A 51,683-nucleotide genomic window follows, 5' to 3' on the forward strand; every position below is an offset into this window, starting at 1 on the left:
TCCCAAGTCCTTCCTTAAGCTCCTTCCTGGCTACCCTGTATTTCTCATGAGACCCTCCTGCTTCCTTTTGATGAGTTGCCTCATGTGTTTCGTCAGCCATGATTCCCTTTTCCTACCATTTTCTTCTTGTCTCGGTGGGACATACCCATCCTGAACCCAGCACAAGTGGTCCCTAAACTTCCTCCACATTACTTCTGTGCTTTCACCCTTGGAACGTGTTTCCAATTTACTCTCGTTAGTTCCTGCCTCATCCCTTCATAGCTAGCCCTTTCCCAGTTAAGCACTTTCCCATTTTGTCTGTGTTTATTCTTTTCCATAGCTATGCTGAACCTAAGGGAGTTGTGGTCATTCTCACCAAAATGCTCCCCACCAAGAGATCTGTCACCTGACCAGGTTCATTACCCAGAACTAGATCCAGTATGGCCTCTTCTCTCATTGGCCGGTCCACATACTGTGTCAGGAATCATTCTTGAACACACCTGACAAATTCAGCCCCATCTATCCCCCTTCCAGTCAGGAGGTTCCAGTCAATACCAGGGAAGTTGAAATCACCCATAACCACAACCCTGTATTTCCTGCATTATTCTAAAATCTGCCTGCTTATCTGCTCCTCGGTGTCCCGAGGGCTATTTTGGGGGCCTATAGACTACACCCAGCACAGTGATTGATCCTTTCCTATTTCTGACCCACCCACACCGACTCAGTGGACACTCCCTCTGCAGCATCCTCCCTTTCTATAGCCGTGATACTATCCCTGACCAGTAATGCTACTTCCACCACCCCCCCCCCCCCCCAACTTATCTACCTCCCATCCTATTCCTTTTAAAACACCTAAACCCTGGTACCTGCATCAGCCAATCCTGCCCGTCCTTCAGCCAAGTTTCAGTAACGGCCACAACATCATAATGGTTGAATGCTAATATTGCATTTGCCTTTCTTACCCCCAACTCAACCTGCATGTTAACCTTTAGGGAATCCAGCACAAGGATTCCCTTTGCATCTTTGATTTCTGAATTTGATTCCTGTTTAGAAAGCAGTCTATGTCTTTATTCCTTCTACCAAAGTGACATCCATACATTCCAGACTCTGTGTTGCATCTGCCATTTCTTTGCCCATTCACCTAATCCAAGTCCTTCTGCAAACTCCCTGCTTCCTCAACACTACCTGCCCCTTCACCCATTTCCCCTCAACTATGCTATACCCTCTGGTATCTGGTATTTCCACCTTAGAAAAAGACTATCTGCTCCTCAGGCAGTGATGCTCCAGAGCAAACAATCCATCTTGATGAAATGCTGTAGCCAGAATTTCCACTTCAAGTCTGTCATTTAACCATACATGAAAAAGGTGAAACAAAAGAGCTTTCCTCCAGGTCAAGGTGTAAAACACAGAACCAACAGCACACAGCACATATAGTTATGATCATCTGAATCAATTATCACTGGATTAATATCTCATCCAAAGCAGTCCTTCAGTAATCTTTTAGGATTGATGAAAGATCTCAGCCTGAAACCACGACTCTTTGTTCCTCTCTGTAGAGCCGAGTTCCTCCAGCATTTTGTGTTGGTACCATTGAAACTGAACACAGGTATGTTTTGAATATGCTGCCAAACTTACTTATGCATTCTTAATGTTATGTACACTGTAAAGCTCTTCATATTTCTAGTGATTATGTGTAACCTCTCAGCTTCTCCTTTACATTTTTGTCTTCACCTCATTGACGAAAGAAACAATGCAGGTCTCTTTGAAGAGTTTTATTAACATTTTCCAGTCCGTGGCATCACCTTGGCAGCACAGTTTGCAATACTTCTGCATGGTAAAACATTGGATGATAATATAGTAAAAGCTAGTTGGAATGGACCGATTAAAACTGTTTACCATCATACAGGGACCTAGATCTACAGCAGTCATGACAAACTAATGCCAGTGGTCTTCAGTCAAATTTGGTCACTTGCCAAGACATATGTGCTTAGGTCAAAAAAAATCTAAACATTTATTACCATTCCATCGAACGCTATAGAATTAAGTTTGACTATATTTACTCTGAGCAGAACCTGTCAGTAGCATTCAGCAGTTCCCTTCTTTGCAGTCAACTTTAACAACTGCACATCTAAACAAAAAAAAAAGCTGGCACTTATAACGTCATGGATTACTACTCCTGTGGATTCGAGTGGCACAGCAGTTTACAAGGCTTTTCTTCTCAGTCTAAAATTAAACACTATTTTGTTCTTATCATGCTAAACATTATGAGTGTTTTCAACAGGAAGGTGCTCTGGCCTAGGTTTGAGTTTAGTTCCTGTTTCTGGAAAAAGTAAATTGCAATGTCCCATTCATCGCTGTACTCTGACCTTCCCATCTGCCACCTGCAGTGACCATGGTGGTAAATAAATACTCCAATTCAGACAGAACCACCGTTTGTGTTCCTTTCCTTATACCGTTAGTTTCCAAACAAGAGTGATGTAGAAAGTAAGTGTGGTGGCAATCTGCACAACATTTAATCAGTGATCAGCCTCAAGACCCATTGCATCTACTCTCGCCTGTTACGGACAACAATGCTTGCATGTGGCAACTTGTGTTGGCTTATCTTAAGACATTTACAGAAGAACAAATAACTTAAATTATATTACATGCCACTTAAACGCGTGGGTTTTTTTCCCTCTCCCAATGGAATTTTCCTGCTGGGCCATGAACACTTGGTTAAATAGCACAATATGCTTGTATCCAGCAGGTGTAGATACCTCATCTAGTGGGCACACAAGCAGTATATGTTAGTGTTCTGGGAGACAAAGAGAAAGCGCTGGGATATATATACACTTTTCATACAGAGCTATGCTGATATATTTTTTTAAAAAATTCAGGGACATCAGGGCGTGCAGTTTGTCTACGCACAATAGGTTATAAATCCTTTACCAGTCTCAAAAGCAATAGAAACAAGGCCTGTTAAAAATTTCCATTCATACCACATTTCAACAGTCACACATCAAACTCTGGAGCCCTCATCTCTTCCATCATTTGCTCGATTCTCTTATCAAAGCTTCCAATGAAATTAAGACAGTGGATGTGTCCAAATACGCTAGGCACATTCTTGTGTAAAAGGCTGGACAATGTATTAATGTATTAGCTGTGAATGACAATGCAAACGGAGAAGGTAGTGGAAGGGGGAAATAGAAAATAGCTAAAATGGATAAAACTCTCATACTTTGATCGTATACATTCCAAAACCCAGTCCTTTTATCTCATCTAATCTCATGTACACACATTCTCCATCTCACAGGCATACACCATACCCAGACAAGAACGGTTACATCATAGTGAGTTTGTCTGGACAGATTCTGCCAAGTACTTTAGAATGTCTTCCTGTGGATCGCTCTGGCCCCATCTTCCTCGTACTCCTTTTTCGACACCCACATTTTCTTAAATGTATCAAGTGATGCCAGAATAGAACCACTGAAAACAATCAAAACATTGAATGAACACAAACATATTCTTGACTGTACATTAATCACTCATATCATTGTATTAGTTTTGAAACTTTATTTTTAGTTGCTAATTATAAGACCATCAGATATAGGAGCAGAATTAGGCCATCTAGCCCATCGAATCTCCTGTCATTTCATCACAGCTGATCCATTTCCCTCTCAGCCCCAATCTCCTGCTTTCTCCTGACCAATCAAGAATCTATCAATCTCTGCCTTAAATATACCCAATGACTTGGCCTACACAGCTGCCTGTGGCAACAGATTCCAGCTTCACCACTTGCTGATTAAAGAAATTCCTCAACTCCGTTCTAAATGGATGTCCCTCTATTCCAAAGCTGTATCCTCTGGTCTTAGACTCCACCACCATAGGAAACATCCTCTCCACATCCACTTCATCGAGGCCTTTCAACATACGATGGGTTGCAATGAGATCTAACACCTCAACATTTTTCTGTAGTTAAAAGCATTCATTTGAGTCTCTACCACCATCATCACATGCTCCTCATAGTCCCTCCTTCCTTAACGTAGGCATAAAGAATTCAAACAGGGTCCCGGATTCACCTTCAGAACAAGGGAGTCACTCGTCCTAGAACGGCTGCTCCCAAGTCCGAAGTTTTCATTATTCTTATACTATTTCTTATCTACTCTCCCCCACTATTTCTACCCTGCACGCTCTATGTATACATAGAAGGAGGTAATGCCCTTGCAGATTCAAGCTTCAGCACCTAAGCCCTATGTGAGCTGTGCACAGTTCTGCTTTTACCACAATGTACAATGGCAACCTTCCTGGAGTTTTATGAAGACACTGCTTGGCTAGTTTTAGCTTGGGCCAGTTGAGTCTGTTTTAGTGCCTGGTAGAAACCCTTCATATCTCTGCTACAAGCTCAGCCCCACACTGTGCTACAGAGCACAGAATTCAGTAAACCCTACAAGTTTACTATCCCCTACTGCACTGTAAATCATCACTCTGCCTTTTCCTTTCCAGATATACAATGCTGCCCAAATGACTGCCTACCTTTCCTCCAATGAACTGAACCCCACTTGTCAGATTACCACCCTGCACAGCAATAAAGCAGCCCTCACCAAAGTCATGAATGACATCCTGTGATAGTAGTGCATTATCTCCTCACTATTTTTGATCCACCTACAATCCCGGACACTGCTGACAAGATCTGGTCAGAGATGGTGGGACTGCAATCTTCCAACTCCATTCCTATCAATACGCGCACACACACACACTCCTCCACCGTCCTGAGGTCAGTTCTACTCAGAATCAGATTTATTATCACTGACCTAAATGATGTGAAATCTGTAGCAGTACATTGCAAATAAATAAATTACAAAAATATCAGCAAGTAATCTCTGCTTGATGGAAAAAGTGAACAGAAATCGAGTCAGGGGCCATGCAAGTAGGCCCTTCACCCAACTGGTCCATGCTGACCAAGGCGCTCCATCCAAGCTAGCCACAGTTGCCAGTGTTTGGCCCAGAAACTTTATACCTTCCAAATCCATGTTCCTGTTCAAATGTCTTTTAAAAGTTGTTACTGTACCGTTCTCAACCACCTCCTCTGGCAGCAGCTGATTCCACAGAGAAAGTTGTCGTATGCAAACTATACAGTTTACACACAAGTGTGTAAAAGAAATTTATCTCTCAAGTTCCTATTAAATCTTTCCCTTTAAACTCACCTTAAACCCATGCACTCTAATTCTTGATTCCCAAACTCTAAAAAAGACTAAGTGAATTCACTCTATGTCTCTCATGATTTTATACACCTCTGTAAGATCACAACTCAGTCTCCTACACTCTTAAGGAATAAAATTCTACCCTAAACACCAGAAAGTCCACAAATGCTGGAAATCCAAAGCAACACACAGAAAATGCTGGAGGAACTCAACAGGTCAGGAAGCATCTATGGAAATGAGTAAACAGTCAACGTTTCAGACTGAGACCCTTCTTCAGGACTGGAAAGGAAAAGGGAAAACTCTGGGGGGGGGGGTTGGAGAATTGCTAGAAGATGATAGGTGGTCAGGTCGGTGGGACAGGTACAGGGCTGGAGAGGAAGGAATCTGATAGGAGAGGAGATTGGACCATGTGCAAAAGGGAAGGGGGGCACCAGAAGAGGTGATAGACAGATGAGAAGAGTTAAGAGGATGGAATGGGGAATAGAAGAGGGAAGGGGAAGGGAAAGAAAATACCAGAAGGCGAAATCAATGTTGTGTTTGGTGGTAGGATCCCTTTTGGAGATGGTGGAAGTTACGGAGAACGAATTGTTGGAGTGGTAGGATAGTGAAAGTGTTGAGGCAGCAGGAAGATGGGGTGAGCATGGATGTCGAGGAAACAGAGGAGATGCAGATGAGTGCAGCATCAACAATGGGGGAAGGGAGATCCCGTTCTTTGAAGAAGACCTCTCTGATATCCTGGAAACAGATACAGGGGAGATAAAAGGAACTGAGAAACGGGAATAGCATTTTTATAGGAGACAGGGTGGGAATTGGTATAGCCATTTTAACCTCAGGAATGGGCAAGTTCTTTTGTTGAGAAAGAAGCAGAGAGCTCGAGGGCCTTCTTGGATAGAAATGTATAGGGAGTAGACATACATGGAGAAAATAAGGCAATCAGGGCTGGGGAATTGAGATCTTGACCTTGTCCAACCCTGTCCCTTGAGTCTTGGTAGCATCCTTGTAAATTTTTTCTGCACTCTTCCCAGTCCAAGTACATAACCATACACACCTTAAGTTTTCTTGTACTGAAACGTATTCAATAGGCTCTCTCGCTCTTGGCCATTCCCCTGCCTATCAGGCTTATTCAACCTGCTGTCACTGACTTGTGCTTCACTTTGCAGCCTTTCATTTTCCTCACTGATGCTTGGGATCCCAGATCGTAACAATCTGGTTTAAATCCTGCCTGCCAGGACACTGTGCACCCCCTGCCTCCAGTTCAGATGTAACTGTCCCTCTTGTACATGCCACCTCTGCCCTGGAACTGAGCCCAATGGTTCATATATCTAAATCCCTGCCCTCTACACTGATTTTTCGGCCACACCTTCATTTGCCATATCATCCTCTTACCCTTATCCATAGCACCACGTGGCATGGGAAGTAATCCAGAGATTACTTCCCAAGCTCTCAATATTCAGTCCATAGGACCTCACCCCTTTCTCTACCGGCATCATTTGTACCAATGTGCACAAAGACTTCTGGCTGCTTAGCTTCCCCCTGACCACCTGGACCTGGACCAGGGAGGCAACTCATCACTCCGGAGTCCCTTTTGTGACCACAGAATCTCCTGTCTCTAACCCCCCACCACCACCAACACTAGCTATTGAGTGCCCCTTACAGAAAATACATTAGCTCCAGCAGAAAGTATCATGACATTTAAGGCTTTTACCTAATATTTACAGTTCCTCTTTTGTTTAAAGTTGAAATTTAAACCGAGACTAAACCAGAGGCACGTAGCAAATGACTGGGACTTCCTACAGTGAGTAAGTGGCCACACAGCCCATTGTTCTGTCTCCATTAAAACCAGAGACTTTTGTCCCAGGGTAGAAATGGCTAATACAAGGGGGCATAATTTTAATCTGAATGGAAGAAAGTATGGGGGAGAATGTCAGAGGTAAGTTAGTTCATTTTTTAATACAGTGGATGACAGGTACATAGAATGCACTGCCAAAGGTGGTGGTAGAGGCATTAGGAACATTTAAGAGGTAGTTAGATAGGCAAGTACATGTTAGAAAAATGGAAGACTAGGTGATAGAAAAGAGTTACATTGATCGTACAGTAACTTAAACAGTCAGCACAACAAGAGTGGCACAATAGCGCAGTGGTTAGCACAACATTTTGCAGTACCAGCAATCCTTGTTAAATTCCCACGGCTGTCTGTAAGGAGGTTGTACATTCTCCCTGTGACTGCATGGGGTTCCTCCCAAATTCCAAAGATATACTGGTTAGTAGGTTAATTTTTCATTGTAACTGTTCCATGATTAGGCTAGGCTTGAATCGGGAGTTGCTGGCTGGGTAGTGCGGCTCAAAGGGCTGGAAGGGTCTATTCCATGCTGTATCTCAATGAATAAATTGTGGTCCGAAATGCCTGTATTGTACTTTAATATTCTATGGAATTCGTTGCCACATGCAACTGTGGAGGCCAAGTCATTAGGTATTTTTAAGGCAGAGGTTGATAGATTCTTGTTTAGTCAAGAATTGAATGAATACGAAGAAAAGTCAGGGCTTGAAGGAATATGAAGAAAGGTTGGGGCTGAGAGGGAAAATGGATCAGCCATGATGAAATGGTGGAGGAGACACAATGGGCCAAATGGTCTAATTCTGCTCCTGTGTCTTATGGGAAAACCAGGTGGACAGGATGGGGAGAAGGAGGACTACACTTAAGGACTTTTCTTGAAAACCAATGTAAAAATCTCCCAATCCAATGTATATTTGGGATTCAAAACAACACGTCAACTCTCATTAACTTAGAAAGGTGACCATTCCTTTTATAACATATAAATTTATATACTTTGATAATAAATGTACTTTGAACTTTGATAGCTGTTTATATAATATCTAATGAAAAGCTAAAATATATTTTGCCATTACTTGTGATGACAAAAGGTAGCAGTCTGAAAACTGGTGATAGCAGTGAAGGAAATTATAATTGAAGGTGTTTGAGAATCCACACGATATTCTCCCACAAATGGTCCTGTTGCGCTGATACTATGAAACGATGGCTAACAGCCTTTACTGTTCACAAGGCAGCACAGTGAGCAATGCCTTTGTACCAGGAAGATTACCAAGCTGCACTTTGCTCACTTTAAGCAGAGACAGTGGATGTCATGATCTACCAATGGGTACCTACCCTATCCATGTTGAGTATAGTCTCTCCTGAGGAGCAGAAATCTATAAAACACAAAGAGTAAACCATTTCATTGTACTTCAAGATCTCATTCTGCAACATTTTCTGTGCTGAAGGGACTATGCCAGAAAAATTTAGCAATGACCTACTTATAGCTCTCCAAAACGTATTTGCAATAATATGCAGTAAACTATTCTATCAGTCTTTAATACAGTATCAGGAAAGCTTACTGCCACTTACGCTTCTGTAAAGCTGTATCTATTGGATGTTTTAACACTCTGGAAGTAAACTGCTTAAAAAACTTTATTTCTAATGTTATTATGGCAAAGAAAGGTCATTTCTACTTATTAATGTAAAGGGAAAATATTTGGTTTTGTTGCCTCCTCACCCCAACTCAAGTCCATAAATGGGCAGGTGGTGAGTCAGCTGTGTAATATTCATGTTCAGCCTCAGTGTAGTGCCACCACAGGCAATGTGAATTCAAGTGAAACAACACTCTGCCCTTCAGCCGGTTCTCGTGTTCAGGCAAATGGGGAGAAAACAGGCACATGCATGCACATGGTCATGGGGGAGCAAGACAAACAGCATATGGGCATTGTGTGTTGAGCTTCGTTAACTGACAATTAAATCATAAAACGTCTTTAAACTTTATACCAAAATAAAGAAGAGAACTTTGTGTTGGCATGAGGCAACATCTGATCTGTCCTCTACTTTCAGTCTGAGTTTAACGCCTAGGAAACACTCTTGGATGGAAGTACAGATAATTATGATAATAGATGTAGGTAATGTAAATTAAGGGAATAACCAAACTGGAAGAGATCATGAACTATTGTACAAAGAGAGAATTAAGCCTAATCTTCAAAAGGTTAGCTTAGACAGTCACATTTGAAACAGATAAAATCGACAATAATTGTTTATTAAACAAAACTATAAAGTGATTGAAGAAAGGATGTTATAGTTCATAGCTGTGATGTGTATGATTGATGTGTAGGCAGTATATGATTGAGCAGCATGGATTTTAACAGGACATTGAAAGAGGAACCAAGACTGAATCTATGTGAAGTTGGGCTGTTCATTTACAGCATGGATAAATAAAAGCTCAGCCATGCACTCCACGTACCAGTTTCTTGAGCTTACCCAAGACTGAGTCAAGTAACTGTACCTTTATTTTTATATCTTTTGGTGCCAATTTCTTTACTTCACTCAACAGTCTATCCCCAAAACCTGCAATTTAATAGAGAATTTAAAATGTTAATTAGTTTTCAGGAAAGTTCAAATGAGGCACCAAGCCTCACAAGTGAAAGATCAGTAAATTTTTCAAACACCTGGTGTCCAGAGACTGATAAATCCAAGATCTATGTTGAAAATTTAAGGTAGCAAACTATAGACACAAATATCAGTAATTCAGAACAGCTGAATACATCCTAATTTCTAAAAGAAGCAGAGTCTTACATTCATAAATTGATTAAGTTACGTATTGTCACTCAAATGAAACCTGTTTTTGTTTTAATTGTGTGATCAACTCCGAACTTTCTCATAAAATGGGTTGAAGTGTTTTGTTTGTACTGCTACACATTTGACTTTAGTACACAGGACATAATGAACAAATGAATTTATTACTATAGGAAGCAAAAAAGCCACTGCCCAGTGCTATACTACTAGATTCACAAATCTCTCTTTGGCTGTCCCTCGATCTTCGATGATGACTGAGGCCTGGGCAAGGTTGTATGGAAGACCTGCAGTTGCACATGCTGCAAGTCTCCCCTCTCCACATCACCGATGTTGTCCAAGGGAAGGGCACTAGGACCCATACAGCTCGGCACCGGTGTCGTCGCAGAGCAATGTGTGGTTCAGTGCCTTGCTCAAGGACATAACACGCTACCTCAGTTAAGGCTCGAACTAGCGACCTTCAGTTCACTAGACTGATGCCTTATGCACTTGGCCACACTCCACACAGATTCACAAATATTACCAATCAGTTTGATCAAGTCCAACTCCTGAAGATCAAAAGAAAGATTTACTAATATACTTGTAACCAATTTATAGAAAGCACTGTATTGATAGAATGTGGTTTAATACCTCAAAACATCCCAAAGTGGTTTAAATTTGGCTACTACTTCAGTACAGGAAATGCAGCAACGAATATGCATATAGCATGGTGACTCTCTGTCACTCTGTCCCAGTGATGTCGGTCCTGGAATATGTACTAGCCAAGACACTGGGAAAGTTTTCTTGTTTACCTATTTGCAAACTGTACTTTTGGATCTTTCATTATTGGACACAGCTTACAATGGTTCTTCCAGAAGAGGATTCCTTCAATGTGAAAGGCCAGAGTCTGAAGTCTAGAAGGTTAATATAACTGAAAACAGAAATGGGGAACTAGGAGGGGGGGAACAGCCTGCAGTGTCCCAAAGCATACACAGACAAGGGAATTATACAGTTTCTAATACCTCACTGCAACCAGAAATAGCAAACATTTTCAAAGATAAAAGCAGAGCCAAGTAGGAGCCTTCAAAAGATGTTCTGAATTAATTTTACTGATGTAAACTAAAAGTCCAAATGCTGGATATCTGGCATGGCTTCAGACTTAAATGTTCATTGTTTCTTTCCATAGATGCTACCTGACCTATTGGATGTTACCAGCATTTTGTTTATTTTGTTTACTTTATTTCTTTTCATATTTCTCAAAAAGACACCCTCCAGAAAAGTCAAATCTTTCATTTTTTTGGAGGCTGCTCAGTTCCACAATATCCCAATTCTACGGCTAGTAAGGTAACTAGTCCTGCATTCCATTATTGTATTACCCTGTATCACCTCAATGTACTGTGTAGTGATTTGATCTGTAGGAACAGTATGCAAGACAAGCTTTTCACTGTATTTCAGTACATGTAACAATGATAAACCAGTGCTGATTTGCACATTGCATCAACGTGCTAGCAACACAGTGGAAAGAATGAGATAATAGCAGATTAATGCACAAGTGCTACCTTTGTCTTACTTAGGTAACAATGCCTAATTTTTGCATCATTAACCTGTATTAGCTACTTTGGTGAATATGTCAAAATTAGGTCTATTATAGTAGAAAAATCTGAATCATACTTAAGGTAATAAATCTCATTAAGACATTCTCCATGTAAATCTGTTCATGTTTATGTTTGTGCTGGAATAGTTACAATTTAATTATATTTCCTCTCATTGTACCCTACATCTGTGCCTTTCGCTATTGGAAATAAAACAATCTCAGTAGCATTAGCAGGATTTTCTGTTCACTAATTTTACTGAAACAACTGATAACTGATATTTATAAAAGTGTACTCTTTCTGACTATTCAAGACAAAATGGGAGATTTTCGTCTCAAGAAAACACTAGTCCCTTCAGCAAGACCTATGCGAATTACAAAATATTTTTACATTTTGCTCAGATTGATATATTTTATGAGGTTTCAGTTAATACATACAAGGCAAATTCATTCCCTGTAACAACTGTCAATGATGATAATTACTATTAGCCTGTTCCTTAAAGCTTTTAGCTATAATTGTGCTTAAATTTTACAAGAAGTGGTTGTGATTAATGAGACAAGCCATGTGGCAGCTCAACTTTATAATCCGGAAAAATTAAAAAAAAAACCTCACTGAGATACAAGAAAATTTAAACTGCATCAAAAATAAAGCACAAAGAAACAAAGACATAACAACCAGGACTTAAAAGGAATGATTGGAAGCAACCAAAGACAGGTTTAAAGAGGTATGTACACTTAATGCAATGAGCAACATTTTAAACTTGACATCAAAAAGCAAGCCACATTAACCGTAAAAATACTTGGAACAATCAGCTACACAAGACGGTAGAACCAAAAAATATTCACCAGGCCCCTGTACATATAATGGGGACCCGCGTCCATAGCCAGCCACATTTCAGTAATTCAGGTGCTCATCCAGATGCTTCTTACCGCCTCCATCCTCCAGATGACAACCTGTTTTCAGGTCAGATCCCATTTGCTATGGCCTCCCATTCTAGACAGCTCTGCCATGGGATAACATTTCCTGTCACCTATCTCCTTTCTAAGCCTCACCGTTCACTTGCTCAAATATTATACTCGGCGCAATGAAATCTGAAGCACACTTTATTCTGCACTGTTATTGTTTTAAAATCTGCACTACCTCAGTCACGGTTAATCTGTATGAATGGTTTGCAAGACAAGCTTTTCCATTGCACTCAGTACACGCTACACTAATACACCAATTTATCAACAGGGTTGTGAATATTGAAGCATGAATAATGGCACAAATACAATAAATGACCTAAATACCCCTATCTTAAAAAAAACTTGTAAATTTTCTGGTTGGGTCAAAAGACAGAAGTGTAAAGAAAAGGCATCGTGTTGGCAAAATCAAGCGCCTTTATTTCTTCATCCTTTCCCTAAACAAATGCTTTGAGGATTTAATTTGCAGTTCAAGTGATAACAAGCTGAGGAGTTGATCTGTTATTAGTTCTTACTAATATTAAAATCCTCATTGTCTGCTGATATTGAACAGCACTTTCATAGTTTCCTCTTTCATCTGCACAACTTGGCTTCCTCCCAGACAAGAAAGAAATTACAGCTTGAACTAACATTTTTTTTCACTATGCTGTCACCTGAGGCAGACTAACTGAGACAAAAGAAAATCTAAATGAACCAAAGAAAACCAGATGTAGAGAGCGTTTTATATAACGATCACACCTGACTTTTTATTCAACATTGCTCTGGTTGCAATACCAGGCATTAAAGTGCAATGTGCAGTTCTCTGGGTGTGGTTTGTCACATGATGAGTCCCTGATTTATAAATGCTTTGTGAGAATTTTCCTTCACCATGACTGCTAGGATGGCTTGTCAGCTAACAGACTGTTCTGAACGCAAAAGCAGCAATAAATCCCTACCAAAAATTAGCAAGATCACAAACGGAGCCTCAGGCACAAATCAGTACGCCTTCTAGGTGCCATAAGCAAAACCTCGCCTTCTGTGTTATAAAATATTGCTTATTTGCTTGCACTTTGACTACAATCATCAGCACTGCGCGATTTTTAATTTTCCGCTCAAAGCTTGTACAGAATTTTCATTTCCACTGTTTAAACGTAGCATTCCAGGGAAGAAGAGGTTGTCCTTTCCCAGAGAACATTTAAGCAACAGTTTACCATTCAATAGTGACTAGGACAGGGAATTGCACCCCCCCCCCCCCACCTTCTCCTTTACTATTCTCCATTCCTGTTTCCCTCTCTCACCTTATCTCCTTACCTACACATCACCTCCCTCTGGTGCTCCTCTTCCTTCCCTTTCTTCCATTGTCTTTTGTCCTCTCTGATCAGATTCCCCCTCCTCCAGCCCTTTATCCCTATCACCAATCAACTTCCCAGCTCTTTACTTCACTTCCTTCCCCCTCCCAATTTCACCTACTTCTTCCTCCTCTCCCCCCACCTTCTTACTCTGACTTCACCCCTTCCTATCCAGGACAATGACCCTAAATGGCCAAGGTCATAAAGAACTATCTTCAGAGAAAAGATGAACAAAGAGTTCAGCAACAATGGTATGAACTCAATATCATTGAGGCTGTCTGGGATTACCTGGAGAGACAGAAACAAGTGAGACAACCAAAGTTTACAGAAGAACTGTGGCATTCTCCAAGATGCTTGGAACAACCTACCAAAACAATTTTCTTATAAAACTGCATGCAAGTGTACCTAGGAGAATTGATGCAGTTTTAAAGGCAAAGGGTGGTCACACTGAATATTGATTTGTGCTTTTCACTGTCTGCTGTTCTTTATAGTGATGTTTTGACATTTGGAAACTTTTCATTTAATTTTTTTTTACATATGCCTAAGACTTCTGTACTGTATTTGTGTAACTTAAAGCCCCCTGCAGATAACAATGAGACCATACAGCATTTTAATTTGCAAGGGGGCGGGGGTCAAGAATGGTTGTGATATCAGTATAGATTAATTTTGCTAACAGGCATGTTTAACACAGTTAATATAGAGACCACTCAGATCTACCACATACCTTTGAACAAAGTCGATCCTCCTGACAAAACTATGTTAGAGAAAAGTGTTCGCCTTAAGTCCATGTCAGACTTCTGGATTGCAAATACCAAAACTTCATGGATTCCTTCACATTCTTCGCCAATCAGGTCGGGCCGAAAGAGAAGCTCTGGAGCCCGGAAGCGCGCAGGTCCTATCTGCAAAGAAATACTTGCTAACATTTTTGGCATACACAGGTCACGGCAAGAATAAAGATGAAGTATTTCTCTAGACATTAACTCTGGTCAGAATGAAGTTAGCTATGTCTCTTTACTTGAGACGTAAATGTTTCCAGAAACTGATTATATTGGAAGAAATGCATTCATCAATTTACATCTGGAAAAATTTATGACAAAATATTTCTGGCAAGATCCAATAATCTAGTTAGAAAGACAACATGGATGTTAACTTCATATTTGTACTGTAAGCGCTCCGTGGAACTTAATTACATGAGTAATGTATATAATAATCCCTGGGCTCTACGATAAATACATGCAAACCTGAAAAAGCAATGTCTGATGTGACAATGGTCATGTACTAAAACCAAATAATTAGTTTGGTGATGGGGAAGGTAAAAATACCCAATTATGCTGAGAATTGAAGATAAACTGGAAGAGGAATCAGGTCACTTGGTAGTTAAATATGATACCACGATTCCAATCATATAGTCACAATCCTTCCATATCAAACGGTAAAAAGGAGAGCCGATTAAGAATGCAAGGTAGTCGCAGAAAGCACGCAAAAGGCCCGTGTCTCATCCATGCAAAATAAAATACAACCTTTACTGCAATATCCTACTGCTTTAGTTTAAATTATTCCCAGTTATCTGCCTCAGAAATCAGTCGTAGAAACCATGTCACTTGTTCTGCTCTGATTTAACTTCAGCAAACAAAACCAGCAATCACTTCTGAAAATGGTGCCTTACTTCAATTGTGCTTCCATCAGGCAGAATGTATTGGGCTTTCTCTGTCTCTAGAGTCTCATCTTTTTGTGGATTTATTGACAGATAACAGGCACGCTGTGATTCAGAAAAGAGAAATTTGCCACAGTCATTTCCCCTAGTACTCAAGTGCACGTTCAAAATTAAGGCAACAGTTTTAAACATTGGTTCTCAGTGAAAGAACAACAACATGATGAGATATTCTTTAACATATTAAGTTAGGTTTTGCAATAAGAAAATTAACTGGTTTCTTTTTCTGAAATAACATTTTGACACTTAGCCAAGCATTTGCAAACTGGAGGCTAAGTTCACTATTATTTGTTTATGCTATGTTAAAAGATCCATTACAATTTTTTAAAAAGTGAAACCATGCACAATTGGGTCACACAGTAGCTTAACAGCTACTGCAATGCTATAATAGCACTAATGATTGGAGTTCAATTCCTGCCACTGTCTGTAAGGAGTTACACATTCTCCCTGTGACCACGTGTGTTTCCTCTGGGTGCTCTGGTTTCCTCCCACATTTCAAAGATATATGGGTTAGTAGGTTAATTAGTCACCTGGGTATCATGGACTTGTTGGGCCGGAAGGACCTATTACTGTGCTGTATCTCTAAATAAATTATTTCTTAAATTATGAAAATGTATTTCCAACATTTCATTCAAATTAACGTTAACTATAGTAGTTATCTTGGCAATAAAACTAAGGAGCTAAAGATGGTGCCAGAGGTTATTGCAGACCTGTGCAGGTTTGAGTTTAAATATTCTCTGTTCTCATGTATTTTTTTCTTTTCAAGATGGCTGGGTCATGATCTACAGCTGTGCTCAAACTGTGCTCCTGATGGACGGTGAGTTCTTGCTCTTCGGAACTCACCGAGTGGCTTGTGTTTCAGTATCTCCAAGAGCGGCACGGAAGATGTCCACCCTCAGGGTGCAGCCTCGTGCAGCCCTGCAGACGACACAATTCCTCACCGATGTGTCAACTGAAGCACTTCAGGAGATCGAAACATTGAGACAATGGGTGCGACCGTCAGTAACCTCTACACTCAAGAGGATGTCCCTCTCTCTCTTCCACGATGGCAAGTCTGCTGATTCTCGAGTCCGAGGATCTCGAAATAAGCAACACTGCAGCGTGTAACATCGGAATAGCGAGCTGTTGGATTCTCCTCTCGCTGTGGCAAGAGCAATCTCTCGCTCTCTCTCTCTCTCTCCCTGCTTAGTGAGAGAGAGGGCTTGTTGAGATGGATGTGGTTTTTGATGGTCTACAGATCATGGTCTCTGGGGGCTTGCTATTGCTTGGTAGGTGGTTGGGAGTGAATGCTCTTTGCTGGAACAAGTGGGGTGAGGGGAAGGGTTGATTTTTGCTGCTGCTTGTGTGTGGGATTGGAGAGGGGGCTATGGGGTTCAAACGTTTTTCTGTCATTCATTCTTTGGGTTTTTTTCCCTTCTCTCTTTCATGGATGTCTGCGAAGAGTAAGGATTTCAGGTTGCATAAAGTATACATTCTCTGACATTAAATTAAACCATTGAACTAAACAGATTTATGTATATAATGAAAATGCAAGTTTTACCTCTTTGATTGTTTTCACAATCTCAAACTCTGAAGATGTGTGAAAATCATATCCTTCCTTTCGAAGGAAGAGGCGCAAATAGCGAGACACATCGCGTCCAGCAATGTCAATCCTCATGATGGAATGTGGCATTGCAAATCCTTCATAGATAGGAACTGCGTGTGTGACTCCATCACCTGAATCTAACACCACACCTGTAGTCCTACCTGTGGCATACCTTCAGAAAAGTAAAGAAAAACACATTGGCAAGAAAGGTAGAGAAGCAGGAAGTGTTTTTTTTCCTCTCTTTTTTGGGGCCCTTCGATAATCACAATTTGAAACAGTAAAATCACGTAAAACAGTTCAGCATTGTACAGTACAGTTGTATGCAGAACTACAAAAAACCTACTCTTCAATCAATCTATACATCCCCTCCTACACAGCCCATAACACTCCTTTTTGTTTCATCCATGCGCCTGGCTAAGAGTCTCTTATACGTCCCTAATGTATCAGTCGCTACCACCACCTCTGTCAGTGCAGTCCAGGAACTTACCCCTCTGTGTAAAAAAACCTCTGACATCTCCCCTATACTTTCCTCCACTCGGCCTAAATGGACATCCTCTGTTATTAGCCAATGCCACTCTGGGAAAAGGGTGCTGGCTGTCCACTCTAACTATGGCTCTCATAAACTTAAACTTCTCAATCAACTCACTGCTCATCCTCCTTCGCTCTAATGAGAGAACTCCTAACTTGTTCAACCTCTCCTTGTAAGATACTGTCTGCCCTTCCCCTGTCAGGATTAGATCCTTGAGAAGATTCAGATAAAACCTGATTAACTCTTGCCAGTTCATTTTTTCCCTTTGACTGCATATTTCTACCTAGGAGCCCTAAAAATTTCTAAACAGGGAAGCCTTCCACTTTCTTGCTAGAACTATCAAATGAAGAATGAAAAGATTCTGTGCTGTTGAATGCCAACTTGATTCATCTGGAAACTACTCTTTTCAGGGCAAGAAATTTGGAGCTTCAAATTCCATTAGGTATTGAGCATTTAATACAGGTTAATGATAGAGTGATATGGTGACAGTATACCGTCCTTTGGGATCCTAAACCCCAAATGAATTTGGAATTAATGGTGAATATCTATGTTATTACAGGATGTGGAGCAATCACAGAACACATTACAACTCACTAATCAAGTTTGAGAAGTCAAATGGCTTAGTTCCTTAAAGATCAGATTGGGCTGACAATTTGAGGACAGGATCAAGTCAGGCAGAGTTTATTTACTAGTCTCACTGCATGAGTCACTGAGACTGACTGTCAGCTTTACTTACTGCATCTGCTTGCTCTCCTACCACAGGTATTTCTGTTCATTTCCAACTTATAGCCCGGGTTATGAACAGTTCTCAGGAAGGGAACCTAAGAACTGCCTAAATCTCATCTTAATTTTTTTAGTTCACTAAATCATACATGCTTAACGACAAGTTTTGGCATTAAGTGCATGATAAGTGAATGTTTGAACATTATTTTACTCTTTAATTCATTTGACAATCTGTAATTGACCTATTGTAAAGCCAAGCAAATTAAAAACAAAAAATCATGCACAGATTCTACAAAAAAACTCAACTTTTTACAACTGGTAGATGGTGAGATTGTTTCTCCCAAGGTGGGCATGTCAGACTTAAGAAAGTAATAAAAGCAAATATGATAAAAATGTTCAAGCTGCATCTAGACAGACATTGAAACAGGCAGGGAATGGAAGCATTCAGAGCTTTTGAAGGAAGATGAGTTTAGTTTAGGTCAGCTTGTGGGCTGAAGGGCATCTTTCAATGAAATATTGGTCTATGTTCTAGTCTGTAATGGAGTTTAATTAAAAGAACTTATGTACAAGATATCAAAGCTCAGGTTCAATCTGTTTTCAGCATTAAGTTGCTTTATCTGTGCTAATGGTAACAGAACAGACAGCAGTATTAGTTTGCAATACAGAAGTATGGGGAAACAAATCAGCTCATTCTATCCTCGACCAAACAATTTACAAGAAATAACCATAAGGTCAGGCAATGATTGTGCTGTACAAGAAGAAAATGGTGAGTGTACCACTGCCCAACACAGGGAATGAATAAAAACCCCAAATGATATGATACAGAAAGCAAAACAAAACCATTTTGATATTTAGTATATTAAATCATATAAAATACTAACAGACTAAGTACAGCTTGCATTGAGATGAACAAAGCAGGCACGTTGAAAGTTTCAAAGAAAACCTCAGCAGCTCGTTCACGGTTTTTTCTTGGATTCAAAGGAGCCTCTGTGAGGAGTACAGGATGCTGGAAAAGATTTAATGCAAAAAAAAAACATGTCAGTGTCTCTTCACTTAAAAAATACTTTTTTACATGCTCTATTAATATAATATGAATTAAACTGCTAAAATGAAGAGCTGCTGGATGATCTTGTTAAAAATTGAAGTAACATTTTAATCAAGCACGTGAAATTCAATTGACGTCCTAAATACCTTTCATGGGGGGGATTCCACTCTGTAAATGATTATTTTTGCAGGCAAAGTGCTATCAACTATATTTCATTCAATCTACTAATTACGGTCAAGTTACTTTTCAAAGACACTGAACAATTACAAAAGGAGCACATAGGTTGGCATGACTTGCACAGGAAGTACAAGACAATTGTACTACCAAGCAGAGAATTAGGTGGGGAAAGTGTTTTTGGCAGCTTTGAGTGGGAGATAGTTTAGTTTTATATACTAGTAAATGATTAAGTTACATTCCAATTTAGCTAATTATTAAAGGTAATTAATCAGTATTCTTCTGTCTGCATCTGATTCTCCACATGCCAAGTTTAACAGCACATAAACTTCCAGCTGAATGGCTACATGTTACTCTGAAGAGGGCTATTAAGAAAAACTCGATATTCAGGAAAAGATTTCTGAAGTAGCAGTTGAGCTCACGAGTTAGGAAAATGCATTTGAGAGAGGGGTGGGAATGGGGTGCGAAAGCAAAGACAGAAAATATACAATTCACACATGTAACCAAGTGGGTCAGATACAGGACACACAAGGGGTGGAATTAATAAAGAAATTTAGTCAGGCTTTCCAGTTCCCATTTTTACTCAACAATAACCATTGAAACATATGCAACTGTGAAGCACATAATTGGACATGAAGCATTCAAGTTGCCAACGCTTACTGCCCTCATATGAACTATGACAACTTGCCAAAAGCAATAATGGACTCTTCTCCAAGCAAGGTTAAAAAGTACTGAGAAAATGGCAATTTAAATGGAAACATGGAAACACTGTGCCAATCCCCAGAAGAAGAACAACCTGAGAGAACAAGAACAACCTTGCATGTTTGTGTCCACATGCAAAATTCATCATGCTTTGAGAAGGTAGATAAGCCACACAGAGACCGCTAACAATTAATTAATTATATTGTTACTTTAGAGATACCACTCAGAACCAAAAGTTACACCACACAGCAACCCATCCATTTAACCCTTGCCTAATCACAGGACAATGTACATAGACCGATTAAGCTATTAACCAGTACGCCTTTAGAAGGTGGGAACAAACCTGAGCATAATCTGATGATATGTTATTTATCCAACCCAATGTTCATAAATTTCAAAATCCTGGCATGCTAAGAACTTAAATTTAAAAATATGTACTTCGCAAGCAACATTAGCAAGTATCATTTCAAGATTCAGAATAAACTTTCTTATCCCCACATCACCCCCCTCCACACACACAAATTGTATAAAACTATAATAACTAGCCTCAGACAATATCCACCTCACCTCTTCTGAGAAAGTCTGCAGTTGGTCTTTGGAATACACATACTGCCAAATCCGCTCCATATCATTCCAGTCTTTTACAATTCCATGTTCCATTGGATACCTGATGGTCAATAGGCCCCTGTGTTCCTATTTAATTATCAAAGAATTTAAATAAAAACATCACTTATTTTCTTTTCCAACAATACTTAAACTAGAATGGAATGAGAATATTATGACTGTGGTTATAGTTTGCCTTTTTTTAAAAAACTGTTTTCTCCATAGTGCTTGATGCTCATCTTAATAAGGTTCTCTTCAGCTCCACTTTCACTCCTCATTTAGATCCTTGGGCAAAATTTTATTTTCTTTCATGCATCTGTCTAATCTGCTCATAGACCGTGATGTCTAAAGCCAGAAATATTCCAGGGGAGTGAGAGAAAGGTGAGGAGCCCAAGAAATGGAGATCATGGAGGAATTATGTTGAGTAATGGACCGGAGTTGGGGAAAGAGATTTATCAAGACTCAGGACAATGGCATCAACAATGCAAAGAATTCAGGAAGGATGTACATAGAGAAAAATTAACAACCCAAATTTCTCGACATTGTCCCAGCTATGATCAGACTGTTAAACCAAAGTAGGCTTTAAGCTCCAGTTAGAACTTCAGTTATTAAGAGATCAAGGCCCCAATCATGCAAAGTGATATTGATGAAACATTTGATGCCATTTGACAGTGATGCCACTGTACACCATCCATCAGCAGTTTCACAAACAGGAAGGCCCCTGGTCAAATATTCACAAATGTTCTTTTACTATGATAAAAGACTCAGCTTTATCAATAGGCTCGGAAGCCAGAACACTTTTGATCACCGCTCCTCCAAACTGCATCGTGGTGCTTCATATCAACCTTTCATCTCCCATCAACCCCCACCCCCCACGCGCACGCACACACATAGACACACACACACACACACGAATAAAGTTCATCTTGCTGTCTCATCTAAATCTCATTTATTTAATCTTATCGGTACTTTGGTGTTCAAGACCACAATTAGACAGAATATTAAATTAATATCATCAAAGCTTTGTAATTCCTTTTTCATTAAGGGACCTGGCCTAGGAATGCTTTTGCTTATACAGAATAGGAAGTGTTTCTTGACGCATGGACTTCAGAAAACAGACAAAAATTTCAGCAAAATGTAATAAATTAAACTGAAATACCTCAGCCTTTGGTCCAATGAAAATGTCTCCTTCCAGGGCACCAGCCATAACACGTACATGCTTAGGTCTTCCCACACTATGCAAGAGATGTTTCAAAAATAACTTAAATTTTTAAAAATCTTGACTTTTTTAACCTTCCTGATGTTACAGTAACACAGATAAAGAAGTATCTTAGACTCACTGATGACATAAATGCTCATGAGCTCGTTACAAATTCTGCTATGTATGTCATACCATCATACATAGATGAATTTTACAAAGCTTGTACACAACTTGCATCCAAAAATATACAGTATTTAAGAATCAGTAACTATTTAAAAAAACATGAACATTACATCACTCCAGGCCACCAAAGTTTTACTGGGACCGACATCCAAGGGAAAGCTGGCATTTAACAGTTTTTTAATTTTTCCACATGATTAACAGAGCAAGGCATGCAAAAGTCAGTGGCCTCTGATGAGAATTTTATCTACATGCAAGCAAAAATGGTTTCACTAGAAGGAAAACCTGAAAGACACAATTTGCAAATAACTCCAAACAGCTAAGATGGAAGTTTTGATCACATACACAATTATATACAGTATATCACCTGGAAAACAAAAGTGAATATCCAGTATCACCAAAGATTAATGGTGAAATATTGATCAATATTTAGTAACATGTCCATGGAAATTAGATTACTGGTGATTTGGTGAATTAGTGAATACATTCTCATGGCTAATATGTACTTACCACACTAAAATCTTTGTTTTTTTTAAATCTAGCACTGTTTTTCAGTATTCTTGTTGATGGACCAGGATTTAATGTTAAATAGCATATTAGCAACTTCTACAACATACAGTGAATTTTGGTTAATTGGACCATCAATTAATCAGGGCTGATGCTTATTTGGGACAAGTTTTAAAGATCAAACACTAATTGAGAATATAGCCAGAATTCCCTTTGTTTATTTGGGACACTACGCCATTTAATTGGAGCAGGAGACTGTTACTAAACAGTTTCTAGCTGGTGTCAGTCATGTGGATTGCATGGCCATTAAACACTACACCATGCTTAGAGTGAACAGTTCTTAAATAGCATCAGTTACATGTGTTTGTGTTCAAAAAGTAGTGATTTTTGTCATTGATAGTTGGTGAGAAATAAGCAACAAGACAATTTGCTCAACAAGAAATATAAAGAATTTGAAGGTATTGACAATCGTCTTGAGTGCTACAATGAAAATACAGAGTAGATGGATGAGAAGGCTGCCCATTTTCTGCACTAGGTGTCTGCGCTGATTTTAAGTTACTGTCAATCAAAAGAAAACAGCAATGTACACTGGGTTAATTCCTCCTTTGATAACTATTAACTAATACCCAGTTTTATGATACTGTAGTAGTTTTGTTGAGTGTTCTAATTTGTTCTAATTACATTTAAACACATAATTTGCTACTCGGTTAAACAGTAGTTTGTCTTTTTATACCCTTTTTACTATTTGCATGGAACTTCAGTGAATTGGGTGAAAATGTACTGGTTTCAATATGCCCCAATTAACCAGAATCCACAGTATTCAGACTTCCATTATATAAGGGGAGATCAGATGGAGGTTGTTAAGATGATGTGAGGCATAGATACAGCAGACAAAACAGTATCTCTGTTCTCAATACTGAAATGTCTAATACCAGAGGGCATGCATTTAAGGTAAGAGGGAGTAAGTTCAAAAGAGATAAAAGAGGCAAGTTTTTTTTAAACAGAGTGTACAGAATGCACTACCCGGAGTGGAGGTGGAGGCAAATACATTACAGACTTTTAAGAAATGTTGAGATAGGCACATGAATGTGAGGGAAATGGAAGGATATGGACATTGTGTAGGCAGAAAGGATTCATTTAGTTCGCCAACTGATTACTAATTTAGTTAGTTCAGCACAACATTTTGGGCTGAAGGGCCTGCTCCTGTGCTGTACCGTTCTATGTTATATGACACATTTTGACTTGCTGTAGAACTCCATATTGTAATTCACAATGATCCTGAAAGCACCAAATGAAATGGTGATGGAAACTGTTTCAACAATAACTTCAAACAGGCGTTGAATAGTTAATTCAAGAGGTAAGAGTTGCAATTTTATGGGCAAGGGACTAACTGCTCTTTGGAAAATGGGAGAATTGAATCCTTCATGTTTTATTAGTCTACAATAACATCAACTTGCATTTCTAAATCAACTTTACAAAAATAATTACACCAAAGCAAATCTTAACAGCAATGCTAAATCATTGTTTATCCATAATTGCCTTTGCAGTTGCCTTAAGGCAGTTATGCTGTAAAAGATATGCATAGGACCACCCAAGTAAAGACAGGTGATTTTCTTTCCAATGTGACAATTAGATTATTTCCCGATCACCATTATTGACGTCAGTGACCCAAACACAAAGAGATAAAGAGCCATTTCCTGCTTTTTAATCAGAACATTGGAAATAGGAGGAGTAGTAGGCCATTTGAAGTTGAGCAAATATCACAGAATCTATTAGGGTCTACCTAATTGAGGGTGCTATTATTTAGAGACAGCTTACTGTCACAACTGGAAAATGAGCTGTGAAATGTTAGTTTAGATTATACTCTCAATTCCTAAAAGAGAACATGAGCTAATATTCAAAAGGCAAAAATGATTCTGATGAGCCAATCTGAAGCTGCTCATGTCCAAAGCAAGTACTCTTAAAGGCACAGCAAGCATGAGGTTTATGCCAAGAAAAATTCTAAAATCCATGGAATTAAATGATTTTGAATTAAGACAGTATATTAAAAAAATCTTCCCATTTGTCAAGGGAGTTGGTACATAGTTTGAAGCTTTGAAATTGCTTGAATATTTTATATATATTTTGTATTTTATGAAATGGCTAGCAATGTGCAGTAACATACTGAATCATACCAAGGATTCAGGAACCCATTAAAGTTTTTGTTCAGTTATTAAAATACCTGCAAACCAAAAACGCATTGACTATCGGTGCAGCAAAGCATACTATTATTTCAGTTAGTGTAACTCAAACCACATAAGACTCATAGGTAAAATATTTTGAAAAGAACATTCTTTCCTAGTACTTGTGTTCTGGGTCACAAATCATTTTCCAGTGTACAAAAGTCAGAGTAAATAATATTCAACTATTGTCTACAAATGGAATGAAAATTTCAATCCTTTCCAGTTCAACAAGCAAGCAAATAAATAAATAAATAAATAAATGGGAATGGTAGTACCAAGTCAGATGCAATCTATAGCAGAAATATCTATGTACCCATACACAAGAAAGATGTTAGAAAAATGCTGGAGGAACTCAGCAGGTCAGGCAGCATCTATGGAAAAGAATACATTCCTGATGAAGGGTCTCGGCCTGAACCGTCAACTGTTTACTCCTTTCCATAGACGCTGCCTGGCCTGCTGAGTTCCTCCAGCATTTTTGCTTAGATTTCCAGCATTTTCTCGTTTGTGAAGATGTTAGAAAATTCCCCCCACCAACCTATTTCTCAGCATGACAAAAAGTGTAGCAGGGTAGTGAAACACAATTTACAGAAGTCACAAACAGCAATAACTTCAATTGCATCATTGAAACAATCAAATTTTCCTATTGTTACGAATGTGCCACAACTCTGAGAGGCTGAAGGGTACAAAGTTGCCCCCTCCTTTTTGAGAATCGCAAGATCGCTATTAATTCAGGTCTGGGACCCAGGAAATGAGAGAGAATCCACAAGGTTTAGAATGTGTCCTGGCCTCAGCGAAACAAAACCATTGATAACAGCTATTGTCTCTTGGAGTCGGAATTGTGTATTGAGTACTGTAATATTCATTGAAGCCCCTCAGGGGACGACCAGAGTGGGCTGGTTGAGGGATTGCATCATCCCAACTTGATTGACATCTGAGACCCCATGAGTAAGGATAAAAGAGGGTCTGGGGAACAACCCCTTCAGACACACCAGGAGAAACGCTAGAAATCCCGTGACAGCGTTTAATAGCGACAGCCGGTGGGGGGCTTGTGTGCGTCCTTCCCTTGCCTGGGATTGGCGGGCTCACCACGGAAGAACGGCTCTAGCAAAAGGAGAGGCCACAAGTGAACGGCCACGACAACGAGACTCCGACGAATCGAAATCATAAAAGGAATCGGCAAGTTTTTCTCCCAAACCTCTCTCTCTCTCCAACCATTGCAAACCCAGCGGTCCCCAAAAGGCTGCAGCCTGCATGAACTGAGTGACTTTTATATTTCCATCGGACAATACATTACCCCCTATACAACAATAGAGTGTATTTCTTATTATTATACCCGCACTTTTAGATTTAGTATTGACGACGTATATTATCTGTATATTTGCATTGATATCATTTTTGTGTATTTTTACCAATAAATACTGTCAAAAATAATACCATCAGACTTCAACGGACCTCTCTATCTTGGCTGGTAAGTGACCCAGTTACGGGGTTCGTAACACTATATAATGGATTTCATTCTAAAACTGACTATTTGTGATTTGGACTACCTACTGCAAGTAGCTTAAAGTGCTGGAAAGATCAGCACAAAATTCTCAAAATTCACAGTAACGGTAATCAGTCAGTGTCTTCTCCCAGGTTAACATCCTCAGCACTGAGGCCCTGGTTACAGGCAGCTGCTACATTGAGCAGAATACATTATACATGTGCCTGATATCAGACTCCCAAAACACTCAATTCCAAACTCTACCTCAAGAAGAGATCATTAGGCAAAGTGAGGAGGTAAGGATGTAGCCAAAGGTTCCTGGGGGTGGGAACTGCACTAGCTACTGGAAGCCACTGTCTTATAATTCACAATGTTATAGAAAACCTCAGGGCCATCACTGGGAACATACAGTCACAAACTACAGGCGGTTCATTTAGTGGGGCACCTTCTGCCCACCTACGGGTAGAAGGAAAAGCTCAATTTTATTTGACAATGGACTGTACAATATTCCACTCTAACCCTAGATTCATCATTTAATTTCAAACTGCATAATGATCCTAAGCAAGGAATAATGACCAAAACTTTTCCCTTGATAAAGAAAACACTGTAGGAGATTGACTTTGGTTGCTTGAATCACTGCAAGTCCTCCTGTTTGTTTTATTAACAGTAACTAAATAAAATGAAAAACACAAAATTAAACTTTAAATTCTAATATTTCTTGTATACACAAGAATTAACATCCATAAAGATAACTTCTAACTGTAGTTCTTTTGTTGTTACAAAATATGCAAAAAACTATTATTAATCTGTGAAAATCAACTGATGGATTTACAGTTTTTGTCATCAGAAATGGTGCATTGGATGTGAAAAATACTTCAAGCACAGATATTGTACATCAAGCATCTCCCACTGCCCCAACTTCCATTCTTGTTCCATATTGTTCACAGAATTCAGGTTTAAACTGTTCTTAAAATATAGTCTGCAATAGAAAAGTACTTACTAATTAGGGAAGCAATACTTTGGAATCTGATCACCTGCAAAACCAGCTTTAACAACTCCAGAACCCTGGAATAGAAAGCACAAATACACATTAGATCAAACATAAAACTCCAAGATTGATTCAAAGCTAATAACTGATGAAAATCTTATAAACTTTTTTTGAAAAAAATTGTGCCTCAGTCCTAATATCTTATTCCATATCCTCAGACTACGATTTCTCACTCTGGACACCTCAGCTAGGGGAAGCATCTTCCATTTATACCTTCTGCCAAGCCCTGTCAGATTTCAAAGACTTCACAAAAATTTCAATACGGCAAAAACAAAGCATTAACAACAGGAACTTCTGGAATTCTACATATAAATTACACTTAAGCTCCAGAAATTGTTACCAGTTTCACTATCATTACAACTTCAAAATTCGGCCCATTACACTTATTTCACGTAAGAACAGCTATAAGAGTGATGATCCAATATAAGCCATGCACCGGGAACATTCTGACAGTTATCATCTGGACACTACCAATGGTAATGTTAGGAGTAATGTCATGAGAGTTGCATATTATGGAGTTAATTTCCTTTGTATGTTATTCTTATCACACTAATTAACAACAGCATTAAAATAGAACACACAAGGAGCAAACACAAATGTGTTAACTTATGAACTAAATATAGGAAATTAATCCCCAATTGGAAAATTAAACTCCAAGGTGAATCTCAACATTAAATATTACGGTTTTAGTAGGTCTGCTCTTAAACCTACTGCTTGCTAGCCAAGTTACAGCAATATAACGGAAGAAATCAAAACAACAATTAAATTTTAAATTAAATAGTAAATTCTTCAGTTTTGCAGTAAATAATTGTACTGGTTTTCTAACTTCAATTTAAAAACTATTCATGCTTAGGTAGTCTTGTGGCAGATGCTGCAAGGCCAAATACTGGCCCATTTGACAATCACAAAATAAACTATATACGACATCTTAATAACAAGATCCATGGTTAAAAATGTTCAAAATTCTCAGGTCAGGGAACTCCTGGGAAAATTAATGTTTCACATTGATGACCTGACACCATGTCTGATGAAGATTATTCCAATCTTTAAGCAATAAAACAACAGGACAAATTTACTGCTGTAAATATTTACATTATTTAAATACAGGGAAATGGAAAATGAGTGGCAGGAGGAGGAGGGTATCAATTTCTCTGTTTTTTTATTCCTGCTAGAGAACTAAATTGCTAATTCATGAGCAGTATGTGAATACCAGCTGCTGGCAGGTCCTGGGAACTTAAACCTTCACTCACTCTTAACAGGTAAGTCAGTGAAGCATCAGGCTGATAATGCATTAACCCAGATCTACAATCTACCTAGCAATGAGGGGAAGAAGAAATAGCAGTTCTCTCACCAGGCATCAAGATAATGCATCAAAAATAAGAGACCAAAACTGGCTGTACATTTAGTCAGTTAGTGCAGTTCAGCAGAGCCAAGGGATTTATTTGGCACTTACCTCAGCCCAAGTTCACAGCCAAAAAAATCTTGAGGTATAGTCACTATGGCAATGTTAGGAAATAAATCAGCCAAGTTACAATAGCAGCCATATAACTAATGTCTTAGCAATGTTAGTTGAGGAATGTCTTAGGACAATTCCCTGTTTTTCTTCAAACAATGCCAAGAGATTTTCTCCCATTCCAACTGCACCACCAACCTTGACATGCAGCTGAGGCTTTGGTTTTACAACATAAAAATTAAAAAATCTTCCAATCACAAGGAATTCTGCAGGTACTGGAAATCCAAAGCAACATACACAAAATATTGGAAGAACTTAGCAGATCAGGCAGCAGCTATGAAAATGAATAAGGAGACAACATTTCAGGATGAGCATCTCCTAAAGTTCAGTATCCCCTCTTTCTAGGTTATGAATCCTTATATTATTTTCGGGAGCTTGAACCTACAGAAGCACAAGATCAGTATCTTCATTGTGTATGGACTGAAGCATTTCCATCTGCCCACACTACAATAAGAGCAGTCTGGACTGTACTTCAGGAAAGCACTGCATTAAATTCTTGATGGCTAAGGCTTAACTTAAACTAAGATTAGAGCCTTGGCTCGAAACACCAACTATCTATTCATTTCCACAGATGCTGCCTGACCTGCTGAGTTCCTCCAGCATTTTGTGCATGCTGCTAAGGCCTCAACTGTTGTTAATCATATTTATAGTACCCCCAAGACATAACTCAAGAAACAACTAATTCTCAAGTCCTGTCCAGCAATCCTCTTCAATGAACAATATCACATATAGATCAGTTAACCTTGTGCTGTTTCGACTTCTGTTTTGCATAAATTAGCGACTATATTTGCCCACTTAAGTAAAGGTGACTATAACTTTACTCAGTGCTTTGAAATCCCTAAATGATGCATTCATTTTTTGTAACTAAGAAACTGATCTTGTCTGTACCACATACAATACTTGGGAATAAAGCTTTAGGTCAGGAATTCCCAACCTTTTTTTATGCCACAGAGCCTTACTATTATACAAGCAAAATGTTGGGTACCCCTTCTTTAGGCTCTTGTTTGATTTGTACCCAGAACATCAAACAGTACCTATTCTGTAATACATTTTCTGTGTTTTTAAAAAATATTTAGTATAGATTATAATGTTATCATTCATGAACAGAGTCAGGAATCGGAAATGATTCTAGGATTATGCTCCAGCTATCTTGCTGTTACTGAATCTTGGGGAGGATTATGGGTTATCAGTTCCTAAAAAAATGTTCAACCAGAATGATGCTCATAAAAGGATTGTTTCTGTTGAATGAAACTATAGATCAGCAGACAATGTGCAGCGGGGGGGGGGGGGGGGGGGGGGGGGGAGAGCGCTAAGGTATAAAGAACCGAAATATTCTTTTTAAATTTAAGAAATATGATATGCTGGCACTTTATAACAAAGCAGTCAAGAACCAATTATACCAATTTGCATTCTTGAATATAGATATGATGCCACTGTAAATTTGCAAACAAGTTATTATTTTGCAATTTTAGAAATAATTATCTCAAACAACATTCTTTATATACCAAACACAGTAATTTACTGTAGGCAGGGTGAAAAACAATTACTGCATGCTTTCAAACTGCAGCAATCCTTGTTCTTTTGAGGTTTGTGCTAAATAGAGACACAATCATTTCCTCAGTCACACTTATTCTGGCTGAGCTGCGAGGTCTATTTTAAGGTCTGTAATACAAACTTTGAACAAGTGAAAGGAAAATCAGGTGTATAAGAACATACTGCACTTCTTTTTTCTGAATCAAGAAAGCAGAAATGGTAATACGAATGATATTTTAGGGCAAAAGGTCATTCGAGCCAATGCCAACTATGTAGTATTATAACTGTAGTTCACATCAACAAAAATAAGAAGCTAAGAAAGAGGAGGAGAAAGCCAGTCAGATCTTGAGCCATCCCAACCATTCAATAACTTCATGAACAACACACCTTGGCCCCAATATCGCTATCCGGTTCTCTCGCTGTACTCAATTACTCAGCTTTGAATTCTGGGGTAGATTCCAAAAATTCACAACTTGCAGAAGAAATTCCTCACCCCCATCTTATGCAGTTAACTGTTCTGAAATTAGACTCCACACCCCAACCCCTGTAAGGGAAGTTAGAACTAGAGAAAACATCCATTCAGAATCCATCCATCCTTGGGATCTTTCAACGTGATCACCTTTTATTCTGCTAAACTAACAAGTACAAACCCAATCAGCCCTCCCTTTCTTCATACATCAATGCCTGCTTCCCAAGATTCAACCTACTGAACTTTTACTAGACCTTCACCTAGATACAGTATATCCTTCCTTCAGTATGATGGCCAAACTGTTTTCTAGGTGGCGGGGTGGAGATGCATCTCTACTAAAGGAAGTGCTAGTCTGCAGGTCACACTGGGTAAGGTGTAACACTGACCCCCCCCCCACCCCCCCAATCAGGGTCACATGAAGCAATGGGAGCAGCTGATACATATCACAAGTCCTGGTTATGCTACCACTGACACCAGACAAACAACCTTTGAAGAGTATTGATTATGGCTGGGGACACATGTTTTGCAAAGACACTGCCCAGAAGGTGACAATGGAATACCACTTCTATAGAAAAAACTGGCAATAAGAATCATGGTCATGAGACCATGATCACCCATGTCATATGACTTGGCACACAATGATGATGATGATGAAACGGTTTTCATTACTCCAGGTACACTCTCATCAGTGCTCTATAATAAAACAACAATTTCTCAAGATTTTTTTATTCTATACTACTTGCATTATTTAACAAGCTACTAGAGTGCCAGCGACCCAGGTTCAATCCCTATCGCAGTCTGTAAAGGAACTTGTACGCTCTCCCCATGACTGTGTGGGTTTCCTCTAGATTCTCCAGTTTCCTCTCACATGGTAAGAACTCATTGGGCCAGAAGGGTCAGATACTTTGATGTATCTCTATACAAAAAATGCAATAATGTTCTGCATGAAATGAATTTGATCATTTTGATCTGAATTCCCAGTGGATATTAATACACATCAGATAGCTATCCCAAACAGAATAAGCTTCAAATTCAGTACAGAAAGATTATACAAGACTAGATATAAACACGAGTGTTAAAGTAAAAGCTGCTGCATTATACATTTCTCATAGCTGGCATTTACAGTTTGGTTTAAAACCCATTGATCTGCAATGAATGTATAACGATAACATTGCATAAGAGAGAGATTATTAGTTATAAACATAAATAGACAAGGCAGCATGCATGGACAGAATAAATAGTTAACATTTAGATTAACAACATCAAATTAAACAATAACTCATGTTTTTATTGCACACTATAAATGCTTTCCAACCTGCTTAATAATTCAGGAACAGCTGCCTTCCAATTTCTGAAATGGACATTGAACCCACAAACACTACCTCACTACTTTTTATTTTTATTTTGGCACTACTTATTTAATATAATATATATATTTACTGTAATTCACTTCTCAAAAATTATATATTGCATTGTACTGCTGTTGCAAAGTCAACACATTTCATGACATATACCGGTGATAATAAACCTGATTCTGATGCTGAAGAAGGTAACCTGAATCTGGAGTGGGGGTTTAGACTAGGCGAGTATAAATTCCTTTATGCAGATGATTGTAAATGTTTGGAATACACTGCTGCAGAGGGCTATGGATACTCAGTCACTGAGAATATTCAGAGCTGAGTTCAATAATTTTGGACATCAAGGAGATCAGGGACAAGGGACTTCAGAGAGAAAACATCAGCCATGAAATTGTTGATGAAAACCATTTGAGGGGCTTTATAAGTCTGCTTACATTTCTGCACAGAAAAACAGTTAACATTTTACTAGGATTAAGTAAACTTCTGCTAACTATTATTACTGCAGAAAATGCTGGAAACAGTCAGTAGGACAAGCAACATCTGTGCAAAGAGTAAGTTAAAGGTGCAGGTCAGAACCTGAAAACACTATTCTTCTCTCCTCCCATTCAGCATTTTACCTCCTTTGTAACTCCTTCCCATCAATCAGGTGAAGCAGCAAACAACAACACACACAAAATGCTGGTAGAACACAGCAGGCCAGGCAGCATCTATAGGGAGAAGCGCTGTCGATGTTTCGGGCTGAGACCCTTCGTCAGGTGAAGCAGCACTTCACTTGCACCTCTAGCATACTGAGCATCAGAGAGGAGGTACAGGAGTCCCTAATGCTGACTGGCAACTCCTGCGATGCTGCTGACGCCAAACTGGATTGGTCTTTGCCGTTCCTTTGGATTCATCAACTGCAAGGAGAGGGAGAGAATGCTACATGGGCAACAACTTGCTCTCCATATTGTAATACTCCGGCTTGCACATCAAATACAGAGTTGGGACACAACATCTATGGCAGACCTCAACCAATGGAGGGCCTAAATATATATTTCTTATTATAACTTATAGTATATTTTAAGAATTACACTGTACTGCTGCCACAAGATAACAATTCTCACCACATACCTTAGTGATAATAAACCTGATCTGATTTAATGTTTATAATGTGGGCTCCTCTACACTGGAGAGACCAAAGACAAGACTAGTTAGTTGCTTTGTATCTGTGCAAACTAACTGGCAGGAATATTCAAAGACCCTTTCAATCTCTCGTTGCTACAGTTAGAAGTTCCTGTCTGCCTCAAAAGGGCTCGTATACAAACCTGGCTCATTAGCCAACTTGCTAATAGCCACATGACTCAGCAGTGAGAAGCAATATATGTCTAGGGTCAGTATGATTTGGGGTTCAACCGAACAGGAACGTTGGGACATCTTCGTCAAAGAACACTGATTACAGTGAAAGCTGTGTAAACACTGCTCAATGCAGAGTTACCATTTGCCAGAAAATTAACAGATTGTGCACCAGCATAAAATTACAAAGGAAATATATTTACTAAATCTTCAACTGTAACAATTACAGAAGAGGAAAAGAAAATTAAAAGGGCCCATTACAGTTAAACCAGTTAATGTGCAGATAAATGTTAGAGCTCATTTTTGGAGTAGTCAGGGGTATCACATTACTCACACGCTGGACCACGGTCTGCATGAAATACACCAGCCACAGTTCAAACTTCCCTTGAAGACCATCTCAAGCAAACTGGTTCTCTCAGGAGTACTGACACTTCCTCTTGGAGCCATTCATCTGCACAAAACACTTCTTACAATGGGGTCTCTCCTTCAAATGGCATTCTGTGGCATCTTCCCTTATGCCCCACTCAGCAGTCTCCTGCCCAGACTCCAAACCAGACCACTGTCCTTCAGAAATCTGATCCCACCCAGTTCTTCTGATTGTTCCACTGGGCAGAAAGTTACATGTACCAAGACAATTCTGGGTGGCTGACACAACATTCCTAAGTTGGACAACATGACTCCTTATCTTTAGCCGAAGCCAAAACACTCTTACCAGCAGAATACATTGCTTTACAGAAAACTGCTAAAACAAAAAATACCTCACAGCATAGCAGTAGAAAGCTTACCCAGGGCATTATAATCTTCTCCCACCAAAAACAGTCATATCCTCGTGACTTTGGAACTCATTTTGTGATTTCACTTGAGAGGCAACATAACTCATATTGGGATGGGTGCAACACTTTGTTTACCCGGTGCATTATATTCCAGCCTACTTGCGTGTTTCCTGACTCTCTGAGATCTCCTCATCTCATCTTCAGCTATTCCTTGTGACTGTTCCTGTGTATTGGGGGATGCCTCCTCCTGTCAATCACTTAAACCTTCCGGCCACTCGGATCCCCTGCCACCTGTCTGAACTCAGCCTCCTTCAGTTTAAGCAGGTGTTGCTGAACATCTTCAACCTCTGCTGGTGCTAACTAGTGAGACCTCTCTCGGAAAGGGGTGCCCTCTGTCACTCAGTTACTCCTGTAGGACATAACATGACAGGTTTAAACTGGGTGTACCACACAGTTCTATTTATGCCCATAATTCTGCTTAGGAGTAATTTGCACCTTCTCAAAAGCAGCTTTAAACACTCAGTGAATGGACAAGGTTTTCAAAAACTTCTCTCCATTTCTCTCCTTGCATGCTCCCATGAGCCTTCCCACAGGAATGGAGACTTCAACCTTTTCCAATCGGATCCAGACAGACCAACATTGGTGTATCAATAGTCTCAGTAACATCCGCTTCACGACGAGTAATCATTGTACAGGTACTCATCAGTACTAAGCCCCCAAATCTCAAAGGCATTGAGTGGTGTTAGTGGCAAATGCATCAAATACCGGTTGTAAAAGGATCTATAATTAAAGTCAACTTGAGAACCTGTGTCAACTTTGGCTCCAGCATAGATACCTTCAATCTGTACAAATACATCAGAGCTTGGTCCCACAAACCTTCAGGAATAGTGTTTTGCACTTTGGTATTTCTCTTGATACACTGATTGGAACATGTTCTTTCCAAGATGCCAGCCCTTTCCTTTATTGGGTCCCTCCGGAGTTTTGCTTCTTTTCTTCTCTGATTAACTGCTGACTTCTTTCCAAAGATATTCCTGTCCCTCACGGTCTCGCTTGAAATGTCCATCTTCTCCACAGTTGTAACAGAAAATACCAGTCACCTCTCTAGTCAAAAGACCCTTTTCAGCAGCATTCCTCTGCTTAGCAAGTCATACAGGTAGGTCAGGTTTCCCAAAGGGCACATCACATTCAGCTGAAACATTAGCAGATTTTCACCTCATTCCTCAAAAGCTCTATCTCTGTGACATCAGGGGTCACTTAAGCAGCAGAAGCTACCACTGAAGACACTATTTGGCTTTTGGAAATGTTGTGCTTCTCAGTCACGTTTTCCTCCTCTCTAATTTCTCTGAGTAACTCAGTAAAAAACAGGAGGGCACATCTTGTGGTTCATTCAAATATGGAGAGCAATCATGTCATGTGATAGTGCGCCCTTCACAATTTGCTCCATCCTCAAGCAATTTCTCTCAGACAGATGAATGCCCCCTTTGTGGTACAAAGAGAAGCAGTTTCTCCAACCTAAAAAGGTAAACAGACAGCTTCTCTCCTTCCTCCTGGAATGTGTGCCTAAAGTTCATCATAAATCGGCTGATCTTTCAGAGGTACCAAAAGCATCTTCCGGAGCTTGCAGTAAGTAGCTGATGTGGCTAATGGATTTTCTGCCTTTAGGAACCTCACTATATCAGCTGCCAGACCCTTTAGACCCTCTACCAGTCTCTGTTTTTTCATATCATCTGAGCACTGCCATTCATCTAGTAACTGAGATGTCTGCTCAGCCCAAGCCTCAAATTCTTCTTCCTCATCCGGTGTGGGCTTGACCCCAGAGAACATGCCCAGCCTACAATAACTTCGGCTTCCGCAGATACACTTCTGCATTTTTCAACCAGTGATGTAACAGCCAAAACCAGCTCAGAACTTAAGTCAACAGCTGAAGGACTTAGTAGACTTCTCACATCAGAAAAACTCCTTGGCCTCCTTTCCCTCACTTCACAAAAGCTTGTCTTTAAAGTTTTCACCCTTAGCTATATACCCTCCTCCTTTAAAAATATGGACTGCCTGTGGCTCTGCCTCTCTATGTGTGCGTATCTTAGTGGCAGTTCAATTTCAGTCACGTCACTGGTAGCCTGGAGTAATTCTTACCAGCTGATTGGTCAAAACACCATTCAATCAAAGTAACACACACAAAATGCTGGAGGAACTCAGCAAGTCAGGCAGCATCCATGTAAATGGATAAACAATCAACGTTTCGGCCTGAGACCCTTCTTCAGGACTGGAAAGAAAGGAGAAAGATGCCAGAATTTTAAAAAAGGGGGAAGTGTAAGGAGGATAGCAAGAAGGTGATAGGTGAAGCCAGACTGGTGGAAAAAATAAAGAGTTGGAGAGGAAGCAATCTGATAGGAGAGGAGAGTGGACCATTGGAGAAAGGAAAGAGGAGAGGGACCCAGGGGCAGGTGATAGGAGGTGAGGCTAGACTGGGGAATAGAAGAGGGGAGGGGGAGGGAATTTTTCTTACCAGAAAGAGAAGTAGATATTCATGCCATCAGGTTGGAGGCTACCCAGCTGGAATATGAGGCATTGCTTCTCCAACCTGAGGATACCTTGGCACATGTCGGAGTGGGAATTGGAATCAGGATTACAATGTTTGGTCACTGTGCTTTTGGTGAATGAAACGGAGGTACTCGACGAAGGAAACCACAATTTACAAAATGTCTCACCAACTTAAGAGGCTGTTGCATCTGGAGCACCAGACATAACAGACAATCCCAGCAGATTCACAGGTGAAGTGTTGCCTCACCTGGAAGGACTGTCTGGATCCTGAATGGAGGTGAGGGAGGAGGTGAATGGGCAGATCTAGCACTTAGGCTGCTTGCAGGGATAAATGCCCGGAGGGAGGTTAGTCAGGAGGGACGAATGGACAAGGGAATCACAGAGTGAGCAGGGGGAGTAAAGATGTTTGGTGGTAGGATCCCTTTGGAGATGGCGGAAGTTGCAGAGGATCATGGGGTGATAGGCAAAGATGAGGAACTCTACCACTGTTAAGGCAGTAGGAAAATGGGGTTAGAGCAGATGTATGGGTAATAGAGGAAATGCAGGGGAGGGCAGCATCAATAGAGAGGAAGGGAAATCCCATACTTTAAGGATCTCTTATGTCCTGTAAAGGAAACCTGCATCCTTATTACAGATGTAGCAATAGACAATAGGTCCAGGAGGAGGCCATTTGGCCCTTTGAGCCAGCATCGCCATTCAATTTGATCATGGCTGATCAAACTCGATCAGAGTCGAAGAAACTGAGAAAAGAGAATAGCATTTTTACAGGAGATAGGATGAGAAGAAGTTACTATGGGAATCAGTAGGTTTATAAAAGATGTTGGTTGATAGCTTTTCTCCAGCAATGGAGAAAGAGGGATCAAGAAAGGGAAGGGAGCTGTCAGAAATGGACCAAGTGAATTTAAAGGCAGGGTAGAAGCTAGAGAGAAAGTTGATGAAATTGACAAGCTCAGCATGGGTGTATAAAGCAGCCAATGCAGTCGTCAATATAGCAGAAGATTTGGCACGCATTACCGGGAAGGGGTTGGAACATGGATTGTTCTACCTAGCCAAAGAGAAGGCAGGCAAAGCTGGGTCCCATGTGTGTATCCATGACTATCCCTCAAGTCTGGAGAAAGTGGGATGGGCCAAAGAAAACACTGTTAAAGGTGAGGACAATTTCTGCCAGGTGGAGGAGGGGAACTGGTTGGTTCTTGAGAAAGAAGTGAAGAGCTTTGAGGCATCTTGATAAGGGATAGAAGTGTATAGGGACTGAACATTCACGATGAAGCTGAGGCAGTCGGGGCCAGGGAATTCAAAGTTACCGAGGAGATCGAGAGCATGAGAAGTGTCGTGGATGTTGCTGGGAAGGTACTGTACCAAGGGAGATAGATTGGAGATGAGCTATGAAGACATGAGTTCGGGGGGGGGGGGGGGGGGCACCAGCAGACCGAGACAATAGAACTACCCAGATGAAGCTGAAGTGAGCGGTGAAGGGCAACGGAACTATGTGTTTGGTGACAGTGGATGGGAGTTCTCCAGAGTTGATGAGGTCAGTGATGGTGTTGGAGACAGTTTCCTGATTGTCCAATGTGGGATCCTCTTCAAGAGGTATATGTGAGGAGTCCAAAATTTGCCACCTGACATCAGCAAGGTACAGGTCAGTGTACCACGCTACTACAGAACTCCTTTCAGCTTAAGGTTTGATGGGAAGGTTGGGATAGGTGCAAGAGAGTGGAGACGTGAACGCATCTGGTCTTACCCTATCAGATTTTCCATTTGTCCTCTCTATCTTTCCATGACTTTTGCTACAAATAAAATTGAATTGTTTCCAGGCTCAGAGAAAATTTCAGACATGAAACAATCAACATGTTTGTCTATCCACTGATGCTGTCGGGCCTGCCGAGAGCTTCCAGCATGTGTTTTATTTTTTAACTATAACTTTCTAGGGTGTACATAACTTTCTTCTTTATTCAGGCATAAACTCATACCCCATTGGAACCACCTCACTCTGAATGGATATTGACCGCCTGAGAATCCTCCCGATCTGACATTGTTTTGCTTCCACCAGTGTACCAAGCGGAAGTCGAACCCACACATCACAATCGACACCAATCTGAGCCAATCACGTAGCGTGCCATTGCGTAGCTGCCCACAATTGACCAACCGGTGTGCAACTGAGGGGCGGGCTCTGCTTCTCATCCACCATAGAAGAGATAGGCCTCAGGCTTTCATTCTTTCTGCTGACTAACAAACAGCACGATTAAACCGTCGTTTAACGGGAGATAAGACTCATGATCGATGTGAATTGATAATTCACTTATGCCGATGTTAAAATAACAACGCGGGTCGGGGATTTTAGCAACGGTTCCAATGAATGACAGTCTGGGCGCGGCTGCTGCCATGGCAGCGACCAGCATTTTCGAGGCGGATAAGAATTACTTTATTTGATTGGTATGATCAATGTCTCCCAAGGTTTTTAAATCCCTTCCTCCTCGCGTTGCAAACAGCTGAAGTCAATGCAACAGGCAGATTACTCACGTTGTCGATAACCACCGGCTGGTTAGCGATCACATCGTACGACTCCATCCCGCACCGACGGTGCCTAACCCCGGCCACGACTGCGCATGCGCCGCACTACAGCCGGAGCATTACATCACCGGCTGACTGTCCATCAGAGTCCCAAGTTAATGCTGCTGACCACATGAGTGACAGAGATATTACGGGTTTTTTTTAAAGTAAGAGACTCTAGATGAGGGTTCAACCTATAACATCGACTGTCCTTTTCGGAGTAACACGTAGTATGCTGGAGGCGGTAGGTTCAAAGGATTCAAAGTGCACCTATTATCGAAACATATATGCAGTATACAGGCCTGAGATTCGACTTCCCCACAGAAAGCCAGCAAACAAAGAAGAACAATGGAACCTGTTCAAAAAAAATGCTGGAATCTAGAGCAACGATCGAACTCTGCAAGTTGAGCGGCATATATGGGAAAAAAAAGTTTCCTCCATAGATGACCTGCTGAGTTTCTCCAGCACTTTGTGTGTTGCTCTGAAAAGGATAGTTGATGTTTCAGGTGGAAACCCTCATCTGGAGTCCAGCTGAAGGGTCTTGACAAAAGCGGACTGTCCTGTCCTCCCCCACTCTCCAAAGCTGCTCTACCTGCTGAGTTACACCAGCAGATTGTTTGTTGTCATTGACTCCCCCTTTCTTATGAGTGAATCTAGCAGCAAGGAAATAGAAACAGGATATTTTAGGATGTTGATGTTTCAACAGAATTGGAGAAAGCTGATAATTGGAGAGAGTTGTGTGGCTAGGCATAGCTCAAATGCCATCTACAAATTTGATGATAATACAACCATTGTTGGCAGAAATTCAGATGGAGACAAGAGGGCGTACAGGAGTGAGATACACCAGGTAGCTGAGTGGTGTCGCAGCAACAACCTGGCACTCAACGTCAGTAAGACGAAAGAGCTGATTGTGGACTTCAGGAAGGGTAAGACAAGGGAACACACACCAATCCTCACAGAGGGATCAGAAGTAGAGAGAGTGAGCAATTTCAAGTTCTTGGGTGTTAACATCTCTGAGAACGTAAACTGGGTGCATCACATTGATGCAGTTATAGAGAAGGCAGGTAATCGAATATATTTCATTAGGAGTTTGAGGAGATTTGGTTTGTCAACCAATACACTCAAAAACTTCTACAAATGTACCATGGAGAACATTCTGACTGGCTGCATCACCATCTGGTATGAGGGGAACTACTCCACAAGATGGAAGTAAGTGGCAGAGACTTGTAAAATTAGTCAGCTCCATCATGGGTACGAGCCTCCATAGTATCCAAGACATCTTCAAGGAACAGTGCCCCAGGAAGATGCTGTTCATCATTAAGGATCCCCACCACACAGGACATGCCCTCTTTTCATTGAACCATCAGGACGGAGGCACAGAAGCCTGATTCACATACTCAGTGATTCAGTTACAGCTACTTCCCTTCTACCATCCGATTTCTGAATGGACATTGAACCCATGAACACTACCTCACTACTTTATTATTTCTGTTATTTTGCAATATTTATTTTGAATTAATTCAGTTTTTTTCTGTATTTATTTATCTATCATGAATTACAATTAACAAATGTCATGACATATGCCGGTGATATTAAACCTGATTCTGAAATGCAGACAAAGGGGGCAGGGAAGAAAGGATAATAGGGGATGCGGGGGTGGGGGTGGAAGCAATAACTGCAAGGCAAGATCAACTCTATTCACCATATACATTTACAAGTATTAGAAATTTGCTGTGGCGTGTTGGTCAGGATGTGACATGAAACAAAAACAATATTCAACCATGATAAAGAATTATATATAAATAAAGTTAGAAGTTAAAGTAAGATATGGAATAAAATGTTCATAAATACATCAATAAAGCATTATTTACAATGCAAATTGCATTATAAGGTGATTTAAAGTGTTTGAAGTGCAATGCAGTGACGGGGTGGGATGGCATGGTTGGTGATAATAGAGAGGGAAGACCAACTAGAATGCTTCATCAGATTAAATGCCAGGGGTAATGAAACTTTAAAAATGACAAGAAGTTTTTATTTTAATAGCTCCATTTTTTCATTGTAAACTAGGCAGTATTTTGAGAGGCTATCTGTAGTAATTAGACTGCAAGATATGGACTGTAAACAGACCTTCATGAGACGAGGAAACTGAGTTGTAAAATACAGTACAGTGCCTATAAAAAATATTCACCCCCTTGAAAGTTTTAATGTTTTATTGTTTTACAACATTGAATCACAGTGGATTTAATTTGGCTTTTTTGACACTGATCAACAGAAAAAGTCTCTTTTGTGTCAAAGTGAAAACAGATCTCAACAAAATGGTCTAAATTAATTACAAATATGAAACACAAAATGATTGCATAAGTATTCGCCCCCTTTAATATGATACACTAAATTATCACTGGTGCTGCCAATTGGTTTTAGAAATCACATAATTAGTTAAATGGAGATCTGTTTTTGGAGACCTGTGTTCAGTCAAGGTGTCTCAATTGATTGTAGTAGAAGTACACCTGTATCTGGAAGGTCCAACTGCTGGTGAGTCAATACCCTGGCAAAAACTACACCATGAAGACAAAAGAACACTCCAAGCAACTCTGCCAAAAGGTTATTGAAAAGCACAAGTCAGGAGATGGATACAAGAAAATTTCCAAGTCACTGAATATCCCTTGGAGTACCATTAAGTCAATCATCAAGAAATGGGAAGAATATGGCACAGCTGTAAATCTGCCTAGGACAGGCCACCTTCAAAAACTGAGTGAGCGTGCAAGAAGGGGACTAGTGAGGGAGGCCACCAAGAGACCCATGACAACTCTGGAGAAGGTACAAGTTTCAGTGGCTGATATGGGAGAGACTGCGGATACAACAACTGTTGCCCGGGTGCTTCACCAGTCGCAGCTTTACGGGAGAGTGGCAAAAAGAAGGCCACTGTTGAAAAAAAAAGTCACATAAAATCTCAGCTAGAGTTTGTCAGGAGGCATGTGGGAGACTCTGAAGTCAGCTGGAAGAAGGTTCTATGGTCTGATGAAACTGAAATTGAGCTTTTTAGCAATCAGTCTAAACGCTATGTTTAGTATTAGCCAACCATCGCACATCATCAACAACACACTATGCCTACCATGAAGCATGGTGGTGGTTGAGGGTAAAATGAACGCAGCAAAATACAGGGAAATTCTGGAGGAAAATCTGATGCAATCTAATAGAGAAATGTGATTTGGGAGAAGATTTGTTTTCCAGCAAAACAATGAACCCAAGCATAAAGCCAAAGCTACGCGGGAAAGGCTTAAAACCCACAGAGTTAATGTTCTGGAGTGGCCTAGTCAGAGTCCAGACCTCAATCCAATTGAGAATTTGTGGCTGGATTTGAAAAGGACTGTTCACTCACAATCCCCATGCAATCTGACAGAGCTTGAGCGGTTTTAAAATAAGAATGTGGAAAATTGCAATGTCCAGATGTACAAAGCTGATTGAGACCTATCCACACAGACTCAAGGCTGCAATTGCTACCAAAGGTTCATTTACTAAATACTGACTTGAAGGGGGTGAGTACCAATGCAATTAGTTATTTGGTGTTTTATAATTAATTTAGATCACTTTGTACAGATCTGTTTTCACTTTGACACAAAAGATACTTTTATTGTTGATCGTGTCAAAAATAGCCAAATTAAATCCATTGTGATTCAGTGTTATAAAACAATAAAACATAAAAACTTCTGGGGGGGAATGCTTTTTTATAGGCACTGTATATGTACTTTGATAATACATATAGTTTGAACTTTGAAGATGTATTCATGCGCCTCAGCTGTAAACCATCCATCACCAAGTAGAGGCCCCATTAGGACCTCAACCTGAACTTGTATAGGTTCAAAGAGTGGCTTCCATAGCTTAATGTGGGAAACCCCATCAAGTCAAGGCTCTGGGACTTGTTTTGGAAACTGATTGACAGTGTGGTGGTTAACACATCACTCTAGATGCCAGCAATCACTGGTTGGCATTTATTTCTGCCATCTGCCTGTAGAGAGGTTATACATTCTCCCTGTGACTATGTAGATCTCCAGAAAGAAAAGCCACAGCTCACTCAACCTTTCCTTAAAAGACATCCTCTAATCCAGAAAGCTAAATCTCTTCTGTGCCCTCTCTAAAATTTCCACATCCTTCCTTTAATGAAATGACCAGAATTGTTCTCTGGCTAAGGAGTACCTGGGAAATGGGAGGCCTTCAAAAGTGAAATTTTGAGAGTACAAAGTTTGTATGTGCCTGTCAGAATGAAAGGCAAAAATAACGGGCTTAGGAAACCTCAGTTTTCAAGAGATACTGAGGTAATGGTTAGGAAAATAAAAGGAGGTGCTTAGCAAGTATAGGCAGGTAGGAACAAATGAGGTACTTCTGGAATGGAAGTAATGCAAACTAACACTCAAGAAAGATACCAGGAAGGCTGAAAGAAGGTATGAGGTTGGTCTAGCAGACAACCTGAATAAGAATCCCAAGGGATTCTACAGACATGTTAAGATCAAAATATTGCAATTGACAAAATTGGTCCCCTGGGAGATAAGAAGAGTAATCTATATGTGAGAGCTGGAAGAGATGGAGGAGATCTTAAATGAATTCTTTGTATCTGTGTTTAGACAGGAGACTGACACTAAGTCAAGAGAAGTGAGACAAGGTCATGGATCCCATACAGATTACAGAGGAGGACATGTTTGGTGTGCTGAGGCAAATTAGGGTGGTTAAGTCCCCAGGGCCTGATAAGGTGGTCTCTCAGTCCCTGCGGGAGGCAAGTGCAGAACTTGCCTAGATCCTAGCGGAAATATTTAAATCATCCTTAGCAACAGGTGAGATACCAGAGGATTGGAGGATAGCCAATGTTGTCCTGCCATTTAAGAAAGGCTTTAAACAGAAATCAGGAAATTATGGGCCAGTAAGTCTGACATCAGTAGTGGGAAAATTATTGGACAGTATTCTATTTGGAAGACATGGACTGAGAGTCAGCATGGCTTTGTGTATGGTAGGTAGCATCTAACCAATCTGATAGAGTTTTTCAAAGAAGTTACCAGGGAAGTGGATGAAGGCAAGGCGGTAGATGTTGACTGCATGGACTTTAACAATGCATTTGACAAGGTCCCACATGGGAAGTTGGTCACTTGGCATTAAAGATGAGGTAGTAAATTGATAGATACTGGGTTTGTGGGAGAAGTCAGAGAGTGGTAGTAGATGGTTGTCTCTCTGACAGGAGGCCTGTGAGTAGAGGAGTGCTGTGGGTCTTGGCGCTGGGTCTGTTGTTGTTTGTCATCTATGTGAATGATCTGGATGATAATGTGGTTAACTAGATCAGCAGATTTGTTGAAACACCAAGATTGGAGGTGTAATGGACTTTGAGAAAGATCATCAGAGTTTGCAATGGGATCTGGAACAGATGGATGAATGGGCTGAAAAATGGCAGATGAAATTTAATGCAGTTAAGTGTGAGGTGTTTCATTTCGGTAGGACCAACTAGACCAGGGGTCGGCAACCCGCGGCTCCGGAGCCGCATGCAGCTCTTTCATCTCTGTGCTGTGGCTCCCTGTGGCTTTGGAAAATAAATGATGAGTATTTAATTAAAACGTATTTTATATTAGTTTGTTAGTTTTTGAAATGTAATTCTAAATTTGAAGATTATGGTGATCTTGTACAATCTAAATAAAACTTGTTTTTTGTCACTATTAATATACATCACTACTGCCAATGCCTGACACCTGCCAGTGAGCGATTTCTTTAATTTTTCGATCTAAGGTAGGCTAACTATGGAGAATTCTAAAAAAAGAAAAGTGACTGAAGAAAACAGAATGTTTAATGATACGTGGGCAGATTCATTTGCTTTCACTGTTGACGAGACTGGTTTACCGGTATGCTTAATATGCAATGAGAAACTAGCAAACAACAAAAAGTCAAATGTCGCAAGACATTTCCAGAATAAACAGGCAGCCTTTGCTCAAAAATATCCGGATGGAGATTAAATAAAAAAAAGCTGTTTCGGAACTGATGCGGAATGTTGATCTGAGCAAAAATCATTTCAAGAAGTGGATGATGTCTGGAAAATCAACTACATATGCTAGTTTTGTTGCCACTCAGGAAATAGTCAGGCACGGGAAGCAGCTTACAGATTGTGAATATATAAAAGAATCTTTCATTAAGATTTTAGAACATCTATTCACGGACTTTAAAAACAAGAGTGAAATTGTGCAGAAAATCAGGGATATGCCCCTCTCTGCAAAGACTGTCAAAGACAGAACCATAAAACTGGCAGAAGACATCACAAGACAGCAAATTAAAGACATCAATTCAGCTGCGGCCTACTCGATTGCCTGTGACGAGTCTAAAGATAAAGGTGATATTGAACAAATAGCGCTGTTCTGCCGGTATGTAAACTCTGCCGGGCCACAGGAAGAAATGATTGAGTTGATACATTTAAAAGGCCAAACACGGGGGGAGGACATCTGTGAGGCTGTCTTGAATTGTTTAAGAGCCAAAGGAATAAAGACCACCCACCCGGTGTCAGTAGCTACTGATGGGGCACCAAGTATGACAGGAGTGCACAAGGGATTTGTGGCTATACTGCAGAAGTCGCTGGACAGAATGCTGCTGACTTTTCACTGCATCTTGCACCAAGAGGTACTGTGCGCTCAAACATTTCCCCCGGAATGCACAGAAGTAATGGATGTTGTCATTCAGATTGTCAATAAAATAATGGCAAAAAGTTTAAATCACCATCAATTCCATTTGTTACTGGACGAGCTGGAAAGCGCATATTCTGATCCCCTGCTGCACAACAAAGTCTGGTGGCTGTCCAGAGGGGAGGTGCTGAAACGCTTTGTCGCGTGTCTGGAAGAAGTGAAAACTTTCCTGGGCAGCAAAGGGCTCACCTTTCCTGAGCTGGAACAGCCAGAGTGGCTGGAAAAGCTACACTTCATGGTAGACATGACAGCGCACCTGAACACGCTGAACACAGCTCTTCAGGGGAAAGGACGCACAGCCCTGCTCATGTGGAGGATGTTTTGGCATTCGAGCGCAAGTTGACAGTGTTTGCCAGAGATTTACAGAAAGGCACATTGTCTCACTTCACCAATTTGAGAGAGTTCAAACAAGCTCACGACATGATAAATTCAGAGTATTTCCATTCTGCAATCATCACAATGCAAACATCGTTTAGGAAACGCTTCTGTGAGTTCAGAGAGGAAAAAGACACATTACCCTTCCTGGTGTCTCCCCTAAGCATCAATCCATCCCTACTGAATACGACTGCATTGGCAGGTGTGAGTCAACCTGATCTTGAGGTGGAACTGGCCGACATAGCCGACAAAGACATATGGGTGTCCAAGTTTAGACGCTTGACAGCAGACCTTGAAGATGTTGCCCGTCAGAAGGCCGTTCTGGCTCAGAATCGCAAATGGAGTGATATTGAAAACCTCCCTAAACCGGACAAACTTGTGTTCAAAACATGGAATGCTATCCCCGACTTTTATGGAAACGTTAGGAAGTATGCGCTTGGAGTCCTGTCGATTTTTGGATCCACATATGTATGTGAGCAGGTGTTCTCCAACATGAACTTTATTAAAAAAAAACATCGCGCACGCCTCACAGATGACAGCTTGCGATCCTGTGTAAAGATGAAGGTGTCGTCACACAGCCCTGATGTGCAGACGCTGTGCGCTGAGGTCCAGGAGCAGAAATCCCATTAACCAAGTATGATAAATATTTTAATTGCCTATTATTTTACGTATATTCATATTTTTTCATTGTTCAGTGAAATAGTCCTTTTATTTTTCATGATGACAGCTGGCTGACGTTATTTTTGGTTTGCTGCTGGCGGAAAATTTAAGTTCGGCGTTTTTGATAAATACAAGAAGGACTCAAATAGACATTGAGTATTTTACTTAAAAGTAACCGTCAACCCAACGTCATTTTTTTTCGGAGTTCAAATTGTTTTTGTTGCATGCAGAAATGTAATTTCGTTTTCTCTGCAGGAGTTCATCGATTTCATAAGTGCAACACATTATAGTTTGTTTATACATAGCATAAAGGCAAAAAAAATGTTGTATGCAGTGTTATTTCATTTTAAATGTCAAACGGGTTTTGTGGCTCCCAATGTTTTCTTTTCTGTGGGAAACAGGTCCAAATGGCTCTTTCAGTGGTAAAGGTTGCCGACCCCTGAACTAGACTAAGGTCTTACACAGTGAATGGCAGGGACTGAGGAGTGTGGTAGAACAAAGGGATCTGGGAATACAGGTACATCATTCATTCAAAGAGGCGTCACAGACGTTAGGGTCATAAAGAAAGCTTTGGACTTATTGGCTTTCATAAATCAAATTTTTGAGTACGGGAGATGGGATGTTATGTTAAATTTGTATCAGATATTGGTGAGCCATCTTATGGAGTAGTGTCACCTGCCTTCAGGAAAGATGTAAATAAGATTGAAAGAGTGCAGAGAAAATTTACAAGGGCGTTGCTTGGACTGGAGGACCCACCTGAATTATATGGAAAGATTGAATAGATTAGGACTTTATTCTTTGGAATATGGAAGCTTGAGGGGACATTTGATGGAGGTATACAAAATTATGAGGTATATAGGATAAATATATAAGCTATAAAATATATAAGCAAGCAGAGGTCATGGGTTAAGGGTGAAAGGTGAAAAGTTTAAGGGGGAACATGAGGAGAAAGTTCTTCACTCGGAGGGTGGTGAGAGTGTGGAATGAGCTGCCAGTGCAAGTGGTGCATACAAGTTCGATTGAAACATTTAAGAGAAGTTTGAACAGGTATATGGATGGGAGGGGTATGGAGGGCTAAGGTTTGGGTTTAGGTCCACGGGAATATGTATTTTAAATGGTTTTACACAGACTAGATGGGCAAAAGGGCCTGTTTCTGTGTTGTAATTTTCAATGACTCTATAACTGTAAACAATATTTCAAGTAAATTTCTCGGGAACCAATATTAAGTGGTCTCTGAAGTGGTCCCATGAGGCATTCAATTGTGGATAATAAATCTGGATAACCTGAATATCAAAATGGAAACAGCAAGACCACGAAGTTTGGAGTCATTGAAAGATAAGCTTTTTGGCCACATGGACATTGAAACAGTATAACTGTTACGTACCACGTAACTGGGTCACTTACCAGCAAAGATAGAGAGGTCCGTTGAAGTCTGATGGTACTATTTTTAACAGTATTTATTGATAAAAATACACAAAAATAGTATCAATGCAAACATACAGATGATATATGTCGTCAATACTAAATCTAAAAACGCGGGTATAATAATAATAATCAATAAGAAATAGCTCTATCGTTGTCTAGGGGATAATGTATTGTCCGATGGAAATATAAAAGTCACTTTAGTTCATTCAAGCTGCAGCGTTTTGGTTGGAGAGAAAGACGGGTTAAAACTTGCCCATTCTTTTATGATGTCAATCCTTCGAGAGTCGTTGGGAGTTGATTTCCCCATTGTTAGCCAAAAACCGTTCTTCCGTGGTAGAGGACCACTGATTCTGGGGCAAATGGAAACGGATGCACGTGGCCTTCCCACCGGCTTTCACTATTACGGGATTGCTAGCGTTTCTTCTGGTGCGTCTGAGGGGCTGTTCCCACAGATCCTCTTTTATCCTGACTCACAGGGTCTCAGATGTCAATCAGGTTGAGATGATGCAATCCCTCCACCAACGTCTCCCTCGGTTCATTGCCTGGGGGCTTCGATGCATCGTGCAGGATTCAATACACAATCCCGTCTCCAAGAGACAATAGCCGGTATCAATGGGTCCGTCTTTCGGAGGCCAGGACACATTCCAACTCTTTGTGGATTCTGCATGTCTTTCTCTCCTTTCCTGGGTCTCCTGAACTGACTCAATAGTGATCTTGCGATTCTCACAAAGGAGGGGGCTACCCCGCACCCTTCGGCCCCTCAGAGCTATGGTACATTCGTAACATAACAAACGGTAAAATGAGTCAAATCAAATCAGTGAGTACACTGGGCAACCAGAACGTGGGCGGAAATTGTAGCACTCTTGCTTAGTTCTCAAGAAAAATATTAACCCACATGGCACGCTAGTACCTTCTTAATTATAAGTAAGCTTAACACTAATGTCAGTAACATTGAGAGCGTGAAAAGGCAAACAATAAGGTTAATATTTTTTCAACGTACTTAAGCATTTAAAGAAACTTCCAGAATTTGAACTTTTTTTCCTTTCAAAGAATGTGTTTATTAAATGTTGCAGAATTATTAAGAAGCTTAACTATTCAGCAAATGATTTCACATGGCAAGGGGTTGAAATAACAGGTTAGTGAGTTAAAAATTAGTAAGTAAGAAGGAAAGTCAAGTGGAACCTTTTTACTCAAAAGATAATAAAGTTGTTAAATAAATTACGGGAAATATTATTGAAGCAAACAATAAAACCAAATCATTGTAAATGAAATCAGAGTTATATTCAAATCTAACAATTTTTACCTTGTTTTTAATTATACAATGATTTGTTCTCAAAGTAAACTATTTTTACCTTGTGGTGAATAGTGTACTTATAGTGAATGTTAGTTCCACTTGGTGACCAGTTTAGTAGGTACCACCTGCTGCTGTAGCCCACCCACTTCAAGGTGCACTCCATACATTCCATGCATTCAGAGATGCTCTTCTGCACACCTCTGTTGTAAGACGTTCTATTACACTGACTGTTCTATTTATTGTAGATTACTATGATTGCACATTTAGACAGATGTAAAGTAAAGATTTTTACTCCTCTTGTATGTGAAAGATGTAAGAAGTAAAGTCAATTCAATTCAATATTTAAGTTACGATCAATTTGAACCAGTCTGGGAATAGTCCTCTGAGGCCTCTGAATAAGAAGGCACTTTCACCCACAGAAATGGCACTCACTGGATTTTTTTAAATGCTTTTCACACCATTCCCTGTAAACTCTAGAGACTGTTGTGCATGGAAATGCCCAGGAGATCAGCACTTTCTGAGATATGCAAACCACCCTGTCAGGTACCAATAATTATTCCAAGGTCAAATAATTTTGAGCACATTCCTTCTCCCCTTCTGATGTTTGGTGTGAGCAACAACCGAACTCTTTGACCATGTCTGCATGCCTTAATGCATTGAGTTGCTGCCATATGATTGTCTGACTAGATATTTACATTAACGAGCAGGTGTACCTAATAAAGTGGCCACTAGATGCAGTTAATCACCACACAGTAGCACAACTAAAAGCAGGTTGTGCTTTGGTTTTGTTTAAGAATAAGATATTTTCCATGAGAGAGATACAGCAATAGTCTTTTTCAAAATTTTGTAACTCTCATTACTTGAAGTCTGTTCATGTGCACCTTTTGGTTAATGCCAGCAAAGGTGAAAAAATTGTATTTGTGTAATATCACAATCTATGGATTTACTTTCATGAACTCTACAACTTATGTTTTCAATATTATTTATTTAATTATTTTTGTTGTATTTGCAATTTATCTTCTTTTGCATGTTGACAATTTGTAAGTGTTTGCATGTAGTTTTTCATCAATTCTATTGCACTTCTTGCTTTACTGAGAATGGCTGCAAGAACATGAGTCTCTATGGCGTAGTGGTTAGTGCAATGACACAGGTGACCTGGGTTTGATACCTGCCGCTGCCTGTGAGGAGATTGTACATTCTCCCGGTGACTATGTGGATTTCCTCCGGGTGATCCGGTTTCCTTCCACAGTGCAAAGATGTACTGGTTGGTAACTTAATTGGTCATTGTAAATTGTCCTGTGATTAGCTAGGATTATATCAGGGGATTGCTGGGTAGCACAGCTCAAAGGGCTGGAAGAGCCTATTCCACACAATATCTTAATAAATAAATGGTGACGCGTACGTACTTTGATACTAGATTTATTTTGAACTTGAGCCTTTCATGTTGTTTCTGTTCTCAACAAATATATCGGAGCAATATAAACACAAGAGATTCAGCAGATTCTGGAAATCTTGAGCAACCCACATCAGGTTTCCTGATAAAGGGCCTTGGTCCAAAATGTCAACCACTTATTCCTCTCCATAGATGTTGCCTTAATTGCCTGCACTTTGTGTATGTATGTCAGAGCATTGGAACGTGCAACAATGAGGGAATTATTTAAAAGGAAAATATTTTCTGGTTTTTAAGGAGGAATATTGGTCTGAGGAGTGCCAACTTTTTATTCTTTAAGTAGTTATTAACATCAAATTTCAAAGTAAATTTTATTATCAAAGTATGAGGGGTGATTGATAAGTTCCTGGCCTATGGTAGA

At 40.1% G+C, this 51,683-nt stretch overlaps 1 protein-coding gene across 1 annotated transcript; it reads right to left on the reverse strand.

The window, feature by feature from the left end:
- Positions 1–1,736: 1,736 nt before the first annotated feature.
- On the reverse strand, positions 1,737–39,493 carry LOC132379327 (alpha-centractin). The gene is made up of 11 exons (XM_059947043.1): positions 39,385–39,493; positions 27,298–27,362; positions 21,864–21,939; positions 20,669–20,794; positions 19,062–19,186; positions 16,884–17,100; positions 15,299–15,391; positions 14,357–14,531; positions 9,485–9,546; positions 8,326–8,366; positions 1,737–3,444 (listed from the first exon to the last, which is right to left on the reverse strand). Exons 1-11 carry the CDS (start codon positions 39,430–39,432, stop codon positions 3,342–3,344), a joined length of 1,131 nt encoding a protein of 376 aa, XP_059803026.1. The 5' UTR covers positions 39,433–39,493; the 3' UTR covers positions 1,737–3,341.
- Positions 39,494–51,683: the final 12,190 nt, after the last annotated feature.

This window comes from Hypanus sabinus, chromosome 22, assembly GCF_030144855.1.
Source record: "Hypanus sabinus isolate sHypSab1 chromosome 22, sHypSab1.hap1, whole genome shotgun sequence".
NCBI lineage: Eukaryota > Metazoa > Chordata > Chondrichthyes > Myliobatiformes > Dasyatidae > Hypanus > Hypanus sabinus.

Bases quoted from the DNA above. Each gene is read 5' to 3' on its own strand.
- LOC132379327 (XM_059947043.1), bottom strand. From the start codon at position 39,432: ATGGAGTCGTACGATGTGATCGCTAACCAGCCGGTGGTTATCGACAAC. The intron at 17,101-19,061 runs GTTAGTATTTTA...ACTTTTCTGAAG, and splicing joins ATGCAAGCTGTACTTAGTCT to GTATGCCACAGGTAGGACTA. The intron at 15,392-16,883 runs GTAAAACTTGCA...TCTGAATCACAG, and splicing joins TTGTGAAAACAATCAAAGAG to CGTGCCTGTTATCTGTCAAT.